This window comes from Zootoca vivipara, chromosome 6, assembly GCF_965207765.1.
Source record: "Zootoca vivipara chromosome 6, rZooViv2.hap1.1, whole genome shotgun sequence".
Taxonomy (NCBI): domain Eukaryota; kingdom Metazoa; phylum Chordata; class Lepidosauria; order Squamata; family Lacertidae; genus Zootoca; species Zootoca vivipara.
In genome coordinates, this window is record NC_142589.1 from 63,305,246 (window position 1) to 63,364,362 (window position 59,117).

General features: G+C 45.1%; 1 protein-coding gene across 1 annotated transcript; it reads right to left on the bottom strand.

The window, feature by feature from the left end:
- Positions 1 to 200: 200 nt before the first annotated feature.
- On the bottom strand, positions 201 to 35,592 carry OPRD1 (opioid receptor delta 1). The gene is made up of 3 exons (XM_088671320.1): positions 35,366 to 35,592; positions 2,970 to 3,319; positions 201 to 1,143 (listed from the first exon to the last, which is right to left on the bottom strand). Exons 1-3 carry the CDS (start codon positions 35,590 to 35,592, stop codon positions 611 to 613), a joined length of 1,110 nt encoding a protein of 369 aa, XP_088527446.1. The 3' UTR covers positions 201 to 610.
- Positions 35,593 to 59,117: the final 23,525 nt, after the last annotated feature.

Here is a 59,117-nt window from a genome sequence, read left to right on the forward strand (position 1 = left end):
GATTTAAAAATAAATGTAGTAGGTTTTTTTTGAGTGGGGAACACACCCAAGTCCACAGAGCAACTTGGAAGTTTAGAGAGTCAGTGATCTGGCTTGAGATGTCTTTTCAACTGTGCAGTCTGGTAATCCAGGAAGTATACAGAGCCACCGTAGATCCCTACAAAATACCTAGCAAATAATGAATGGAGGAAGCAACAGAATGAACACTGATGTGTTAATCAATGGCCCAACCGTCTACAACATAACAAAGATATGTGCAGTGAACTTTTCAAAAAATTTTAAAGCCAACACAGGCTGATTAAGAAAACATCAACCCTGTAAAAGACATTCAGTCTTAAGAATTCACTTCAGAACCAAAGCAATTCACACCCAAATATCACTTTGCAGTTGATGCCTCTCCTGTGGGTACTCTGCTCATGGTTGTAGGGGGGACTTAACATTTGCAACTACTTGCAAAAGTCGACAATGTTTGTGATCAGGCACCTTTCTCCCCCTTCTGGCCATACCTACGGTTCAGCTAAAATTCTGTAGTTGTGACCTGGGTCACTTCTGAATGCAGTTCATCCACTTTGCGTCCACGGGAGCCCCTCTTGTGGCTGTCCATGTCTAGTCATGCCGACTTATTGAGGACTTCAGAAGGAGTGCAAGTCGAGACACGCTCTCGTGTGGTGTTCCGGGCCCGGCTGAAGCTGCTCTGCTCCATATGTGACCGGAAGGGGAGGCAGAATTCTCGGAAGCACCTCTTGAAGTTCTCATCCAAGAAAGCGTAGAGGACAGGATTGAGGCTGCTGTTGGTGTAACCTAGGGCAATGCAAAAGTGGAGGCTGGCCATCACGTAGGGGTTTTTCTTGTCGATGCCCACGAGGGTCCAAACAATGACAAAGATTTGAATGGGTGTCCAACAGATGATGAAGGCAGCCACCACCACCAGCACCATGCGTGTGATACGACGCAGATTGCGGTCCTTCTCCTTGGAGCCTGAGAGGAGGCGGACACTCTTCAAGCGGAGAATCATGAGCCCGTAGCAGATGGTGATGACCAAGATAGGAACCAAGAAGGCAAAGATGAAGACACAGATCTTGGTGACTGTGTCCCAGTAGATCTGAGGTTCAGGAAACTGCAGGAGACACATCACGATGCCACCTGCAGGAAAAGGAGAGGAAGAGAGTGAGGTGGCTTTCATTTAGCAGATGGAGAAACGGAGATAGGTAGGTGTCCAGCTTGGACATTATTTCCCAAGGCTCCATCAGCACAGGTGCTGATTTTCACTGCCATCTGTTCACTGAAGCAAATGTAGGAATATCAGGACTCGCTGATATTGTAACTCCTAACTCATGCCAACATAATGGAGTATTTCCAAGAGTGTCTTGTATATGACTCAATCAACTAACTGGAACTCACAAAGCGAATAAAGCAGATTTCATTTTTTAACACTAATAGTAATATTAATAATACGAGTAATACTACTACTGATATTAATAGCAGCAGCAGCAGCAGCAGCAGCAGCAACAACAACAACAATAATGCAAGTGGAAACTCTTCTCCATGAGCCTACAGGCTCTCTCCCTCACCACCCAAGCCTGCCTCCCTGTCACTGGCAGAGGAAGAGGAGTCTGCCCCCCGGTGCCAGAGCATGAAGCTCCGCCACTGCTCCCTGTCATGATCTTTCAAATACTTTCAGCCCTCTTCTGGTTTTCTGGCTGTGGCCAGCCAAAGAAGGAAGGGAAGTTTACCTTTCTCTGCTCCAGCACACAAAAATCAAGATCATTGCCAGACCCTCAAACTGCCTCCGCCACCTATCTTCCTGCTGCTTCCTCCAACCTAACTTGCCTGCTGGCCTGGTTGCTTGCTCACTGCTAGCAAATAGGCTTTAAAGACTTAAGGCAAACGTTAAACAGTAACTCTAAGCAACTTCGCCCACAGTGTCTCACCCATTTCTCAGAACGAGGTACTGAGCACTCATGCCTTTGTTGGCAGCTACCATGCAGACTGGAGGAAAGCAGCAGGGTGGGGCAAAAGTTGGTAGGGAGAAGTGGTGGCAGAGCTAGCAAGCTAACCAACCAACTGGCCGGCTAGCTGTCACTCCCAATTCGCCATCTCAGCCATGTGACTCATTGTGCTCCCCACATCCAGGAGGGGAATCTTCTCTGGCTCAGAATCAAAATCTGAGATGGAAAAGAATTTGGGACTTTCAATACGTGTATTTGAGGTGGAACAGTATGAGCCCATGAGACTTGCATTTCCCATTCCAGAAATTGGAGTCTCTGGAACCATGCTTTTAGATAGCTCCTTTTCCTGGAGTTTAGACAAGATCATGGTGGTGGTATTTAGTGCCCTGTGTTTTAGAACTAACTCCCCGCCCCCTTGTTGCTCTTGGTGGTTCTTCAGATCCACATCCTGATGACTAGATGGTTGAATTTACATTAAATGGGTGATGTATGGTTTTAAATAGGCAACCAGGTTGGGAATATGGTGTGCAGAGAAGGTTCTTTAACTTAAAAAACACCACCACCAAATGCTATTTTATCCTCTGCCAAAGTCCCATAGGAACTATTTTGGGGAGGGAGACATTTTCTATCTATTGCAGAAAGGAAGCTGCTATTTGTGGTAGAACATTTTTCAAAACTGTGCTGTGAAGTCTGCGAAGGTTGCTTCATGACTGACACAGGGACTAGCCAATTAGTATTGTGGTGTGGGGAGGTGGCCTCATGCTTGAAACAGTACTATGCTAATATGCCTTCCACTGAAAACGGACAGATCCAGTGTTCCCTAAGCTTAGTCCAAGTCAGAAGGTTCTACGTGTGTCCAAAAATGTGGTGAGAGAACTTTTGCAGCAGACTGATAAAATCACACACATCTATGTACAGCCTTATGGGCATCTCTGGCTGTGGTTTATAGAGCAGGAAAGTGGCGCCTCCCAAAGCCCACACAAAGGAGGATTGACTGGAATCTGGCAACAAGACACTTGCCTTGAGATCGAGTAACAGCCATGATCATGATGGGCACCCCAATGACAGACGAAAGAACCCAGATGCAAACATTGATTAACTTCGCTTTTGCTGGGGTCCGGAAATCCAATGCCTTGACTGGATGGCAGACGGCTATGTACCGGTCCACGCTCATCATGGTGAGGGTGAAGATGCTCGTAAACATGTTGTAGTAGTCAATGGAGAGGACAACCTTGCAGAGCAGCTCCCCAAAAGGCCAGGTCTCCATCAGGTACTTAGCACTCTGGAAGGGCAGTGTGCTAGTGGCCAAGGCATCTGCCAAGGCCAAGTTGAAGATGTAGATATTGGTGGCTGTTTTCATCTTGGTGTATCTGCAGGGAGGAGACAAAGGGGAAAGTGTGTCAACTGCAAATTATGCTTGCTCTCTGCCCAGGAAGCACGAGTGTTTCCTGGTCTGGGTGAACAAAGGCCCCCAAGCTGTCAAATTTCTCGGCTTTGTTGTTGTACCCTTGTTTAGCTGGTGTGAAAAAAGAAAGAGGCTTGCAATGAATGATACAGTTAGTTCAAAATAGTATGTGAAATTCAGGCCCCCACCTCTGGGGATGGATTTATCATTCTTCCTCTGGTCTCTGTCAGTTTCAAAGGCATTCATTTATACATCTGGTCCAATAGCATTAATCCGGTTTTTCTAATTAAAAAAATGCACGAATATCCATATTTCCCTCCCCCCCCCACAAATGCCGCATTGCTAAACCAGTACACATTTTAAATATGTGTCTCATTACCTTTTAAAGCAGAGAACTGCATCACAAAGTTTGGAGAAGTGCAAAATGGCAAGGATAGCTCTGCATTTCAAGCCTGCACATTAGTTCAGGAGGTGTCAGCCAAGGCAGTTCATACTGAACTTGGGAAAGAATTAATTCCATATGCACCCTCCCCTCCTAATCCCTTTTGGTAGGACTTTGTAAGTCAATACAAGGACCATGAACTTGGCTGGGTAACAGATGGGTAGCTGATGCAGCTGTTTTAACAACGCTGCTACACTTTCTCAGCCAGAAACTCCCATCAGCAGTCTGGTCACTGCATTCTGCACCAGCTGGAGCCTCCAAACCAGACCCAAGGTGCAGCCCCACACAGAGCACATTGCAGTAAACCAGACTTGAGGTTACCAATACATGGACCACCGTGGTCAGGCTATGTTGTACCCCCTCTGGCGGAGGGAGTTTGCTTCTGAATACCAGTTGCTGGAAATCACAGGAGAGGAGGGTGATCTGGGCACCTGAGGCTGGGAAAGGCTGGACTAGCCTTTAGAATAAGGAGCCAGTGTGGTATAGGGGTTAGAGGGTTGGACTAGGACTCAGGAGACCAGGGTTCAAATCCCCACTTGGTTATGAAGCTCACTGGGTGACCTTGGGCCAGTCACCTCTCAGCCTGACCTACTTCACAGGGTTGTTGTGGAGATAAAATGAGGAGGGGGAGAACTGTGTGCACCACTTTGAGTTCCTTGTAAAAAAAAAGTGGATATAAAGGCAATAAAATAAATGCAATAAATAAATGTTGGCGCTGGAAGACCCTACTCCATGTAACCATCTGGAAGACTTGGAGACTGTTGCTGTTTATTAGCCCAAACTTATTCACAGGGCTGCCAGGAAAGATCCAGTGTGTGTGGGGGGGGGGAGGCCCCCGAGCCCTTTGGAAGAAGGATGGAATGGAAATGCAATATATTTTTATTGAAACATGGGGAAGGAGAGTGAAGAAATGAGTATAGTTTCTCCTCCGCAGCCTCCTTATTGTTCTGCCTCTTTCCCTCATCTTTCGCCTTTATTCTTTCATATCCTTCCTTCCCACATTAATCTCTCCTAGAGGGAATATATCTGACCAGAACTTTGATTTTCTTCTCTCTCTGTTTTTACCACCAGGATCCATTTTCTTCATTTTACTGTCTTGCTGAACAAGAACGTATCCATTAAATATGGATTTGAATGCTTGAATTATTCAAGGAAGCAAAGGACTCAGTTCTCCCTCCATCATTGCAGGGGGAAAGTTGAACATCTCAAAGATGCTGCCACTACACATGCCCAGTGGTTTCTGCTGTCACATTGGAACCACTGCTTTCTTTTATTCAAGGCCAATATGCACACTTAAGAGCAGCCTGAACCACTAAGGCTTAAAAGCCGGCAAGTATGGTATGTGCCGAAATCTGGGTGGCATTTTAAAGAGGGTTAGAAGGGATAGTTTTGCATTTCAAATAAACCAGCTGGACTACTCAAAGTAAAGCATAGAATTGCAAGAGAACTCAGAAGTCAACTAAACCAACCCCCTGTTTATTTCTGGAAGCCGACTGCTACAGCAATCTTGAAAGGTGGTCCTCAAGCTTCTGCTTGAGAAACTTACAATGAGAAACATCGCTTCCTAGGCAGTCTGTTGTACAATTTCACTGTAAAAACTGCCATTATCATTAAACCTTGGAGGATTTTTTTTTAAAAAAAGATTTATAGCCTGCATCAGTTATTCTTTTTCTTTCATTTGTCTAATTTTGTTTTTAATTTTTTTTTTTTGGCCCTGTTCCTTCTTCCCATGAATATTGTTAAGGACCCATTAAATCCTGGATATCGGTTTTCAAAAGCATCATCACCAGAGCGGTTGGAAAGCAAAGCAGAAAACCCAGGATTCAGTTGCTTTTGGAAAGGCAGCATTTACGATATACATATGAGAATGTTCCAGCATGTATCTCAGTTATATACACAAAGAGGGGAGTGATAACAATATTGATCTCTCTGTACATTGTGACAAAATGACTAGGCTATCTTGACACACATGCACACCAACCACCAGGAATCACTTTAGAACAGAAAAATAAATACGGTAAGTACTGTTCCACCATTCAAGCCCACTCATGCAGTCATCAGATAGCTTTGCTGCATTTTGCTAAAGGCATTCATCTTAAGGCTTATCAGTATTTGCATAGATACCTCTCACCTGCTTCCAGTGGGCATGTAGGAAGGACAAGAGGACTCCCCACCCCCCAAATTAAATAGCCACATTCATTGTCCTGACCCCAATAGTCCAAAATCCCTCTGCATGCAAGGAAGGATAGATCAATCTGCCAGTTTAGATTTATCTCAGTTTCTCATTTTCCCAGTATAAAATTCAGCTCTCCACAGTTCCACATTGGTTTGCGATTTATAAAATTTAAAAGTCCCCATTAAAATGTGTCAGCTTTCTTTTGGCAAGCAATTTCCCCTGATATAATGCATGTTCACGAATGCTTGTTTTTGTACACAAACTTTCCCCTAATATATGCATTCTTGCATGTAGAACAAGGAGAATTTTTGCAAAATTCTGAGAAGTGGAAATTTGGGACGGGGGTGGGGAACAGCTGGCTTTCAATTCTCGTGTTGTTTTGCCACATGAGGACTAAGTAGGTTTGCCTTTAAATGTCAGCAAAACTGAATTCCCCTCTCATTCCTACAAGTGAGCACCTGTTGCGCTGAGGCAGGGGGAAGGGTGTCCCTTGGCTGAATTCACATGTTAGAAAACAAACACAAAAAACACCACATTCCTTTTACACTGCACTACCTGTTACATTGTAGAACAGGATAGCTATACTGCCATGCCACGCTGCATTTCAAATGGTCGGAAAGAGCTGTCTGTTGCGAGACTGGCCCCAAATTTCATCACGTGGAATTGCAAAATAAATTTTTCTGAGTTAACAGGGTTGCAAACTGATCTTTCCCTCTCTGGAAACAATGGTCATAGAAACGAGTGCTACACTTCCAATAGATTTCACCAGGCTTCCAGAAGCGGCTTTTCCATTACGTAAAAGATAACATAAAACACAGAAATTAACGGGGAAGGAAATGTCAGGGGAATGGAAGAAAGGGCCATCTGCTTGCAGCCCCTTTCTATGCATCGCTACAATTGCCCCTAACGGAAAGCACCTTTTGTGTCCTTGGAGAGCCCCGACTCTCAGTTTTTGCACAACTACACAAACAAGGGCCTCTGTGCATGCTGTTGCTGTTGAAGAGGTGACTGTTGGTGAGGCCCACATGCCAGTGGTGTGCAAGAACAGAGGCCAAAGCAGCAGCAATGTACGGTGTGTGTGTGTGGCTTCTGCCCACACTCACACAGCCCTCTCCACGCAGGCAAACGAGAGGGACTAGCAGAGTTCAAAGACAAATTCCAGCCAGGCAAAAACATTCAAGGAGGGTGAGAAACAGGGCCAGTGAGGGATGTGGCTGGGGAGGGTATGTGACCTGAGGAGAGTCCCAAGAGCCAGGTAGAGAGGCTTGGGGGGGGTGCATCTGACCCCTGAACCTGAGGTTCCCCATCCTTCCCCTACACAAAAGCTACTTCAGCTCCAAGAAAGGTAAAAAGGTAAAGGACCCCTGAATGGTTAAGTCCAGTCAAAGGTGACTATGGGTTTGCAGCGCTCATCTCGCTTTCAGGCCAAGAGAGCCAGCGTTTGTCCACAGTCAGCTTTCCGGGTCATGTGGCCAGCATTACTAAACTGCTTCTGGTGCAACAGAACACCGTGATGGAAACCAGAGCGCATTGAAACACCATTTACCTTCCCACCACAGTGGTACCTATTTATCTACTTGCACTGGCATGCTTTTGAACTGCTGTAGGTTGGCAGGAGCTGGGACAGAGCAATGGGAGCTCACCCCATCACAGGGATTCAAACCACCAACCTTCTGATCAGCAAGCCCAAGAGGCTCAGTTGTTTAGACTACAGCGCCACCCGCATCCAATAGCACTCCAATAGCTATCTGTACAAGAAAGACCGATCCTTTTATAGGATTTTATGTTTAGGGGAGAGAAAAGGCTATTGTGTGAGAATTCACAAGGAAGAAGCATCAAAATTGCTTCAAGAGTTATCTCCCCTTCCCTCGCCCCCTTTCCTTTGGCAAAAAAAGAAATCATTTCCCCTCTATCTTTGCAGCTGCAGCACCAGCCACAGATTTCCACTCTCCTTGTCTCTTCTTTTTAATCTAATTCCCCTTGACTAAATAATTATGATCAATTGTTTTATTGTCTGCCAGGTTTGCTTTCAGAAATCTCTTTGGTAACCATGGGGAACTGATCGCCTGGAAATTTCCTGATTAACAATAATCGCTTGAAGTTTTACAGTTCTCTCCAACGATGTTACAAGCATTGCATAACAAAGCCCACAACATTCTGATTGTTTTGCCTGCAATAAAGAAATAGGGGGCAGGCAGGCAGACGGGTTTGGGGTGTGTGTGTTATTGTTGAATCTCATAATAAAACCAGAAGGTACTTGTTCCTTCCAAATGCTCAGCTTCTGGTCTTTTGCATTCGCGTTTAAATCTAATCTTAACATGACTGAGCCACCCCTACTTGTAAATGTTGCCAGGGCGGCTCACACAGCTAACAAATACAACCAAGACAGCACCAAATAAGGGAGAGGTCCAAACCCCCTTTGTGATGGAAGGTGGGGGAGCAAGAAGTTGGATTGGGTGCTGATGTCTCCACTGGGTGGAGGATGAGGGGTAGTCGGAGGCTCTAGTCGGAGGACCCTCCCCCCCAGGGAAGCCTCAGAGGAGGAAGGATCAGAGCCAGGGCAGTGGTGATGGGACACGGAAGACAGGTCAGAGGATAAAGTTGGGGGCAGAATGGTTGGATGCTGAACAAGCAACAGGCTTGAGTGAGGGAGAGAAGAAGAAGAAGAAGAGTTTGGATTTGATATCCCGCTTTATCACTACCCGAAGGAGTCTCAAAGCGGCTAACAATCTCCTTCCCCTCCTCCCCCACAACAGACACCCTGTGAGGTGGGTGGGGCTGAGAGACTTCAGAGAAGTGTGACTAGCCCAGGGTCACCCAGCAGCTGCATGTGGAGGAGCGGAGACGCGAACCCGGTTCCCCAGATTACGAGTCTACCGCTCTTAACCACTACACCACACTGGAGGAGAAGACCCAGAGGCAGCAAGCACGGCACACAGAAGCTCCAACACATTTAGTGAGAAGTGAAAAGATCACAGAGAGGGAAGCAATGGGGCAGACCCATAGAGTTTTGCAGATGCAGGACAGCCATCAGTAATGAAATATGACAGGCAAGCAGACATGGTCTTATACCGAGTCAGACCATTGGCCCATCTAGCTCAGTATTGCCTGACCGGCAGATATTCTTGGAGTTGTCAGGGAGGGAACCTGGGACCTTCTGGATGCAAAGCAGGTGCTCTATCACAGCTACAACCATTTCCCGCTTTGCCATCTCAGACGGACATGCCATCTAACAATAAAGTTGTCAATGGAGGAAATTTATGCATTCCACTGCAAATCAATGCCGTTGAGTGGCATTTTGGGAAACTCTCCTCTGGTGTCTTAGAAACATCTTGCTGACAAGCAATGTGGGGGTGGGGGGACTCAACTGATCGTGGCTGGACTTCTTCCTTTAGGGATTATGTGTCAGCTTGATTTTTATCTATCGCTGCCTTCCGCCCAAGGCCAGTAGAAGACATTAGTCTTCCTGGCTGATATCAAGCCTGAAGGCTTTTGCCGGTGAGATATTATCAGACTAATACTATGAACAGTATCAGTCAATTGCCATGGAAGAAAAGAACGCCAAGCACCATAAATCAAACTGGAATTCTTAGAATGCAATAATAATAATAATAATAATAATAATAATAATAATAATAATAATGCTTCCAATGTGACCATGCAATTGTGCAGTACATATAACCAGAATGCATGTGGCTAGCAGCTATTTGAGAAATACACAACCCCAGACCAAATAAACTGACGCTGTGTACACACCATGCATTTAGAGCATGCACACCTCCAAGAATCCTGAGAACTGTAGTTTTCTCAGCACCCTTAATAACACCACCCAGGTTCTGTTTTTTTTGGTGTGTGTGTGTGTGTGTTATGTGCTTCCCCCCTTCTATCTCCAAAATGAAAAGTGCCCAATATATTTTTGCATCCAAGCAATTTTATGATCACACCACCACACCACGCAGGATTTCCTATGGGAAGCAGAATCTTAATCTGGCATGCTAAGAACTGGAGTTTTGCTGCTGCTGATTTTAAAGGCAATTTCCTTGTTCTTAAGAATGCAATGATAAATGTGCGTAGGCGATGTTTGTTGAAAGCTTTTGTGATAGGGCTCAGGAGTTGACATCGTCAGGCACCTGCCAAGGCCTGTGCCCCAGCAAGAGACCCAACTGCTAACCTTAGCGCTCTCTTGCTCTGCTGTTCCTCCCTACAGATACTTCTGCCTGCACATCTCTCCTTCGTGGTGGAATGCGCAGCGACAGGCACACAGAGAACAAGCAGCCGTCTCACTTCCGCCTTAGCCTTTGCCTCTGGGTGGCCAATCACATTAGACCCAAGAAGAAGAGGGCAAACGAATGATGGGCAGGACTGGCTGTGGCAAGGAGGAGTGGGGGAGGAGGCCCTTGCTTAAGGGCCTCCGTGAATATGGAATTGGCAGGGTACCTTTGAACGATGCTCTTTCATCTGGCAACCCTCCCTAAAATTGCTGTGGTATGGGTCCAGCTGTGACGATGCTCTGAGTGTGGGAAGAGCCAGAATGTAGCGGTAGAGGGCCTGCTTTGTGTGCAGAAGGTCCCAGGTTTAATCTCTGGCATCTCCAGGCAGGGCTGGGAATGTTCCTTATCTAAAACCCTGGAGAGCCACTGCCAGTCAGCGCAGACAATACAGAGCGAGATGGGATGAACCAATGGCCTGATTCGGCATGCAGCAGCTTCCTAAGTTCCTAACATGATCTGATTCAGTGGGATTTTTTTTTTTGGCTCAGGACTCCGTACCAGCCAGGTAGATCTCTGGCTTGAGCTAAACCCTGCTGATATCACAAATTTGTGGAGTAAGCAGAGGCAAGATTACAATCAGGCTGAGCTAGCCTCCTCCACCTAACAGCAAGATTATTTGCCAAATAACTCTTCTGGGCCACAGTGGGCAGTGTTCAGCACTGGTGTGTGCATCAAAAAACAGATTGTGAGTTGAAGGGCTGCAGCTAATATCTTGGTACATGCACTGAATACATTTTTCACAATATTTTCCTGGATGAAAAGGATAGTTGGCAGCTGTTTGCGGTTCAGTGGCATTCTTATTCTAAGGCTATGGGCTCAAGCATAATAATACATAATAATAATAATAATAATAATAATAATAATAATAATAATAATAAGCTAGACCTTGCAAAACCTTTGTCCATGCACTGGAAAAGGTGACGAATGGATGCATGGATATTTGGGGGAATCACAGCTAAAGAATCCCCGACAGATGGAGTCTGTTATGTACTGAGCTGAATCCTAGATCGACTCCGAGTATATTTCAGAGTCACATACTTTTATGTTTGGATTCATTGAGGGTGCCTTCTGGACTTTGCATTTCTTGCCCTCTTGTGCAGCAGACCTGCTTCCGTTTAAAAACAAAACAGCAGACGTTTGCAGTAAGGAAAGTGATGGGGGGGAGACGTGCTGGAAAACCACAGCAATACCACGCTTGCTGTGGTATTGCGTTCCCTCCCTACAAACAAATCAAAACAGGATGTCCAATAAACAGCCGTCATCACAACCCCCCAGACTTTCTGCAAACAAATCAGGAGAAACAGGTTGTCTGGAAGCGACTTGACTGGGGACCAGTATAAGCCGTGAAGCATATGTGCTTGGTTTCCTGCTAGAAGCGACGAGATGGGCTGTTATCCAGAGCTGCCTTGGAAACCTTCATGAGTTTTACTGTTGTTTTGGGTGTCAGGTCTATTTCCTGGCAGCTGAGAATTCTATACCAGCCAAGGACGACATGAAGGAGAAGGCAGGCAGGAGACGAAAAGGCAGTTTCTATGATGGAAGATGTAGGGAACAGCCAAGCATATGGAGCCGCTCTGCCCTTGTAACTGGCGTGTCCCTGAAGTATCATGATTTGTAGTGATTAAGCAGCTAGTTAAAGAAACAATGAATTCAGAGGCACACTTGGAAGGGATTTAAGGGTTAAGGAGGTAGTGCAAGGATGAAGGAAGGCAACGATTGATTTATTTTTTAAGCAGTGGTGGGGAAAATATGGCTCCAGAAGGTGTGACCCAAAGTCGGTGCATCTAGCCCAGGCATCCCCAAACTTCGGCCCTCCAGATGTTTTGGACTACAATTCCCATCTTCCCCAACCACTGGTCCTGTTAGCTAGGGATCATGGGAGTTGTAGGCCAAAACATCTGGAGGGACACAGTTTGGGGATGCCTGATCTAGCCCATACTCTTTCTCTTGAATGCAGGGGTGCCAACTTGAATAAAATAAGGGGTGGGGGCAGGTAAGCCCTGCCCCACATAATCAATTACAAGATGCAGCACATGCACACCATTTGAATGGCAATGCTCATTAACTGGGGGGGGGGTCCTAGCCCCCCAAATTTTATTAGGGGCACCGAAGGGACCTCCGTACTTAGGAGTTGGCTCCTATGCTTGCTTATTATTTCATTTCATACTGTGCAACTTTGTATATTCCATTGTGCATGGCGGTTAACATGGAAATAAAATGGAGCAGAATTGCATCATTGCTGCTGTTGCTAATGATAAACACTGCGGAAGATAAGGAGTGAGTATTTCCCCCCCTCCTCCATCAGTCTTGTCATCTTGTTTCCTAACAAGGGTCTTGTGCCGTGAGCAGCTGCATGAAAGACAGAAATGCCCCTTCCCTCCCATGCCCAGCTCATTCATCATGTTCTGATTGCACTATAAACTACGGAAATGACTCTTCTGGAAAACATGAAAGTTCTCAGATAGCTAAGCAGGACCAAAAAGATAAGATGAGATGGAAAGAAGAGTTGAGTGCCTGTGCAAGGCTCTCAATATGATCAAAGGTTCCTAGACTGGAAGATCAACCACATTAGAAGTAATGTAAAAAGAGAGAGCGAGAGAAAGTTGACATGCATTCTTAGATATTTGCAAATGGGTCAGACATGGTGGCTATCAGATTAGATGATATTTGCTCTGACTGATTCTGTTTCCTTCATTCACTCTCTACAGATTCTCAGTAATTATGAAATACAGTACACAGATGAATGACTTGCCCCGTGTCCTTCATTCACAGAAGAAAATGCGCCTTCGGTTCCTCCAGACCAATGGGTTGTTTTGTGGGTGTATTCCTCAACATGTCATTGACACAATAATAGTGCATTAGTGGTGGATTTATACTGGACCATCCACACATCATTCTGGTTGGTTAGCTGCTCTGCAGTGCTTTCCTAATGCCATTGTATTATTGCCGTTTAGTGGGGCACCCTTGTGCTACAGCACAACAGAAGAGGGACCGGGGGGGGGGGGGAGGAAGACCTGGGACATTTGTGGCATGAAGTGTAGGTGCATTTTGAGCATTTGTTCAGGGGGGGGGAGTTCTTAAAATTTGATGAGGCTGGGGATCTTTCTGGTTGCTGTTGGTTCCCCCCCCCACCACTCCCTACCCCTATTGAGACTTGGCTGCTTGTGGCTACCTGTGAACTTTCATGTCCTCCACACTTTGTCTGGTTGAACACAAGAAGAACCTTGCTGAATCTGTCCAAAAGCTCATCTAGCCCAGTATTGTGTTCTCACAGTGGCCCACCAGGTGCTTATGGGAAGCCGGGAAGCAGGAACTGAGTGCTAACAGCACTCTCCCAGGAACAGGTATTCAGAGGCATAATGCCATGTAACAGTTTAGTGTTGTTTCAGAGATCTTGTGTGTGTTTCTGTGTGATATCGTAACATTTTAATGCATCTAACCCAATGGCCTTTGCAAGACTACTATGGCCATACATTCACAACAAACTAATGATTGACAGGAAATGATGACCGAGAATATAAGAAAAACATACATAAAATCTGTACCCATCATTTTTGCCACTCCTATAAATCAATTGAGGTAAAATTGCTAACAGAATCCAATTTTTTTTATAAAAAAATATGTGCTGAATTGTTTCCTCGCAGCTGGTACAGATAACGCCATCCTATATATAATATAATCCTGGTTAAATATTAAAAATTCTGCCTATATATATCTTGGGGTGTTTTATTTATTTATTCCAGTACTGGGGAATCATATTTGCAAAGAATTTCCCCCTTGGCTCTGCATGTAATGGGCAGAATAATAAATAGTGAATTATACATCCAATTCAATTGCATCCAAATAGTTTTATGCCTTCTCTCTCTCTCTCTCTCTCTCTCTCTCTCTCTCTCTCTCTCTCTCTCTCTCTCTCTCTCTCTCTCTCTCTCTCTCTCTCCCCCCCATGTTTGTGTACATGGCAGCGCTGCTTTGGGGGTGGTGGGTACCATTGGAATAGGCACTGTGGGAGAACATGGCATCTATTTGGTAGTGGAAGAGTGATGATACTCATTTATTTGCATTGTTTATAGGCTGCCCTAGAACATAAGGGTTGCTAGTACCAAAGAGAGAAGAAAAAGACAAATACATTTATTGCATTTATATCCCATCTTTTCTCCAAGGAGCTCCAGGTGGTGTTTAACCTCCAACAGCAACCCTGTGAGATAGGTCAGGCTGAGAGGCAGTGACTGGCCCAAGGTCACCCAGTGAGCTTCATGGCCAAGTGGGGATTTGAACCCTGGTCTCCTGGGTCGTAGCCTGACACTCTAACCACTACACCACACTCATAAATGAGGGGGTTGAACCTCAGGCCTGGGGACCCAAGTGTCACCATCCAGGTCTCTCTGTCTGGCTATCAGAAATCTCCCCAGGCCACAACCACTATTCTGCACGCCGGCCCTGATTTGCACCTTCCTCAGGTGTCTTTGCCTGGCTGAAACATGTCATTGAACTATGGCAATGCCTCTTGCTTGCCTGAGTGGAGGAAGAAAGAAGGGTGTGTGCAGAAACTAGTTCTGTGTACAAAGGTACAACTTTACATTTGCTGCTCTGTCTGCTTTTACTTCTGGCATGTGGCCCCTGGAAGCTTACACAGAAAGAATGTGGTGCTCCTGTTGGAAAAAAGTTTTCCACCCCTGACATAAAGAAACACCCACCTGCAGCCATCTCTTCTTTCTCCATAACATCCTGTGAAACAGTCTTATTTTGTGGATTTCATTAAGCACAAATATAATCCCTGTCATACATGTACTATCCATCTGTGTGGGAATTAGGGGCAGGGGTGAACCTAATGCTAAAGGTAATGCTCAGTATCACCCCCCTCCCTCGTGCCGGTGGTACAATCCTACAGTATATGCTTAGCTCTCTCTGTGTCTCTGGACTGTACTACTTTCCAGGTGGGCAGTCCTGTGACTGAATGTTCCCCAATACAAAGCATTCCTTGCATAGAGAAAACAAGATGCTAGGTGGAAGGGTTTAAAAGTGATATTGACAAGCTGGAACATGTGCAGAGGAGGGTGACCAACATGATAATGTTTAGCCTTGAGAAGAGAAGCCTAAGATGTGATATGACAGCCATCTTCATATATCTGTAGGGCTGTGGAAGATGGACCTGAATCAATGGGTTCAAATTACAAGGAAGGAGATTCTGACTAAACATTAGGAAGAACTTTCTGACAGTAAGAGCTGTTCGACAGTGGAATGAGCTACCTCAGAAGGTGGACTCTCCTTCTTTAGAGGTTTTTAAGCAGAGATTGAATGACCATAATTAAAAAATTAAAATTAAAAGACGCCTGCTTCTTGGGAGAAAAGCAATGACAAACCTAAACAGCATCTTAAAAAGCAGAGATATCACCTTGCCGACAAAGGTTCGTATAGTAAAAGCTATGGTTTTCCCAGTAGTGATGTATGGAAGTGAGAGCTGGACCATAAAGAAGGCTGATCGCCGAAGAATTGATGCTTTTGAATTATGGTGCTGGAGGAGACTTTTGAGAGTCCCATGGACTGCAAGAAGATCAAACCTATCCATTCTGAAGGAAATCAGCCCTGAGTGCTCACTGGAAGGACAGATCCTGAAGCCGAGGCTCCAATACTTTGGCCACCTCATGAGAAGAGAAGACTTCCTGGAAAAGACCCTGATACTGGGAAAGATGGAGGGCACTAGGAGAAGGGGACGACAGAGGACGAGATGGTTGGACAGTGTTCTCGAAGCCACCAACATGAGTCTGACCAAACTGCAGGAGGCAGTGCAAGACAGGAGTGCCTGGCGTGCTCTGGTCCATGGGGTCATGAAGAGTCGGACACGACTAAATGACTAAACAACAACAACAACAACAAGCAGAGATTGAATGACCATATGCTAGCTAGGTATACTTCATCTGTGATCCCTTTGCACCCATTCTGACTCCATAATTTTATGATTCTATGCTTCTCCTCCAGCCTTCTTCCTGAAATGCTAGCTTTACACATGCAGTGCTTTTTCCTAATTCTTCATGGGGGAGCATTTCCATCTCTTCCAGGCAGTGAAGTGCTAACAGAAACATCATAAACACTTTCGTATCAGATTTTGCAATTACAATTCTATTGACGCCAGCTTCCACCAATACCCCTGGAAACCATTTGGCAGCGGAGGAATTTTCACTCTGATTTGCCCGCCACTTAATGGTGCTATCAGACATAATTGCCAAAGCCCGAATCCTAGCAACAAATTGAGTCCCACCAGAGCCGAATGCTTCTTGTACGATTGCCTGGTGCCCAGTTTGCCAATGCTTCAAAGATTTGCAAAGATAAAACTGAGCTAAATTTTTTTTAAAGCCCTTTGGCTCAAAGTTTATTTGATACAGCCCCACCCAGGCTAGAAAGAGCTTCAGTGGGGTGGGGAACATATGGATTTCCAGGAATTTTTGGACACCAAATCCCACCCTTCCTGATCATTGGTCATGCTGGCTGGGGATGATGGGAGATGGAGTCCCCCAGGCCTCCTTCTCAATTGGAAACAGGTTCAGGGGAGAAATGTAATCAAGTCTGCATTGAAAAGCAAGCCTGCTAAATTAGCATTTTCTGAAACAATGTGCAAACTGGAAATCTGTACATTTCTGTGCAAAAGTTCACACATTTCTGAATTTTGCAGAGTGGTTCCCCAGCCAAGTAAGGTGTACAAAAATGAATAGACTAAAGGAAAGTGTGCACAAAAATCCATATATTAGTTAAAATGACACACCAAAACCACATTATATTCAGGAAAAAATAAGAGAGGGGGGGGGAAATGTGCACTAAAATGCTGACTCCTATCCAGGAGAATTTAGAAAAACAAAATTTCTGGAGAAATGTGGAGAAATGAATTTAAGACTGGGGGGGGGGATTAGAGAGTGAGAGAATGGAAATTGACAGAGCCAGCCATACCTAGTTGAAGATCAGAGCTATGTGTGATACACGCAGGTCAGAACAGATGGGTGTGGGCCAATTGGCAGCATGGGCCTATGATTTTGAGGAGCCTACTCCAAGCCCCCCTGTTAGAGGCAAAGAAATTAGCCCGCTCCCTCAAATGCCCATTGTCAGGGTTCAAGTAAGATTCAGTTGCCCCCAGCCCAGTCAGTTTCCCCAAGGAGTGGTGCTGGAGCACATTCTTTCCCTTTGCTTCCAGTAGCAAAATGTGGAGCCAGTGTGGTGTAATGGTTAGTGTTGGACTATGAACTAGAAGACCAGGGTCCAAATACCCACTCAGCCATGAAGCTCACTGAGGGAGCCTTGAGTACCTGCCTCTCACCCTATACTATCTCATAGGGTAGTTGTGAGGATAAAATTATGGGGACAAGAGGGAAACTAAGTGCTCCATTTCGAGCTCCTTAGAGAGAAAGGTGGCATATAAGTGCATCAATAATAACTTTAAAAAATGGGTTGGTGGAAAAAAACCAAATTGGTGGGGGAAAATTCCTGTTATAAACCAACATAAATAAATTTGATACAGTATGTGAAATAATTTTATGGGGTCTAAGGGCACTTAAACACAAACACTGAATATCTACTTATTTCCACAGCAAAGTAATTAAAAAATGAACAGTCTGTGCTGACACAACATCAGCAGTGTGGACAACTACAGCTCACAAAACATCACAGAACCCAACTGCGTTTCAGCCTTGGTCTTCCTCAGTGGACTCTGAGGACCACGGCAGATGTGGCTCGACAAATAAAACCATTTATATATACACAGAACACAAGTAACGCCGCCAGCTGGGGCTAGTAATAATATTATTTATCTAGCCTTTGAGCAGCTCACCAAAATATATGAATACATTGTCCAGTCAAATAGGCTCTGAAAGAACTCAGCCTGTCCTTCCAAATGTATCAAGTGTCTTAAACTGGTACAGCTAGCAAGCCATCAAATAGTACTGTACATCCTGGGACTCACAGCCAATGGTATGACTTGTCACATATTTTTGTGAATGCCAAAGGTCACCTTAGGCCAGAGCAGCTGCCTCAGATGGCAAAATCCCAGGGGCATCACTGTGAGATTCCCCATCACCAGACAGGTGAGGAGAACCAGCAGTAGTGGTGGCTCCCAGGTTCCGGTGAAATCTCAAAAGAGCCCCGCAAAGATCTTGTGGGGCTCTTGTCAGATCTTGCTGGAACTCAAAAGCCCCCCCCCCCCCGCCACTGCAGCTGCACAACCCTGGGAAGTGAGGTTTTGGTAGGAGCGCAGGTCCTTCCCATTTTGCCTCAGGCAGCATAATGGGATGGGCCACCCTGACTAGAGTGATATGTGCTGGAGTCCTCAAGGCAGCTTCTGTACCCTTGACAGGTAAGTTCTCCATTTGGATATCAGTAGGGCTTATTTAACTTATATGCAGAATTCATAATGCGAAAGGCTGGACTGGATGAATCCCAAGCCGGAATTAAGATTGCCGGAAGAAATGTCAACAACCTCAGATATGCTGATGACACAACCTTGATGGCAGAAAGTGAGGAGGAATTAAAGAACCTTTTAATAAGGGTGAAAGAGGAGAGCGCAAAATATGGTCTGAAGCTCCACATCAAAAAAACTAAGATCATGGCCACTGGTCCCATCACCTCCTGGCAAATAGAAGGGGAAGAAATGGAGGCAGTGAGAAATTTTACTTTCTTCTTGGGTTCCATGATCACTGCAGATGGTGACAGCAGTCACAAATTTAAAATACGCCTGCTTCTTGGGAGAAAAGCAATGACAAACCTAGACAGCATCTTAAAAAGCAGAGACATCACCTTGCCAACAAAGGTTAAAGTTAAAGCTATGGTTTTCCCAGTAGTGATGTATGGAAGTGAGAGCTGGACCATAAAGAAGGCTGATCGCCGAAGAATTGATGCTTTTGAATTATGGTGCTGGAGGAGACTTTTGAGAGTCCTATGGACTGCAAGAAGATCAAACCTATCCATTCTGAAGGAAATCAGCCCTGAGCGCTCACTGGAAGGACAGATCGTTAAGCTGGGGCTCCAATACTTTGGCCACCTCATGAGAAGAGAAGACTCCCTGGAAAAGACCCTGATGTTGGGAAAGATGGAGGGCACTAGGAGAAGGGGACGACAGAGGATGAGTTGGTTGGACAGTGTTCTCGAAGCTATGAACATGAGTCTGACCAAACTGCGGGAGGCAGTGGAAGACAGGAGTGCCTGGCGTGCTCTGGTCCATGGGGTCACGAAGAGTCGGACATGACTAAACGACTAAACAACAACAACAGGGCTGGTAAATAAAAGTCAGTGGCCTCTCTCAGCTGCATGAGTCTTATAGAAGCTTTAACAATGGCAGATTTTTGCACTGAGGTTCTGGTGGTAATAGGAAGCTGTCTTATACCTGTTGGAGTTTAGTAAATGCATTGTGGTGCCGTACAGAAAGAATTTGTCTGCAAATGTACAAATGGGGAAATATGCACATTTGCATAATTTATGTTATTTTGCATAATTTATTCCGGTTTTGCTGGTAATGTGGAAGGGCAAGGAGGCACGCACGACACTGAAGCTCTCTGGCTTCTGTGGTTTCAAAAAGCATCATTCATCATAAGGGCCGTTTCAAAAATGAAACCGGAGGTTCCAGATGAATTCTGCTGTCAATACCATATTCTTTGCTTTCTCTCCTCTCACAGATATATAAGATGCACATGAAGTGGACTGAAATGGACTGGAGGATAAATCTTAAATAATAAACAATATTGGGATAGGAACTCACTTCAAACTCTGATACATGTTTATATATTCATATATTCATGGAGTGAATCAGGGCTGGAAGTCCACAACTTTGGCAAGAAGAGTGACATTTGATTGGTCTCTCTTGGCAAATCCTAGGGCCACATCCACACCATACATTTAAAGGACTCTTATACCACTTCAACGCAGGTGGCATTGTGGGTTAAACCACAGAGCCTAGGGCTTGCCGATTAGAAGGTTGGTGGTTCGAATCCCCGTGACGGAGTGAGCTCCTGTTGCTCGGTCCCTGCTCCTACCACCTAGCAGTTCGAAAGCACGTCAAAGTGCAAGTAGCGGGAACTGGACTGGAGGAACTGGACAGCGGGAAGGTAAATGGCGTTTCAGTGCGCTGCTCTGGTTCGCCAGAAGCGGCTTAGTTATGCTGGCCACATGACCTGGAAGCTGTACGCTGGCCCCCTCGGCCAATAACACGAGATGAGCGCCGCAACTCCAGAGTCGGTCACGACTGGACCTAATAGTCAGGGGTCCCTTTACCTTTACCTATACCACTTCAACAGGCATGGCTCCTCCCCAGGAATCCTGGGAACCGTAGTTTGTTAAGGGTGTTGAAAGTGGTTAGGAGACCCCTATTCCCTGCACAGAGCTACAATTTCCAGAGTTCTTTAACAACCGGCCCTTCTTCCCAGGGGACTCTAGAACTTGTAACTCTGTGAGGCGAATTGGAGCTCCTGACAACTCTCAACAACCTTAGCAAACTACAGTTCCCAGAGTTCTTTGGGGAAAGCCATTTAGCCCTTAGGCTGTTAAGGGAGCCTAAAGCACTTTAAAAGTATCGTGTAGATGTGACTGGGGAAAGTGATTTTAGGAACAATAGCAATACCATCTTTGATGGTATAGATTTCAGAGCTTCATAGAGAAACACAGTGAAAGACACAGTAGTCCCACTCTGTAATTTCCCAGTGTGATTGCCACAGTCTCTATAGTTCCTCCCACTACTATCTAGGCAGATGTAAAGACTTCTGCCCACGTTCTCCAACTTTGTGGCATGTTTACAAACCACAAAGGTGATGGAATAGGCATCAAAAAGCAGAACACACCTGTTGCATGCAGAAGGAAGACCCTGCCTTCGTTCTCTGGCATCTTAAAAGGATTGGGTAGCAGGGGCAATGAAAGGCCTCTGGCTGAGAGCTCAAAGAGTTGCTGCCAGTCAGTGTAAACAATACTGGGCTAGGTAATCCCATGGTCTGAAGCTGGATAAGGCAGCGTGGCATGTTCATCAACCTTCTAAGAGACTAGCCATTATTTTCATACTGAACCACATGGTTGGGAGTCTGTCAGCCTGAATTAGCAGTCTCTGGAGATTTTTAATTGAATTTAAATCCCAACTTTCCTGCTGAAGGAGCCCAGAATGGCAAACATATACACTTTTTTAAAAGCCTTCGAAAACATCTGAAAACAGATAAAACATCTTTAGGTGAACTAGCCATAACCATTCAATTACATCTCTTTTAAATCTATTTAACATTCCATTTATAGTTGACCTTTGCTCCAAAGAGCTCAAGATAGCATACATGGTTCTCCCTGAACCCTGATCCTCATTTTATCCTCACAAAAATCCTGTGAGGTTGGTTAGGTGGAGTCAGAGACTGGTCCAATGGGGTCACCCAGTGAGCTTTATGGCCAAGTGGAAATTTGACATCTGACCTCCCAGCTCCTACTGCCAACACTTTAACCACTATACCACACTGGCTTCCATCTTGGTGTTACTGAGAACAGTTTTCCCCCCCTGCAGCATAACTTCAGTTTTCCAAATGGTTTTCATCTGCATTCTATTCAGTGAGGCAAATTATTGGAAGCCCCGTTTCACAGTTGTGGATGTGAAGGATAAAAGGTATTGCCATTTTGCCAAGCCCATTTCGTGAGGCCACATTTGATTGTGGATTTTCCCATCCCTAGTGATGCATCCAGAAGATTGCACAAGCCCATCTTTAAAAGACCTCCTTCTGATGCCATGCTTATCTTGAAGATAAAGAAAACAAACTACAAGCATTCCATCAGAGCAAATCTACTGAAGGGTGTATACTGGCCATGTGGGGAGCCAAAGAAAGTGGTGTGTGAAGCCAGAACCGAAAGTGGCTTGGGCTTGGGGATGAGGAGAAGTCCAATTCCATTCTCATTTAAAGGTGGACCTGCCTGATCGACACTTTCATAAACAACACACAAACCCAAACACAGCCATTATTTGCAATCCATACTGTCTGAATTTTGCAGTGCAGTTTATCAGCCGAACAATGTATACAAAATGCATATTCTAAGGTAAAATGTGCACCAAAATACATTAGTTTAGAGGAAAACACTTTGCATAAAAATGTTCATTAGACCAAATTGCGCTCTCTCTCTCTCTCTCACTCTCTCTCTCTCTCTCACACACACACACACACAAGATTTTTGGGAGAAGTTTGCATAAAACTGCTGAAGAATTCTCATGATGACTTTTTATATAAAAAGAATACTAATTACAAACTGGTGTGAAAATCTGGAGAACTGAACTTATGAGTGGAAAGATGAGAAAAATGAGAGAAACCAAAACTGACAGATTTGCCAATCTTTAGCTGGGCCACCTGCTTTTCTCTCTCTTTTCCATACCCCATCTCTCTCTCTCTCTCCCTCCCTCCCTCCCTCCTTTTCCTCCACAATAATCAAGCTACTGGGGGGGGGGCAGGGCAGGGCAAAGATCACTCTCGCCAGAGGTCTGACCCAATCACTTCTAGAGGGCTGTTGTTACAAGGGCCACATAAAAAGTGACCGAGGGCCACAGGTTGACTGCCCTTTGTTACAGTACATAAACCTGATGTGCTTAGAAGAGCCATACCTTTTGAGAAGTAGTAAAACTCAAACCTGTAACCTTGGTAAATAAAGGCAAACTCCCATTGCACCTGGCCACTGTGCCATACATAGTACCAGCAAGATTAATCTTTCCTAATAAAATTCTGGCCCTGGATGAAAGTCCCCTTTGGGAGCTAGACCAGAGAGAAGGTTAATAAGTGCTCAACCACCAAGCAGGCAAGGTTGTTTACAGCCTCAATAGAGGGAACATTTTATAGGGTGGGTTTTATTTTCCTCTGGTGAGTCACTGCCGATTTCATTCACAGCCAAAGCCAAGCCAGAACGACCTTGCAATGTGGTTGCTATGTTCTAAGTGTGATAGCAAAAGAAGGAAGGAAGGAAAAAGGAAAGGTGAATAAAGAGAATTGGGACAGTCTCTAAAATGTAAAATTCAGCTGTGCTGGCTAAATTCCCCCTACCCTGTGGGTTGTGCTGTGCATACCTAAACACTTAGGGCTCATCCACACTCCCACTTGTCCATGCCTAGGAAGCAAGGGTCTGAGCAGTTTCCTGCTTGCCCCGCTCCTGTCCCAGGGAAAACCCACTCTTTAGTGCTAAATTGGAGCAAATATCAATCTGGAGAAAACCCAAATTGCTGTTTGCTCTGATTGAGAGCTAAAGAGCCATTTTCCCTGGAGGAAAACAGCAGGATGAGAGGACTTGTTGATTGCCCTTTAGTGTACCACCCTGCCTAGACTTAGGCTAACATTTGTAATCTTTTCAGGCTTCCTGGAAAGCAAGGATTCTGGAGAAGCCTCTAAGTGGTAACTGTTTTGGTCATTAACCTCAGTTCACTTCATAGATGTGCACTTCATTCTTCATTTATCAGTGAATATGGGTGTTCTGGACAGAATGGGTGGTAGTGGGAGGGGAGTGGTTTTCTTTGGAGGTCTTTCTTGACTTCTCACAAACCCCTTCTAATGGTTTGCAGCTGAGTCGGGGAACAACCAGAAGATGTGTTCTGAACTGCTGTGGTACCTGAGCCATTTTCAAAGGCAGCCCCTTGAAGATCACATTGCGGTAGTCCAGCATCAAGTTCCTCAGGCATAGCTGCCAAGTTATCCCTTATTTTAAGGGATTTTCCCTTATGCTGAATAGGCTTCCTCGCGAGAAAAGGGAAAACTTGGCAGCTATGCTCAGGGCATACTGTAGATGATTGTGACCAAACTCTCTCTGCCCTGGTATGCAGACCTCTTGGAAAGAAAATTGAGATAGACTCTGGCAATGGCTCACTGAGTCCAGTGGGGCTCTTTCCCATGTAAACAGGCCTAAAATCACAGACTTAGGAAGGAGGGGAGACAGGTTCAGGAACACTCTTCTATACTGTACTGTGTGGATGCCTTGTCTTCTTTTGCATCTGGCTACTGGAGAAAAGAGGTGTTGGGCCTTATGGAAAGCAACACATTGAACGTCTACTCAGAAGTAAGTTCCTGTGGATATAATCTCACAGCCTTTGTCTATGATCTTTGAAAATTCTTGGAGAACAGGTGAGGTCCTTGCAGACTGGAGGTGGGCAAATGTCCCCATCTTCCAAAAAGGGGGGGGGGAGAGAAGACCCAGGTAACTATCAACCAGTGAGCTTGACATGGATGGTGGGTGGGAAGCAAGATCATGGCAAAGAGCTTGGCCATGCCCTGGAGGAGAGCCATGGACCAGTGAGCACAGCACACTCTTGTTTTGTATGCAAGAAATCCCTGGTTCAATCCTTGGCATTTCCAGGAAGGGGTAGAAAAGAGTTGCCTTTTAACAGCACCCTTAACAAACTACAGTTCCCAGAATTCCCCCACTTTGCCTCCTTCCACTTGCCCAGGGCTTCTCTTCTTACTTCCATTGCCCTCTGATTGGGGCTCCATGGAATTCACAAGGTAACAAGTGTCCCACTCCAGGTGGGTCTGACTCAGCCAGTATATGGCCACTTCCTATGTCCCTATCCCTTTCTGCAATGATCACCAGAAATGGTTTGCCTGGAGGGGTGGAACCTATGCTGGTAGGGAGCTTGGTGTATGATAATCATGGTACTTAACTAGCCAAGAAAAGCCATTACATAGACAATGGAACTGGTTTGGCGAGCTTGCTCATGCATTACACACACACACACACATGATAACAGGTTTTGGGAAGAGCAGTGGGTATCATCCAGACGGACAACCCCCCCCCCCCATCTCATAACAGTATACTATTTTTTGCAAACGATTTCCCCTAATATAATGCATTTTATATGCCATTTCCACTAATTCCCCCATGATAATTTTGTCTTCGTTCACATATTGCTTTAAAATGTGTGAAAGAGGTAGTTTGTCATTCAAATGCAAGCAAAATCAAATTTCTCCCGCCATTCGTAGTTCTGAGATATCGCAGGTGTTCCTGCCCCATGATCCTGCCATAGCTGCCAAGTTTTCCCTTTTCTCGCGAGGAAGCCTATTCAGCATAAGGGAATATCCCTGTAAAAAAGGGATAACTTGGCAGCTATGGATCCTGCCCATAGGTCAAAGAAGCACTTACAGACCTATTTCCTTTAATCCCCAAGTAACACCGGGAGCTGGTAAGTTGCACAGGCCACCTGGTGAGCTTCATGTCTTATCAAGGATTTGAACCCAGATCTGCCACGTACTGTATGCACACTCATCCTGCTAGCTTAACTACTCTGTGCCCTAGTTTCCCTATATGTATAAAAGGAGAATCCTATCTATGACGTGCTTTGAAATCATAAGTGCAGACATTCTGTGCTAAACGTTAGTCAGCTAGCCTAAGGGGTGGGAAAAGATAACAGCTGGCACAATTTAGAACCACTGAGACTGTAAATGTGTGAAATTGGCATTTCAAAGGATAGAACTGGCACTTGGGAAGAAGGAACAAAATGACCCTGAAATAGCTGAGGCATCAGCAAAGGAGCAGGAAGCAAGATAGGGGGCAGTTATATAATTTTGTGGGTTAAACCACAGAGCCTAGGACTTGCCGATCAGAAGGTCGGCAGTTCGAATTCCTGTGACGGGGTGAGCTCCCGTTGCTCAGTCCCAGCTCCTGCCAACCTAGCAGTTCAAAAGCATGTCAAAGTGCAAGTAGATAAATAGGAACCGCTACAGCGGGAAGGTATACGGCATTTCCATGTGCTGCTCTGGTTTGCCAGAAGAGGCTTTGTCATGCTGGCCACATGACCTCGAAGCTGTATGCCGGCTCCCTCGACCAATAATGCGAGATGAGCGTGCAACCCCAGAGTCGGTCACGACTGGACCTAATGGTCAGGGGTCCCTTTACCTTTATATAATTCCTGTCCTTAAAAAAGCAAAACAAAACATCCTAGACATCAGGGTTAGGGAACCTGAGACTCTACAGATGTTGTCGGATTCCAGTTCCCATCAGCCCCAGCCAGCATGGCCAGCAGCGAGGGATGATGGGAGTTGTAGTCCAGCAACTTCTGGAGGGTCTCCGGCTCCTTATCCCTGTGTTAAAGGTAGAAAGAACTGGGTTCTGTGCTCGGCTCCAGAGGCTCACAGATTTCCCCTGCTAAAACGTGTTAATTGGAAAGTCCCATTGATTTCAGTGCAGGGATGGAATGCATAGCTGCCAAGTTTTCGCTTTTCTCGCGAGGAAGCCTATTCAGCATAAGGGAAAATCCCTGTAAAAAAGGGATAACTTGGCAGCTATGATGGAATGTGTAGGGGGGGGGAGCAACCTATGCAGATATCTTAAAGAGATGATGATTCTAGCTGGCTTCTGGAAGGGAAACAGCTGACAGCCAGTGCTATCCCCCAACCTGGATGGAAGCAAGAAGGCTGGCAGGTGGAGGCTGATGAAGGGCAGAAAGAGGCTGGTGGGGCAGTGTCCCCAATTGTCCTAACAGGCCAGCCTCCACCGGTAAATGGACACCTAGGAACCTTGGCTGATCAAGGCTCTCGGACAGGTGGTTTTTTTCTGTTTCCATGGAATAAACCCCCTTCAAATAATACTGTGTGTTTGTTCACTGAAGAATAAAGTGGTGGGAACACTTCTCTCTCTCTCTCTCTCTCTCTCTCTCTCTCTCTCTCTCTCTCTCTCTCTCTCTCTCTCTCTCTCTCTCTCTCTCTCTCTGTTTATTTTTATCAAAGAGACCATCAGAGTAATTCCCAGGAGATGACAGAAGCTTTGGTTGACCAGGCTGCCAGTGAAAGTTTTCCGCTTAATGCGCTGCAACTGTGAAAAAGAGAAATGTCACTCTGTTGGGAAAAGAACTCTTAAAAGAAAACAGCAGGCCTTGCAGCTCCATTATAGAGTCTAAGAGTGTTTGCAGAACACTCTGTGCTGTTGGAATCACCACATTTTTAAAATGTTGTGAGAGAGCTGCAGAAGATGTGCACACACAAAATGCCCAGCAAAAAGGACCATATCTTGCTTACAAGGAACGATCAGCATCTTCCTTACAAAGAAAGGTTTAAGCCAGACGTGGGGAACCTTCAGCCCTCCAGATGTTGCTGAACTACAACTCCTATAAACCCTGGCCATTGTCTGTGCTTACTTGGGCTGATGGGAGTTGTAGTTCTGGGCCAAAGTTTCCCCACGCCTGCATTAAGCAGCTGCCAGTGTTTCACCTGGGAAAGAGGAAAGCTGGGCATGCCAGGGCAGAGAGCTGTGAAAATTGTGAATGATGGGGAGATTGCAAAGGGAAGTAAATGCCAACATATTGTAATCCAGTGATTTTGTGATTTTGACTGGCTAGAAGTAGCACTGTTAATCAGTGCTATTGTCTGGCAAGTTTGCAAAATTAAAAACTCCAAGAAATGCACAAGTTACCTGTGGGATTCATTGCTATATAGGCCAGGGGTGAGGAATGCTTTGTCTTGTTGAGGGCTGCATTTCCTTGGGAAAAACCTTCTTAATTTATGTTTCCATCTCTTTCCCGCCTGTTCTTCAAAGAGTTTAAGGTGGCCTTATCCTTCCAGGATCAATCTATACCACTGCCCAGAGAAAGAGAGAGCAGAAGCTCATGCTCTCATTCCACCTAGGAGAAGGGTCATAGCTCAGTGGTAGATCATCTACTTTGCATGCAGAATGACCCAGGTTCAGTCCCTAGCATCTCCAGGTAGAGCTAGGAATGTCCCCTGCCTGAAGGCCTGGAGAGCCACTCAGTGTAGACAATAGAGATATTGATGGACCAATGATTTGATTCAGCATAATGCAGCTTCCTATGTTCTGGTAACTGCTCACATGCTTGGAGAGAGCAGATAAACAGGCAGTGACAGCAAGGAGGTGGAGTGCCAGGGAACTCTTGGGATTGACTATTGGTCTTCTACTGGGATGTGGGCCTCAGCGGATGCCTCACATTGCTGACTCCAAGCACTGGATCCAATTGTAAGTCATGACCCATTGCTGGTTGAAGAACAGGGAACCTATTGGATAAAGCCAATTAGCTATCGTAGTTACTAGGCAACTCTAAATGTACGCAGCAGTCCAAAACTCAAACTCAATTAAAAATATTATGTCTGAAGAGTATATATAATCCTTTCTGGTTGTCTCCCTGGTGGTTTTTAAAAGAAATCATTTGTGCTCCTCCGCAGCAACTGGGATCTCTGTCATTCTGCTGCTGTTGAGAAAGCTGACTCCGCAGGAGGGGATTTGTTACAATTCTCAACATGCTCAGGATTACATTTGCCAGTTCTGATCATCATATACAGATTAACCATAGCTCTCCGACTTGTGCAGCTTTTCCAGCAGGGGTTTCAATGAGAGCAGAACCAAATTGTCACAGGGTACTTTGCCCTTCCCTACCCTACACCTGAGAAATTTTCCACAATTTTCTCGTTCACCTAGGAAAAGAAAGACGCTTTGCAGAATTCCACCCCAATCCGAATACTCTCTGCCATTCATTGGGGGGGGGAAGGTTAGTTGCTGCCATTCCACCAACTGTTCCACCCAGCACTACCTTGGAACAATACTAGGTCTGGGCCATAGTGCAGGATGCAAAATGGTGGCAGTGCCCACAGCTGAGTGGTCGGGCATCTGCTTTACATGCAGAAGGTTCAATCCTCTGCATCTCCAGTAGAGCTGGGAATGTTCACTGCCTGAAACCCCTGAGATTGGCTGCTGCTCAGTGTTGGCAATACTGAGTTAGATGGGCAGGTGGTGTAGGCAGCTTCCTCTATTCCTAAGGCTGTTGCTGGCACTTGCAGCAGAAAACAATTAAAACTTTGCTGCTGCTGCTAATTGTGAGGCCCATCCCCAAGGAACAGTTGGAGAATTTCCACACCCTCTGGAGAAATTCACTGGAATTTCCCTGTCTTCAAATAAAGGTAGAGAATGCAAAGAGTTCTGGAATGCTGTGTGTATAGCTACACTTCAAAATATATATTTATAGACTGCCTCTTACATCAAGCACCCACTTATACCTCAATTGCCAGAATTTGTTTCCTTTTTTTAAAAAAAATAAAAAGTCTGACTAATTATATGCCAAAGAAGTATATTACACTTATAACAATAAAGAGCCAAGAGTTGTGTGATGCTATTCTTTTGCACCATTGTTTTTCAAGTATTACTACATGAGCCCCCTTCATGGATCAATGCCTTGTCGTGGCGAAGGGGCTTGAATAACTCAGAGAAGCTATGAGCTATGCCATGCAGGGCCACCCAAGATGGACAGGTCATAGTGGAGAGTTTAGACTAAACGTGATCCACCTGGAGAAGGAACTGGCAAGCCACTCCAGTATCCCTGCCAAGAAAACTCCATGGACAAAGACAACAGGCATATAAAAGTTATGACGCTGGAAGATGAGCCCCTCAGGTCGGAAGGCGTCCAACATGCTACTGAGGCGACTCTACACATGGATATCACCAAATGGGCAGCATCGAAATCAGATTGATTATATTCTCTGCAGCCAAAGATGGAGAAGCTCTATACAGTCAGCAAAAACAACACCTGGAGCTGACTGTAACTCAGATCATCAGCTTCTTATAGCAAAATTCCAGCTTAAACTGAAGAAAGTAGGAAAAACCACTGGGCCAGTAAGATACAATCTGAATCAAATCCCTTATGAATACACAGTGGAAGTGAGGAACAGGTTTAAGGATTTAGATTTGGTGGACAGAGTGCCTGAAGAACTATGGATGGAGGCTCGTAACATTATACAGGAGGCAGCAACGAAAACCATCCCAAGGAAAAGGAAATGCAAGAAAGCAAAATGGCTGTCCAACGAGGCCTTACAAATAGCGGAGGAGAGGAGGCAAGCAAAATGCAAGGGAGATAGGGAAAGATACAGGAAACTGAATGCAGATTTCCAAAAAACAGCAAGGAGAGACAAGAGGGTCTTCTTAAATGAACAATGCAAAGAAATAGAGGAAAACAATAGAATGGGGAAAACCAGAGATCTGTTCAAGAAAATTGGAGATATGAAAGGAACATTTCGTACAAAGATTACCATAATCAAGGACAAAAGTGGTAAGGACCTAACAGAAGCAGAAGACATCAAGAAGAGGTGGGAAGAATACACAGAGGAATTATACCAGAAAGACATGGAGGTTTCTTACACCCCAGGTAGTGTGGTTGCTGACCTTGAGCCAGACATCTTGGAGAGTGAAGTCAAATGGGCCTTAGAAAGCACTGCTAATAACAAGGCCAGTGGAAGTGATGATATTCCAGCTGAACTATTTAAAATTTTAAAAGATGATGCTGTTAAGGTGCTACACCCAATATGCCAGCAAGTTTGGAAAACTCAGCAATGGCCAGAGGATTGGAGAAGATCAGTCTACATCCCAATTCCAAAGAAGGGCAGTGCCAAAGAATGCTCCAACTACCGCACAATTGCGCTCATTTCACACGCTAGCAAGGTTATGCTTAAAATTCTACAAGGCAGGCTTAGGCAGTATGTGGACCGAGAACTCCCAGAAGTGCAAGCTGGATTTCAAAAGGGCAGAGGAACCAGAGACCAAATAGCAAACATGTGCTGGATTATGGAGAAAGCTAGAGAGTTCCAGAAAAATGTCTACTTCTGCTTCATTGACTATGCAAAAGCCTTTGACTGTGTCGACCACAGCAAACTATGGCAAGTTCTTAAAGAAATGGGAGTGCCTGATCACCTCATCTGTCTCCTGAGAAATCTCTATGTGGGACAAGAAGCTACAGTTAGAACTGGATATGGAACAACTGATTGGTTCAAAATTGGGAAAGGAGTACGACAAGGTTGTATATTGTCTCCCTGCTTATTTAACTTATATGCAGAATTCATTATGTGAAACGCTGGACTAGATGAATCCCAAGCAGGAATTAAGATTGCCGGAAGAAATATCAACAACCTCAGATATGCAGATGACACAACCTTGATGGCAGAAAGTGAGGAGGAATTAAAGAACCTTTTAATGAGGGTGAAAGAGGAGAGCGCAAAATATGGTCTGAAGCTCAACATCAAAAAAACCAAGATCATGGCCACTGGTCCCATCACCTCCTGGCAAATAGAAGGGGAAGAAATGGAGGCAGTGAGAGATTTTACTTTCTTGGGCTCCTTGATCACTGCAGATGGTGACAGCAGTCACGAAATTAAAAGACGCCTGCTTCTTGGGAGAAAAGCAATGACAAACCTAGACAGCATCTTAAAAAGCAGAGACATCACCTTGCCGACAAAGGTCCGTATAGTTAAAGCTATGGTTTTCCCAGTAGTGATGTATGGAAGTGAGAGCTGGACCATAAAGAAGGCTGATCGCCAAAGAATTGATGCTTTTGAATTATGGTGCTGGAGGAGACTCTTGAGAGTCCCATGGACTGCTAGAAGATCAAACCTATCCATTCTTAAGGAAATCAGCCCTGAGTGCTCCCTGGAAGGACAGATCGTGAAGCTGAGGCTCCAATACTTTGGCCACCTCATGAGAAGAGAAGAATCCTTGGAAAAGACCCTGATGTTGGGAAAGATTGAGGGCACTAGGAGAAGGGGACAACAGAGGACAAGATGGTTGGACAGTGTTCTCGAAGCTACGAACATGAGTTTGACCAAACTGCGGGAGGCAGTGCAAGACAGGAGTGCCTGGCGTGCTATGGTCCATGGGGTCACAAAGAGTCGGACACAACTAAACGACTAAACAACAACAACTACATGAGCATTTGTATGCATCTGTCTGCATTGCTGTTTGTATCTAGTATTTATGTGCTAGTTACTTTAGGAAACCTGGAGTGTTACATATTGCCTGCATAAGAATGTGAGAATTGTTCTCTCTCCTTTTTCTTTTTTTCTTTTTGCAGAACCAGAAACATCTTCCTTCACATGGAGAGCAAAGAGTCATATGGGAATTAAAGAAAATCCATGCAAACCAGCTTGACATTTAGACGTTCAGAAAATCCCATGAAGTTCACCTAGTGACTAGTCCAACCCCTGCTCCACACAGGATCGGCAGCACAGTCTGCAACCAGTGGTGGTTTCAGGGAGACTAACAGCGGATGGAGTCAGAGCCAAGGACAGGCAGGCTAAACAACTGTAGTGCTGCTCCACATCCTCCTCTCTGCTGAATTTTACAAGGGCAACACTGAGCCACAGCCACCCCTGGACTGTTGTAGGCAAGAAGTGGGGGTTTGCTGAGGTTGATGGAGCAGTGCCCCATTTGCACTGATGAGCCACCCCCCCCCCCCGGACTGCAATGACAGCATCCCTGACAGATGACTGCCCAGTTTCTGCTTAAATCCCATCAGTGAAGAAGAACTCACTGCTTCTGTTTCACTGCTAAACAACTCTTAACATTAGGAAGTGTCTCCTAATGTCTAGCTAGAATATGTGCCCCTGCAATTTCAACCTACTGGTTCTTAAACTGCACCTCTGTCCCATCCCAAAGCAACATTCTTGGAATGGGAAAGCCAGTAAACCTAAATAGGAGTGGGGAAACTTTGGTCCTTCAGTTGACCACCCCTCTTGTAAGGGCTCCAAGTTGCTTTACTTGTGCCACTGATACTCTGCTATCTCACCTCAATAACCACCACTGGTCACACATTGCCAGGCAATTTTGGGAGTTTGGGGAAAGAAAATAAGGGGACACATATGCAACATCTTATTTTTTTGCAAATTTAATTTCCTAAGTAGAATTTGCATTTTCTAACCACAGAATTTGATGACCTTGTTATGCAAAGTTCAAAATCTTCTGACTCCAGGAACATTGCAGCCTTGCCAGAGCTTCCACTTTTGCCAAATACAGAGGGAGGATATGAATCTAAGGATGACTCTTCTCTCTCTTTTAGATTGTTGTATGCATGAGTACAGATCGCTTCTGCCTACAATCTTGGATATTCTACACAAAGCATGACTCAGAACCCCCCCCCAAAAAAACAGAACAGGTGTAGCATGCAGATCAAGGGAAGTAATAGTACTGCTCTAGTCTGTCTTGGTCAGACCACACCTGCAATGCTGGGTGTAGTTCTGGGTGCTGCAATTTAAGAAGGTCATTGACAAGCTGGAACATGTGCAGAGGAAGGCGACCAAGATGATCAAGGGTTTGCAAACCAAGCCTTAAGAGGAATGGCTGAAGGAGTAGGATATGTTTAGCCTGGAAAAGAGGGGACTGAGAGGAGATAGGATAGCCATCTTTAAATATCTGTAGGGCTGTTACATAGACATGGGAACAAGCTTATTTTCTCTTGTTCCAAAGGGTAGGACCAATAGATTCAAGTTACAAGAAAAGAGATTCTGACTAAGCACCAGGAAGAACTTTCTGATGGTAAGGGTTGTTCAACAGTGGAATAGACTCCCTTGGGAGGTGGTGGACTCTTCTTGCTTGGAGGTTTTTAAAGCAGTGGTTGGATGACCATCTGTCATGTATTATCTAGTTGAGATTCCTGTGTTGCAGAGAGTTGAGCTAGATAACCCTCAGTGTCCCCTCCAACTCTACACTTCCATGACTCTATGAACACTAGAATGAGTGTTCTTCTCTCTTGTGAATGGTAACAGCCTCCCAACTAACCATGATTTTCATGGGATGCGGGTCTGTGCAGATGGACACATGTGTTGCAAAACAAATACCTTGAAATAAAAAGCCACTATGAGCCACTCTCTTGTTTGCCCAAACCCCTTAACACCTGAGGAACTTGCTTTCATGGAGGTTATATATGAGCACAAGCGATGCTAGAAAACAGATAATGCAAAACACAAATTTGAGAGCGAAGCTCTCACCATAACCCTAAGCATGAGAGTAAAATCATTGCTTGTGCTCCCCGAATTACCTCCACTCAAAATTAAAACACTGGGCTGGATGGAGAAATGATTTGCTTTTGTATACAAGACAGTTTCCTATATTTATTAGACAGGAAGCATTTTGATGGCACAGAGTAAGCATTTAAGGAAGGAGCAGAATTCATTCTGTTCATCCAGTGGCAGAATTTATTATATAAGATTGTGATTTCATGGATAGTCCTGCTGAGTATGGTTACCCCTGCTACTTCAACAAGAGGCACCTGCTGCTGTAAATGTCTCCCTACAATAAAAAGACTGCATTGCTTATTCATTTCATTTATGAATCGCTTCCCTTAAAGCACCCCAAAGTGATTTAACCACAAAAACGCATATAAAAAACATGTTCAATTTCATTTACTATGAACCAATCCAAGAGTCAAAGGAACATGTCATGTTCAAGATACATAGGTGCTTATACATGCACGATGCACACATTGTGTATGTATACTCGCACTGCAATGAAATCAGAGTTGGCACTCTTTGCATGCAGGCACATGTGGAAGAACTAAATCATGTTCCCCCACGCCCACTTCACAAACACTCAGATCAATAGATCTAGTATTCATTGTGCAGCTGGTCTCTCTGATTAGAAGCTACTCCATTAGAAAGGCAATGCATTTCCTGATATGAAATGCCCCCCTCCACTCAAATGCACTCACATATATCATCCACAGAATGGACAGAATCATAGAGCCCATACATAAAATCAAAGTCCCATGCAATGAACTGCAATTGCCTGTCCCCAACATATGGTCCTCTTGTTGTTTTGCATTCACAAGTGCACACATTAAGCCTGCAATCCTATGCTTAGTATGCAAGCCCCACTGAATTCAGCTTCTAAGCTGACGTGCCTAGGATCGCGCTGGAAGAGAAAACTGTCTCCTGTAGCTGAAAGAAATCCCCACGTTCTAATATCCTGCTGCTCTGCCCCCTTCCATATAGTAATATATTGCTTGATGCAGAGGCAAGGTAGGGTCCTCAGCCAATCCGAAAAGATCTGGATTTCTTAGGTGAGGGTATACTTAACGCAACATGCTACATTCTCTCCCAGGCACAATCTGCATTATCCCATACATTCTCTCTCCGCCCACTTATCTTTATGATTGTATTACACATCGTTCAGTGAACATGCACGTGATGTCTTTCTTCCCCAGACACATATGCACACACTTTTCTCTCCAAGTTAGTGCCACATACAGTTCTACTGATCATCCTACACAATACACAGCATAGCCTCTTGCTATCCTCCCTGCCTCTATATTCCTTGGGGCACCCACCCAAGGGGAGACGTGCATAGGACTTTCCCGTCGGAGCATCTAGGGATAAGCCCCCTAGATCCCAGCTGTCCTGCCCTTACCTGACAATGCCGTACATGACCAGGATGTTCCCCAAAAGCCCCACCACGCAGACGACTGAATACAGGGCAGTGATGGCGATAGCGATGATGATTGAAGACGTGTTCTTGATCGGGGACTGACTCGTGGCGTTGGACGTCGTGAGAGAAGTCGACCCGAAGTCTTGAAAGGTGCTGTTGTAGGGGAAATCGGGGTAGGGTTCAGCACCGGGAAAGGTGGACGGCTCCATCTCTGCCGGGAGCTTCCAGATCCCACCCCGAGGTCGGGCAGACGAGGAATTCTTTAAAGGCTTCCAGGGAGCTGTCCCGTCCTGGTGGTGCTGAAATAAGCGAAGTGCATCGAAAACCCAAAACTTAACCAGGGGGGTGAGGTGGGGAATTGCCTACCAAGGTAAAGACGGGCTCTCTCAGTAGCGACTATGCTAGGCAGTAAGGTCTGACATCTCCTCTAGCCTTTCTGCACATACTGTTACAGACACAGCACTGCACTCCCTCCCTCCTTGGTCTGCTGCTGAGCATCTGAGCACGAGAAACCGTGAATCTGCAAGCTCTCCTAATGGTTGTGATTTCTTTTCTCTCTCCCCCCCCCCTTCTCCTTTTTTAAAGGAGGGGATATCTGACATCTCTCTTGTATGTCGGGAACGGCGTACGGGGCTGCAGATTAAAGGGTGGGGGCTGCCCATCAAAACCCTTTAAGGATTGGTGGGAAGAGCAATTTTACACATTGCTCTCAGCTGCCTTGGAAAGGTGCCCCTGCCTAACGCGTGTTTCTTAGGGAGCTACTGTTTTCAGTAGAGATCTCTAATAGACGTTAACAATGGAAGCATCTATTAGAGATGTTTAACTGCATTTGAATTGGGTGTGTGTGTTTATCGTGGAACAGCCAAGCAAAACAGTCACTTTATTTTCTTTCTTTTTAAGGCTAACTATAGATGGAAGAAACAGCCACTATGTTCCACCAGAAGCAGTGGAATTGGTTAGCATTAAGCACACGATGTCGGAATAGCAAAAGCACCCAGAGAGCATTGTCCATGGCAGCCATCGAGTTTTAGAATTCTTTCCCCCTTATTACAGCTCAGTGGTATAGAGCACATGCAATGTGGGCAGAAGGCTCAGTCCCTGGCATCTCCCAGTAGGGCTGGAGAAGAAAGACTCTTGTCTGCAACTCTGGAGACCAGTTGCCAGTGAGTGCAGCCATCACTGAGTCAGCTGGATCAATGGTCTGACTCCAGATAAGGAGGCTTCCTACACAGGATAATTTAGCATATTTTAAACAGTCACTTTGGCATGCGGTGTCTATCAGTCCAAACAACAACAACAACAATTGCTCCAAACAACAACTTTAAACACTGGCCAGTTCAATAGCTTTGTGCCTGAACAGATTCCATCTATAGAGGTTTTAAAAGCACCAGACAGACCTTATCTTTCAATAGTTAGAAAGAGAAGGCTTGTGTGCTTTCCATTTTTTTTAAAAAAAATGGCAGTCATTTTATCTGTAAACATATTTCCACTACTTAATTGCATCAGTGCTTTCTCTTTGCATAAAATATGGGTTTTTGCCTTCCTTTCTGAGCATCCTCTTTTTATTCTCAACTCCTCTTCTACATGTTTTTTAAAAAACAAAAACAAAATCCTTACATCTATATGATTTAAATACCGTAATAATAATAATTCAAAAACCCTACACTTCCGCCAAATAGCTCAGGGCAGCATACATAGTTCTCCCCCAACTCAACTGTATCCTCACAACAACCCTAGAGGTAGGCTGAGAGACAGGGACAGGTCCAATTACACTTTGTAAGCTTTGCAACTGGGTGGGAATTTGAACCCAGATCTTCTTGATGCATTGTTAGTTGGACGGCCTGGTCTCTCAAAACATTGTGTGTCTCCTCCTCCCCTCCTTCTCCAAATCAGTCCTATTGATAACTGGGTAATATTTTAATCAAGGACAGCCCTTGCACAGGAAGAGTTCTGTTTTATAATTCCCAGCAAGTTATGTAACTGAATTCATATCCTCATATATGGAGAATATGAAATATTTGTGTCTATTAGATTAGAGATTAGAGACACCTCTTCAACATTAAACAAGATAAAACCAGAAAGCAAATGGGGAGAAGTATGCTTGATTCCCAACCCTCCTCCCACCCATGCTAAGAGAAAAGAAGCAGTTTAGGCCTCCAGATATTCTACCAAGGGATGAAAATTGGAACCCAGAACTTCAAAGCAGATTTATGCCATGCAACTGATTGCATCTTAAAGTCTTCCACAATGACACACAACTGCTTATTTTTTATTAAATCCTGTTAGATTTCTTCTTGTTGTTCTCTCTCTCTCTCTCTCTCTCTCTCTCTCTCTCTCTCTCTCTCTCTCTCTCTCTCTCTCTCTCTCTCTCTCTCTCACACACACACACACACACCCCTCCCCACCTTTCTATTTCCTGCCAAGCTACATCTGTTTGCTTAAGTACCATGTCAGACCTATGCTTCACCATGCCACAGGGGGCTCCCAAGATGCATCAGGGATGATCACCCAGCTCCCCTCCATTAACACCCACATTCAGGAAAAAAGAAATGGTCTGAATGAGGAAGATGAGGAAATGGAATCAAACTTTTGTCAATGTTTACCTCTTGACAGAGGCTATGTACACATGTCCATTTACTCTGCATCCAATGCACTCCCACCACTGGTTTGGTAAGCAGTGTGCACGTTAACCACAATCCATATCTATCCTGCTGTTTCTTATGAAATACTGCATTTTGGTGCATTTTCTCTCAAGTCAGCATCAAACTGAATTGAGAAAAAGAAGAACCTAGCAATGTTTTAAGCTGATAATGTGTACACAGCCAGAGCATTTTCAGGAAGGCTTCTTTTACATTCAGAGTTTAGTAATTCACACACACACACACACACACACACACACACACATTAAAACCCTTATTACCAAAATCCTCTCTTCTACTTTCCCTGTTTGTTTGTTTGTTTGTCTGTTTGTCTGTCTGTCAGCAGTAATCATGTCTGTACACTTGCCTAATAATAATAATAATAATATATTTATTACACCCCCCCCCAATCTGGCTGGGTTTCCCCAGCCACTCTGGGCGGCTTCCAACAATATATTAAAATACAATAGTCTATTAAACATTAAAAGCTTCCCTAAACAGGACTGCCTTCAGGGCTGCATCTTGTCATCCCATAATTTATGGATAAGGAAACTGAGGCCCTCTAGCTTTTGCTGTACTGCAACTCCCATCATCCCTGGTCATGGGCCAAGCTAGTTATGACTAATGGGAGCTGGACTCTCACCACAACTGGAGGGCCGCATGTCTCTCAACCCTGCCACAATTAAAGCAGCAGTGCTTAAGGCACATAGGGGGAAAGCCCCATTGAGCTTGATGTGACGTACTTCTGAGGAAACAGGCCTTACAATCACACAGCCCAAGAGAAATAAAAAATAGTATACATTTGGGGTTTTCCTGCTCATTGTTTTGTTTCTCACACTGTTGCTGCTGTTTGCATGCATGCAAGATTGCACCTGCAATCTATCACAAGTGGGATTTGCAACAAAATGATGCAGCGTGGAATGCTGCTTTTCAGGGTTCTAGACACTTCAATCCGCTCTCCCCCAGTTTTCCTCCTCCCTCAAGAATAAGCTGGCATTCCATGCCCACCGAGCATGCACATTGGGCTATTGGGGGGGGGCGCTTTCTTTTTCTTCCTTAGATTTCCCCCCTCTTAAATCCTTTTCTGCAAATCTTGGGTCTCCCTGAAGTCTGCTTATACTTGTGAATGGCTAATGCCACGTTGGCTACAACGGTGCTCACAGCCCAGATATCAGAAATGCAGGGAAAGGTGGAGTAGTAGCATCTGGACGTCACCTAAAGCTGGCATTTCTTCCCCGAAGAAGAGTTCTGTCCCACTCAAAAGCTTGCTGCATAGCTGGATGTTTTGTCTTGTTTTTCCTCCCCCAAAGCATCACTTTGCATTTTTCCAGTTCCAAGTAGTGAGAAGTTCCAGGGGTAGCACCAAAGAATTTTGTCTGTTTCCAGTGGTTGCTGCTGCAGCCAAAGGCAATAAGACCGGCAGTAGGTGGAGCCCAAGCCACTGACACTCACAGCCAACTAATTGTAGGTTTCTGATGACAGGTAGGTAGCCATGTTGGTCTGACGTAGTCGAAACATAAAATTTAAAAGATTCCTTCCAGTAGCACCTTAGAGACCAACTAAGTTTGTCATAGGTATGAGCTTTCATGTGCATGCACACTTCTTCAGATACACTGAAACAGAAGTCATCAGACCCTTGTATATAGTGAGAGGGTGGGGAGGGGTATTACTCAGAAGGGTAATACAAAAAGGTTTCTGATGAGTTCTACAACGGCAACTGAGAACGAAGGAGGAGGAATCCGGCAAGCAGTGCCACCCCAAGGACTGGATCTAAGCAAGGAGGCAGGCAGATAAGGGCAGGCTGGCGGTAAACTGAGCTTGGTGGGGCAGTGCCCCATTTGTCCAAATCAGGCATAGGCAAACTCGGCCCTCCAGTTGTTTTAGGACTACAACTCCCATCATCCCTAGCTAACAGGACCAGTGGTCAGGGATGATGGGGGTTGTAGTCCCAAAACATCTGGAGGGCCGGGTTTGCCTATGCCTGGCCCAAATGGACCAACCTCCACCATTCATTTCATTTGGCTGAGAAAGAAATAATGATTTACACTGCCTCTGTGATATCAGCTTTACTGACAAGCATGTAAGCAGGGGTCAGTGGAGGCAGATACATCACCATCAGTGGATCACACAGCTGCTAAGCTGCACCAGCTTCCCAAAGACAATACCAAGGATGCTTCAGCTCACCTCGTTCACATCTTCACCTGATTTTCTTCCTCAGCCAAACTGGGCATTTCACAAACACACAAACTTCTGCAAAAACACTGGTCTCAGACCCCATCACTGACAATACCAGGGGGGAAAATAGATATGGGGGTGGGAGTTGGGGGGTAAAGTGCCCTTGCCAGGAGGTCTGATTATCAAATGTTTAGTTTCTGAAAAATAATTAATGGTAAATTTCACATTGGTGCTCTTATCTGAAGCATTTGCTCCCCCCATCCCCCCAAAATGTACCAGAGAGTCTTGTGACACCTTAAAGCAAGGGTGGTGAACCTCAGGCATTTCTCTATACCCTTCTTGGGTGCTTTTGCCTGGTTCAAATGTTTCCTTCTGCTATGGTTGTAGTTCTTGCTTGGCTAGATGGAGGATCGAGAGGTGCCTGTGTCTGTATTATAAAACCTCTGATTTTTGCATGGCTGGAGTGTAGCCTACTGAATAAGACTCACATCCATTGCCCCACTTAATTTTGCCTTCTCCCTCCCCAACCTGGCATGTGGCAAGTGAAAGGTTGCTCACAAGTTGATGTTCTTCTTGGGCTTAAAAAGATCCACCACCCTACTCCAGTACACAGACATACTATGCTCTAAAGATGAAGGTGTTTATCGTGGCACAAGGTTTTGGGGACCATAGTCCACTTCATCAGATGCACAAAGTGTAATCCTGAATTGACAGGTATATATGCACAAAGGGTGTTGGAAGGGTGCAACGCAGCTTGCTGAGAGCATTTTGCATGGGTAAAGATGGATAGATGAGGGGACTTCCAGACTACCCCTCTGCCTTTATCACTATGCTGACTTCTCTCTTTCTCTTTGATGTTTAGATGGTTTACATCTTAAGTTGCAGCCTGTTTACAACTTCCTGGTCCTCCTCACTTTATTTCTCTGAACTTCAAGGCAAGAGGTCACCTTGGATCTCTCTTCTGAGGACAAAGTGGCAAACGTGGCTTCTTTGTTTCTTCAACTAGATAGTTAACTAGCACTATGGAACTCTTTCCTATCAAAAATGTACTTCCTTTCATTAACATAATTATTTTATACCAAGTCTCAATCTGAATAAAGGTAAAGGGACCCCTGACCATTAGGTCCAGTCGCGACCGACTCTGGGGTTACGATACTCATCTCGCATTATTGGCCGAGGGAGCCGGCATACAGCTTCCAGGTCATGTGGCCAGCATGACGAAAGCCTCTTCTGGCGAACCAGAGCAGCACACGGAAACACCATTTACCTTCTCGCTGTAGTGGTACCTATTTATCTACTTGCACTTTGACGTGCTTTCAAACTGCTAGGTTGGCAGGAGCTGGGACCGAGCAATGGGAGCTCACCCCTTCGCAGGGATTCGAACCGCCAACCTTCTGATCGGCAAGCCCGAGGCTCTGTGGTTTAACCCACAGTGCCACCTGTATCCCCTCAGTCTGAATACCTTTCAGCTAAAGGGGTGCTCCAAGCATGGATTTGTTTAACAAAAGTTAACTTCTGCTGCTGCATATAAACTCTCTATGCTAACAAGGGTTGGAGTGGATTGGAGGGAACGGAACAGAAAAAAAGAACAGGTGTTGGTGTTTACCATAGTGGCCAATTTACAAGGCAGCATTGGCAATACCCAAACACCCTGACACTAGTTGCTCATTAACACTTGTACTGTATAAAAACAAATGCCCATCCATTGCCGAGACTGAAAGTCCCTACCTCCCCACAACTGTCTACCATGTTTTCCCGAAAATAAGACACTGTCTTATATTTATTTTTCCTCAAGAAGACACACTATGGCTTATTTTCAGGGGATGTCTTATTTTTATTATGCATCCAGCCTCACCTCTTCCTTGGTGCCTTCCACAGCTGCGCCTATCACTATGTCTTATTTTTGGGGTATGGCTTATATTGCGCAAATGCGTAGAAATCCTGCTACAGCTTATTTTATGGGTATGTCTTATTTTCGGGAAAACAGGGTAAGTTCCAGGGCTTTTCCCAAAAAATTGGAGGCCATGCCTGCATGAAGCCAACCTCTCCTCTGCCCTTCCGTGCCTTTTCTGGTTCTGGGAGACAAGGGGGAGAGGAGCGTGTCACAGCAGGAGGGGGAGACACCTCTTCCTCTTGGCCTCCATCCTTCCACTCTCCTGCTTCAGCTTCTGCTTCTGGACTTCTCTCTGCCATAGACTCTCCCAGCTTACCTTCCCAATCTTCTCCCTCTTCCCTCTCTGACCACTCATCATTGTTCCATCACCACTCCCTGGGCTCTGAGCCTCCTTCTCATGGTGGTTCCACAACTGGTTCCTGCCACTGTTTCTCTGAGTCCAACAAGTCAATGACATCTGGAATATAGATTATTGTACAAAGGTAAAGTCGCAGCCAATACTCTACTCAGTTTTGCCCAAGGCCCTGCCCACCACTTTCACGTGCTCTCCCTAGAAGGTTGCCCATGGGGGAAAGTAATCCTTGGGGTGAGGAAGATTCCCCACTCCTGAAGTAGACAGTTTCTGCCACAATAAATGTGTTTGTCTTCAAGGTGACACAAGATCTTTTGTTGTGTTTGTGTTTCAGATCTCCCTTCTAGAAAATATTTTCTCTGAAATACAGGTAGGTGCCTTTAATTTCAGTGGACAGTCTCATTTTAACATCTATTCTATGACTCAGTTATAATTTGCAGGTGAAAAGTGTCTTTCTTTCATGTAACTACAGAAGTCTAGCTATGGGGATGGAAGCTATAAACAGAAAACAGGAAGCAGGACAAACTGGAAAAGAGGGAGAGGAGGGGGATAAGGCAAGCAAACAAGAATCTGAAGAGCACATGGCAAGGCAGATGCTCTACCACTGAGCTACAGCCCAGACTGGAGATAAGCTGGATCATTTCTTTGCATCTGCCTTCTTGGTGAAGGACAGTTACCACACTAAGCCAACTTTTTCTGGGCATCTGAAAAACTGAGTAAAATATTTACAGCTAGTGCCAGGGCTTATCAACAAATTAAAACTGGACAGTTCACTGAACCAGCTGAGAATTCTGTAGGAAAGAACTCAGATCTGAAATTGCTGATCTTCTAACACAAGTATGCATGTTGTCACTAAAACCAGCCTCTGAACAGAGGATTAGAAGGGAGTCTACATAATTTGATTTTTTTAAAAGGCAAGGATCTTGGAAATGACAGGCCAAGGTGACATCCACACCATACATTTATAAAGATCTTGGCTTCTCGCACGGAATCCCTTGAACTGTTGTTTACCCCTCACAGAGCTACAATTCCCAGTACCCTTAACAAACAATGGCTCTCATGATTATTTGGTGAAAGCCTTGTGCTTTAAATGCATGTTAAATGAGCTTTAAAGTTAACAAATTGTGTGGATGTGACTCAGTTAGCTTAATAGCTGTTCCTTCCTGATAAGCTGATGGAAAGTAGGATTAGAGATAGAACAAGTGTCTACTGCAACAAAATGTTGTACCATGGATGATTCCTATTCACTGTTTTGGTGTTCCCATCAGTTAGTTCTACCCACATACCACACCAGTTGGCATCCCATGGTCAATGAGAATATGCTTTCGGCTGTTGTTTTGTGGGTTCCCTCTCTAATGTTTTTCTCTCTCCTCCTCTGGCTTTTCTTTTTTTACTTCACAAACCTCAGGGTTCCCAATGCTTGCTGGTCCCTTCCCTTTGTGCATGGGCAGAGCAGCTATTTGGCCTATGTACACAAACACATATGGGGTGTGGGTAGTGCTGTGGTCTAAACCATAGAGCCTAGGGCTTGCCGATCAGAAGCTCCCATTGCTCAGTCCCTGCTCCTGCCAACGTAGCAGTTCGAAAGCACATCAAAGTGCCAGGTACCGCTCCGGCGGGAAGGTAAATGGCAATTTTGTGCGCTGCTCTGGTTCACCAGAAGCGGCTTAGTCATGCTGGCCACAGGACCCGGAAGCTGTACACCGGCTCCCTCGGCCAGTAAAGCGAGATGAGTGCCACAACCCCATAGTCATTTGCAACGGAACCTAATGGTCAGGGGTCCCTTTACACAAACATACTCATAACTAAATGCCTGAAATTTAGAGAACGATTATCAAGCATATAGAAGAATTGCTGAGAAGGAATCAGCATGGCTTCTGCAGAGGGAAATCTTGTCTCGCCAAACACATGGACCTCTTCAACATTGTGAACAAGTATATGAATAGGGATCATCTGACAGACATTGGATTCTTGGACTTTCCCCAAAGGGAAGGCTAAAGCTCTGGAATGATAGATTTGGGGGTGGGTGGGGAGAGATGTCAAAAGATTTAGAACAGGATTAGCCATTGTGCTGCCCTCTAGATGTCACAAATGTCCAACTCCCATCAGCCTCAGCCAGCACGGTCAAGGGTGATGGGAGTTGTAGTCTAGCCACATCCTGAGTGCAGCACTTTGGCTACCCCTGGTTTAGAACATTAGCTTAGCAGGGAAATAATATGTTGAAGGGTTTAGAAAATGATGCATGGTATTGTGGAGTACATGCATAGGGAGATCTTTTTCTCCCTGCCTCATCAATCACTTGTGCTCCTTTCAGGGAAATTGATTGGCAGTAGAGTCAGGACAGAAAGAACAGCATGCAGCTTCATACAATGCACAAATGATTTATGGAAATCAATGTGAAGAGGTGTGATGATGGGCCCTAGCATAAATGGCTTTAAAGGGGGATTCAGAGGTAGGACTGGTATGTCAAGGGGTTTTAGTCAAGACAGCCAAGCCGTTCAGAGGCAGCATATTGCTGAATACCCCTGAAGGGCCATAGCATAGCGACTATCTGCTTTGCATACAGAGGGTCCGAGGTTTGATCCTCAGCATCTCCAGGTAAGGCTGGAAATGAATTTTGTCTGAAACCCTGAGGAGCCAATGCCAGTCAGTGCAGGCAGTACTGAGCTAGATGGGGCAATGGTCTGTCAACAGCGTTTATATGCAGCAGCAGAAGCTGACTTTAGTTAAATGAATCCTTGCTTGGAACACCCCTTTAGCTGAAAAGTTTTCAGACTGTGACTTGGTGTAAAATAAGCAAGGTTACGTTTATGAAATGAAGTACCTTCTTGACAGGAAAGAGTTTTATAGCCCTAGCTAACTAGTTGAAAAAAACAGAGAAGCTATGTTTGCTGCTGTGTCCTCAGAAGAGAGATGCAGAAGAAAGGCCTCTCACCTCAAGGTCCAGAAAAAAGTATGTGAAGAGGAACAGGAAGTTGTCAATGGGATGCTGCCTATGATATATCAATCTGAACATGAAAGAGATGGGCAGAAGTCAGCATGGAGATAAATGCACAGGGACAGTCTGGAAAACTCACTAACTCTATGTGTCTTAACCCATGCAAATTCCTCTGAGCAGCCGAGTTGCACCTGAATTTCCAGTATGGTCTGATCCTTAGTAAGGCAGATTCCTTTGTTCATATGTTCCAGTTATTGGGAACAACAGTGAGAAAAGTTGTTTTCTTCAAGCTCTATTTGCAGGGTCCCTGGAAGCATCTGGTTGGCCACTCTGAGAAGCAGGATGGTAAGTTAGGTGGGGTACCTGCTGGACTCAAGCTCTCCCCAGCCCCACCTAGCATGGGCAATGGTCAGCGATAAGTCCACTCACCTTCTATGGTGGGCAGTGTTGCGGCTAGGTGACCCGACGAATGGCAGGCTGGATCGCCCAGCTGCCAGCTATTTGGCCAAGGCCGGCAGCCTTTGGTCAGGCATCCCAAAGGGTTCAACCAACCAGTGAGAATGCCTGGAGCCACTCCCGGGGAGTGGGGATAAATTGCGGTCTGCCCAGTGCCCTTCCTCAGCATTTTTCATTGGATCTCCCCAGCCCCACCTAGCGTGGGCAATGGTCAGCCATAATGGGAGCTTGTAGTCCAGCAACATCTGGAGAGCCACAGCTTCCCCATCCCTTGGGCCTGACCCAACAAAGCTCTTCTTATGCATGGGCAACAAAAAGTTCCTTTTCACCTTTTTCACCCACCTCCCCTCCCGTTCCTTTGCACCTTCCACTGCCGCCGGGTTGAAGTAATCAGTTTGCTTGGTCGAACACATGAGTGAAGATCACCAAACAGGATGTCAAATTGCTGCCTCATTGAGCACCACAGCAGCTCACAGTGTGTCAAAGCGCAAGATTGACAGATCTTGCGTAAGAGGGTTTCACAACAAAATCATTCTCTTGAGAAGGAAACATTGGTTCATTTTCAGGACAGGGAGAGGCTGTTAGGGATCAAGATGTTTGCACTATATCCATTTGCTTGTGTTTTCTCCTCACCTCTGCTCAAAGCTCCCTCCCGTTTATTTATAATTGAAAAGCTCTGGGGAGATTTCCCAGCAGCTCAGCTTGGCATCAGGCTAGCTGTTGCTTCTGCATTGGATAGTGCCATAAGTCACCCCCTCTTTTCACACTCTATTAGTGCCCTCCCCTTTCCTGCTTCCAAAGACGACACTCATTTTCCTTGCCGCTTCGCTACCAAAAGGAATTGGATGGTGATCAAAACAAGCCACGTGTGCCAATGTTGTGGGGCAATGGATGGGCGTGGGGGGGCACAGATGTGTCAGTTATCTTTGTACAATAATCTATATTCCAGCTATGTAGGAAGCAGAGGTTTCTATGCAAACACATCTCTATCCATTCATCCAAGCAAGCAAGAGGCATTGTCATGGTGCCAGGACACTCAAAGTTGGATCAGAGGAGGATTGAGGAGAGCTTGACTTGTTTGTCTACTCTGGGTGCCAAGCTGAGAGGGTGCTGCAACAATGCTGAACAATGTAAGGGGAGAGGTGGAGGGCACTGAATTTTGGCATTGCAGGGGGCGCCACTGAAATTTTAAAGCCCAACGTCCGCCACTGGTTGGGCAGGAACAGGGCTAGTGAGAAGTGTGGCCTGGAAGGGACCATTGCATGCAGAGTCCTGAGGACAGTTGCATTGGTCTGGAGAGTCACATTTGCACACACCCCTAGGGCCCAAGGCTTCCCACCACTAGGCTAGGTAAGTGGCCTTAAGGATCAAATGCTTGGGTGGCCTGTTTGGACAAGCCGCTTCCAGCAGCCTCAGCTCCCCAGCTGCAAAGAGGACAAAGTCATGACCTGCTTCTACGGACGCTGATGACATGAGCAAACAATGGAGTCACAGTTTGGATTTTTCACTGCTTGGCGTCCCAGTATTTATTGCAAGTCTTAGGCCCCCTTTGCCCCCCACCCCCCTCTGTCAGCTCTTATTCTGCTTGAAATTAATAAGGAATGTTTGAGATGTTCTGCTTTTTCTGCCTGTGTGGTCAGCAGCATTCATCAGACCAGGTTGACAAGGCGGGTAACTTCTGCTGTTGGCTCATTCCTAGAATGTGATTGCTTTCAACTCCTTATAAAGTCAGGGCTGAACTAGACCTTGTGCACACTGGGCTGTGTTCAATGCTAATCCTATTCAGAGTAAACTAATTCAAGTTAATGGATATGCTTGTTGGGGCTAATGAGAGTTGGAGTCCACCCAATTCATCCAATTCTTCTCCCTCCCAGCACTACTCTGGAGATTCTCCTGACTCTCCAGAGCAGATTTGGGGTGTGGGTGGCACATGGGGAAGGAGAGGGTGGAAGTCCTGTTGTGCCAGTTGCCCTGGCTTCCCCTAGTGCACCAGGTTAGTTGGATCTTCTGACCCATTGAGATTTAATGTTAGTCATGTGTTTACTCTAAGCAGGACTAGAATCATAGAATCATAGAGTTGGAAGAGACCATGAGGGCCTTCCAGTCCAACCCCCTGCCAAGCAGGAAACACCATCAAAGCATTCTTGACATATGGCTGTCAAGCCTCTGCTTAAAGACCTCCAAAGAAGGAGACTCCACCACACTCCTTGGTAGCAAATTCCACTGCCGAACAGCTCTTACTGTCAGGAAGTTCTTCCTAATGTTTAGGTGGAATCTTCTTTCTTGAAGTTTGAATCCATTGCTCCGTGTCCGCTTCTCTGGAGCAACAGAAAACAATCCTTCTCCTTCCTCCATATGACATCCTTTCATATATTTGAACATGGCTATCATATCACCCCTTAACCTTCTCTTCTCCAGGCTAAACATACCCAGCTCCCTAAGCCGTTCCTCATAAGGCATAGTTTCCAGGCCTTTGACCATTTTGGTTGCCCTCTTCTGGACACGTTCCAGCTTGTCAGTATCCTTCTTGCATCCATTAGATGCAAGTCTTTTGTTTGATGTTTGGAAGGTGGGGGGCATAGGAACTAACTCCTAGGGGGTGAGGGGTCTTCAGCCCCCTCATGTGCACCACATCATGTGATCGATTATGCGGGGTGGGGCTTACCTCCCCCCCCATATTTTATTCAAGTTGGCACCCCTGAGTGAGAGCAAGTTAACTTTACTGAGTGATGGGAAAGAATACTGCCAGAATAATTTCCCTTTTAATTCCAGGAATTAAAATATAAATTGTAAGCTATAAATTCTGAAATGGCTGTGGAATATCAGCCTTGCTGCACAGCTATAGCTCTGCTCTTCATCTCCCAGTGTACAAATTGTGTTGTCAAGAAGAGAGCATTCTTGGCTGATCTTAAAGGTCACTGTGAAGCACAGCCAAGATGGAGGTCTCTAATGAACATTAGGCCAAGGCATTTTGCAGTTTTATAGTTCAAAGCCAGTGCCTTAAACTATGTCCAGGAGGTAATAGGAAGACAAGGCAGATATAGATATGTTGACACCATATTTGGCCTGCAAGGGAGGGCTGTTGAATGGTATAAATAGTGATTAAAGTTTCAAAGTCCCATGTAGGGGTGGAGGAGAAATCTGACTGAGCTTGCATTTAAAAGCAACCCTAGAAAAACTCCCACTTTCTGAAACAATACATGAACCAAAACACAGCCATCCTTTGAGACTCTCATTTCTCTGAATTTTGCAATGTTGTTCTCCAGCCAAGTCACACAAATAAAGATGCATATACTGGGGTAAAATGTGCATTAAAATTCATGTATTAGTGAAAAGAACATGCATATGATTAGGGGGAGTTGTTTTGCAAAAATGTGCCTATTAGGCAGAACTGAATGCATTTTAAAATTAATAGGCCCTTCCTCTCAGTTTCTCAGAATCTGCTTTTTAAATCAATCAGGTACAATTTTCTATTTCGGTCTCAAGATCACAAACTACAAACACACACTCTGTACCAACCCAAAACAATCTGTTATCCTCGGTTTCTTTTCATGTCCCATGGTTATAAATCTCACATCCCAAGTAGACCTCTTTTTTTTTTTACGAGTTTCTTTTTAAGACAGGGACTTGGGATGGATTTACTGCCACCTATTTCCACAATGAGTGCTTCTTATTTCCTTTAAAGCCATAGAAGGCTGAGGGCCAAGATGCTTAAAGATCCATTTTCTCCCACAAAGGAAGGGCCATAACTCAATGTCAGAGCCCATTCTTTGCGTACAAACATCCCAGGTTTAATCCCTGAATCTCCAGGTAGGCCTGGCAAGAACTCCTTTCCCTGAAGCCCTGGAGAGCTGCTGCTGATTAGTGTAGTTATATAATAATAATAATAATAATAATAATAATAATAATAATATATTATTATTATTATTATTATTATTATTTATACCCCGCCCATCTGGCTGAGTCTCCCCAGCCACTATGGGTGGCTCCCAATTGAATATTAAAACAATGCAGCATTAAATATTAAAAGCCTCCCTAAACAGAGCTGCCTTCAGATGTCTTAGGATAACTGCTTATTTCCTTGATTCCATTCCACAGGGCGTTCCACAGGGCGGGTGCTGCTACTGAGAAGGCCCTCTGTCTGGTTCCCTGTAACCTCACTTCTTGCAATGAGGAAACCGCCAGAAGGCCCTCGGCGCTGGATCTCAGTGTCCAGGTTGAATGGTGGGGGTGGAGACGCTCCTTCAGGTATGCAGGACCAAGGCCGTTTAGGGCTTTTAAGGTCAACACCAACACTTTGAATCGTGCTTGGAAACATACTGGGAGCCAGTGTAGATCTCTCAGGACCGGTGTTATGTGGTCCCGGCAGCCGCTCCCAGTCACCAGTCTAGCTGCCACATTCCGGATTAGTTGCAGTTTCCGGGTCACCTTCAAAGGTAGCCCCATGTAGAGCGCATTGCAGTAGTCCAAGCGGGAGATAACTAGAGTATGCACCACTTTGGCGAGACAGTCTGCAGGCAGGTAGAGTCTTAGCCTGCGTACCAGATGGATCTGATAGACAGCTGCCCTGGACACAGATGTCAATACTGAGCTGGATGAACCAATGAGTTGTCTCCTTGGCAGCTTCCTGTGTCCCACAAAACTCAGCAGCCAAGCTGGAATTTCTGCATGCCTGCAGGAGACAGCTTCCTGTGCTCCACTTAAATCTGTGCATCCTTTCACCATCAGCAGTATGGCTGTCAGGAACACTTGAGAACCCCTTCTCTGTTTCAGGGCTTACTGGGTTTATCACAATTTTGTTTTCATATTGTCAGCATACAAGGCATATCATTATACTTCAAGGGCAGAAGGACAAACACCCACTATCTGCTACCAGTGGTTTGAAGATCTCACTGCCCTCACTGAGGTCCTCCGCTGAGGGTCTTCTAGCAGTTCCCTCACTGCAAGAAGTGAAGTTACAGGGAACCGGGCAGAGGGCCTTCTTGGCAGAGGCGTCCTCCCTGTGGAATGCCCTCCCATCAGATATCAAGGAGATAAAGTACTGCACAACTTTCAGAAGACATCTGAAGGCAGCCCTGCATCAGGAAGTTTTTAATGTCTGACGTTTTATTATGTTTTTATATGTGCTGTAAGCTGCCCAGAGTGGCTGGGGAAACCCAGGCAGATGGGCAGGGTATAAATAATAAAATTATTATTCACTAAATGCATGGCCTATAATTATCAATTTCATTTAGGTACCTCTTTGGATATTTGGACTGCCTATATTAATTTCTGCATTTAGATCAGGATTGGTGATTCTTCTTGTTAATGCCAGCTGACAATGGTTTGTTGTTGTTGTTTACTCTTATTTTATTATTATTTGTTTTTCTCTTCTTTCTTTCTGTTACATCCACAAATAAAAACAGTACAAAAAAAAAAGTACTGTTTACTTGGCAGTCTTACAGTGTTCAATGGCCTTCCTAGAGCTACAATTACTAGAATTTCCATTAAGCCATTCTGGGAATCATAATTCTGTGAGGGGACTAAAGGTCTCCTAACAACTCTCAGCACCCTTAATAAATTACAGTTCCCAGAATTCTTTGCAAGAAACCACGCCTGTTTAAAGTGGTGCAAGTGTGCTTTGAACAACATTTCCCCCTCAATTCATCCAGGCTGGGTTTGAAGGGAATCGGGGTTCCAAATTTCTGGAGGGGAAGGCTGAAGTGGAGAATGAAGTTGTATACTTTTACTATTTATTAACAAGATTTATGTCCCACCTTGCTATAAAAAACCCCAGGTGGCTCTCTCTCTCTCTCTCTCTCTCTCTCTCTCTCTCTCTCTCTCTCTCTCTCTCTCTCTCTCTCTCTCTCTCTCTCACACACACACACACACACACACACACAAGGTCTCTGTCTCACACAAGCATCCCACCAGCACACAGAAGTCCTTCCTAAAGGCAAGGACTCAGCTACATACAGGTCAGGTAAGCGCGGTGTGGTTTAGTGCTGGCAGCGGTGCTGTGGGTCATTTGTGGACTCTGGACTTCATGAGCATTCAGCATAGCTCCAAGACTTAGGTTCCATCATCCTCACTCTCGCACGTCACCCTGTGTGCCCCTAAATCTGTTCTGGATTTCCCCCGCAACCTTCTAGAGCAGATTTGGGGTGTGTGTGCGCGCAGGTGTGGCGGGGAAGATAGAGGGAAGCCCTGTTGCACAAAATCCCTGCATGCACATAAACATTTTGTTGATTACCGTGCAATGGTCTTTACCAGACCATTACTCTGTAGCAGTAGTGGTCGGTGAGACTGAGTGGGGTTGGATGGTATTGCTAACCTATCTTCCCGACACAGGGATTGCTGCTGGTAACCAAGAGAGACAAAGGGAGGGGTGAAGTGACAGTGCCATCAATCTGATGCTCTTGCTGCTGTGCCTGCAGTGCACCAACCTTCCCACTGCCTTGCCAGTGTGGTGTAGTGGTTAAGAGCGGTGTGGTGTAGTGGTTAAGAGCAGTAGACTTGTAATCTGGTGAACCGGGTTCACTTCCCTGCTCCTCCTCATGCAGCTGCTTAGGCTAGTCACACTTCTTTGAAGTCTCTCAGCTCCACTCACCTCACAGAGTGTTTGTTGTGGGGGAGGAAGGGAAAGGAGAATGTTAGCTGCTTTGAGACTCCTTCGGGTAGTGATAAAGTAGGATATCAAATCCAAACCCTCCTCCTCCTCCTCCTCCACTCTCCCTCTCTGTTACCTGTTCTGCATTTGAAAGCCAGGTGAGCAATATTCCTCTACTCCCCTGACCAATACTGCTCTTTAGATTAGGCGTATAACCAACATGGTACTCTTTGGATGGCACTGGATTCTAATTACCATCAACCCTATTGGCCAGGTTGGCTGAGCTAGTGGAAGCTGGAGTCCAGAAACATCTGGAAGGAACTGTTTCTTACCCCTGCTTTAGATGATGGTGCCCATTACTTCACTCCATGGTAAGCCATCTCGGCTACATATATCCCACCAACGAGTGTCGAAGGGGTGTCTGGACATCTGTCCCACAGTGCTGTTGGGTTTAGGCTTGAAGTCTGTGTTGCTTCATTATGACTGTAGCATTTTTATCCCACCCTTCCTCCAGAGAGCTCAGGCAAGGGCGCATAGTTCCCTCCCAGACAATTTTAGCTTCAGAACAACCCAGTGAGGTAGGTTTGGCTGAGCAATTGTGACTGGCCCAAGGGCAGCCAGGGAAAACGTCAGGGTGAGATGAGGCTTTGAAGCTGGCTCTCCCCAGTTCTGTACTGATGCCGAGGCACCCTGCCTCATGCCCATCTAGGGCCCAGGTTGGGAAGACCTAGAAGAGACCGGTGAGAAAGCAGATCCTAATGCTTTCCCTTCCACTGCAGTTTAATCCCCTGCAAAAGCCTCCATTGTGCTTTTGCTGCTCAGATCATAGTTAATCCTGTTTAATAATCTGGCTATGATGCCGGCAGGGGTGAAAAGTGGTCAGTAATAAATATTGTGTGTGCGTGTGATTGAGAAACCTGCCAGCCAAACTGGCATTATTTTGTTGGGGTCTAAAACATTGGGGGTCTACAACCTTCAGTCAGGTGGTCTGCGGCCAGTCTGTGAGGACCGCTTACAATTTGAATTCTATAGAATTCTATGGAGCTGAAATTGTATTACAATAAAATACAACATAAGAAACAAAAGAAGCACAAAAATCATTTCAAAAACACACAGCACATTAAAATTGCCACAAAAGGCAGAGGGGTGGGAATCTTAAGTGGTCTGCCAAGACCCTCAGTAATTTTCTAGTCGATGCAGTGGGAGTTTGGGAGCCATTGTTCCAGGGCCTCTTCTATAGGCAGAATGTTTCCACCTGTTGCTACAAATCATAAATGCAAACAGAGTATGGATGGGAGGAAAATTCAGTTAAGTTCAGATATAAAAGCGTATCTAATTAACACTTCCAGAAACAATGTGTGAACTGAAACGCAGCCACTCTTCAAAATCTGCACTTCTCTGAATTTCGCAATGCAGTTCTCCAGTTACATTGTAAGTACAGAAATGCATGTACAGTGGTACCTCGGTTTATGAACACAATTGGTTCCAGAAGTCTGTTCATAAACTGAAGCAAACTTTCCCATTGAAAGTAGTGGAAAGTGGATTAATCTGTTCCAGACGGGTCCGCAGAGTACTTAAACTGAAGCATTCATAAACTGAAGCGAACTTTCCCATTGAAAGTAATGGAAAGTGGATTAATCCATTCCAGACGGGTCCGCGGAGTACTCAACCTGAAGCGTACTTAACCCAAAGCATGGGTGTAATTGGATCCGGAAGTCTGTTCATAAACTGAAGCATTCATAAACTGAAGCGAACTTTCCCATTGAAAGTAATGGAAAGTGAATTAATCCGTTCCAGATGGGTCCACGGCATTTGTAAACCGAAAATTCGTAAACCGAGGTGTTCATAAACCGAGGTTCCACTGTACTAAAGTGTGCCTAAAATGCCTACGGTAGTGAACATTATGTACAAAATACATGCTAACAGGTGAAATTGCTTAAAAAACAAAGCAAAAAACAACAACACATGTATATCGGGCAAAAATGCATAGAAATGTACATTAGAAGAAATTTGCACTAAAATGCTAATGAATTTCCACAATGACTTTCGTGTGTGTGTTTTAATGCAGAAAAGTAGAGAACTGAGCTTAAGGTTGAAAAAATGAGAAACAAAGAGGAACTGAAAATGACAGGTCCATCCACCCTTAATTGCAACTCTAGCTCCAGAAGAGGCGAGCATATTTCTAACAATAGACTATGCAGCAGCAGTAGTGTCAGACTACCATCATTATAACTTGTCTTTCTTCATCTGGTGGAAGAAGCTCAACTTTAAAATGCCTATTTTAAAACTTACCCTCGAAAACGGGACGGGGTGTGGGGCAGAAGACAGATCCGGACCTACTGATACAGCTATGCATGAACTGCAGATCTGCAGGGGTTTAACAATAGTGACAACAAAAGGCTTGTTTCCCCTCCTAAATGTGAGACCACTAACATAAATGAAAGAGGCTTGTGGGGAGGGGATGCGGGGGAGAACAAAGGGATTTGTGTGCAAGCTTCAATTCAGCTTCCAGGTTTGGCACCAGCAATTCACCAGGTTGGTCAGGTGCTACGAAGGTTCCTTTGCAAGTCTGACTTGCCATCCCCTCACTTTGACTACCAGGCACTGCTTTCCTTGTGAGCTGAGCTCCCATTTTCCTGCCTCCAGCCTCCCTGTATTGGACCAAAGGGGGTCCTCCTTCTTAGAGCCAGACATTGTGGGCCAAGTGGCCAGGAGAATGCCTGTGCTGCAACTCTGGATTTCCTAGATAGGTTTTTTAAACATTAAAATAAAACTTTTTTAAAAAAGCACTTTCCAGAATGCCTGCCTCTGAAAGAGAATCTCTGTACAGTGGTACCTTGGTTTAAGTACACAATTGGTTCCGGAAGTCTGTACTTAACCTGAAGCGTACTTAACCTGAAGTGAACTTTCCCGTTGAAAGTAATGGAAAGTGGATTAATCCATTCCAGATGGGTCCGCGAAGTACTTAAACTGAAAGTACTCAAACCGAAGAGTACTTAAACCGAGGTATGACTGTATCCTTTTCTCAAAGCCCAGGTGCCAGAGGTAATGAGGAAGCCACCATTGCTGTCACCACTATTGCTGATGTTTCTTAAAGTAAGAGGGGTGGATGGTGGTGACTGGTACAGAAAACAAATTCCTGGACCAAGCATGCACTCAGAAGCACAATGTTTCCCAATTCTTTGTCCTCTTCCTCATTTGCGTCTCTGCTTTGCTTGGTAGACCTCAGAATCCTACTTGCAAACGCAGCCAATCGGAGAAGCCTAAAGTGTCCCCACCTACCCTCTGCTAATCCAAAACTCTTGTACAGTGGTATCTTGGTTCTCAAACTTAATCCGTTCCAGAAGTCCATTCCAAAACCAAAGTGTTCCAAAACCAAAGCGCGCTTTCCCATAGAAAGTAATGCAAAATGGATTAATCCATTCCAGACTTTTAAAAACAACCCCTAAAACAGCAATTTAACATGAATTTTATCTAACGAGACCATTGATCCATAAAATGAAACCAATAATCAATGTAAGGTAAAGGTAAAGGGACCCCTGACCATTAGGTCCAGTCGCAGATGACTCTGGGGGTTGCAGCGCTCATCTCGCTTTATTGGCCGAGGGAGCCGGTGTACAGCTTCCTGGTCATGTGGCCAGCATGACTAAGCTGCTTCTGGCGAACCAGAGCACTGCATGGAAACGCTGTTTACCTTCCCACCAGAGCGGTACCTATTTACCTACTTGCACTTTGATGTGCTTTCAAACTGCTAGGTTGGCATGAGCAGGGACCGAACAACGAGAGCTCACCCTGTCACAGGGATTCGAACCGACCACCTTCTGATCGGCAAGCCCTAGGCTCTGTGGTTTAACCCACAGCGCCACCCATGTCTCATAATAATCAATATACTGTACTATAAAATAAATAAGACAGTATTGTAGATGATAAAAATTAGAATTATTATTGGTTACAGGTAGGTAGCCGTGTTGGTCTGGATCGAAGTAAAATAAAAAAATTCCTTCAGTAGCACCTTAAAGACCAACTAAGTTTTTATTTTGGTATGAGCTTTCGTGTGCATGCACACTTCTTCAGATACAGTGAAATGGAAGTTTCCAGGCACTTATGTAGAGAAGGGGTGGGGAGGGGTGGGGATGGGGAGGGGGGATCACTCAGAAGGGTGGTGGAAATGGGTGATTGACTGACTGATAGCTGTTGATGACCGCAAACGACTGCAAATGGTTTTGCATGAAAAAGCAAGGGTTGAGATGGCTGAAGATCGCTTATCATGTATAATGAGATAAGAACCCGATATCTCTGTTCAAACCAGGTCCCTCCATGGTTTTGAGCTTGGTGATAAGTTGCAATTCAGCAACTTCTCTTTCCAGTCTATTTCTGAAATTCTTTTGTAGTAAGACAGCTACTTTGAGATCTTGTATAGAATGTCCTGGGAGATTGAAGTGTTCTCCTACTGGTTTTTCTGTCTTCTGGTTCCTGATGTCAGATTTATGTCCATTTATCCTTTGGCGTAGGGTTTGGCCTGTTTGTCCAATATAGAGAGCTGAAGGGCACTGTTGGCATTTGATGGCATACACAATGTTAGAGGATGAGCAATTAAATAGTCCTGAGATGGTATGTTGGATGTTGTTGGGGCCAGTAATGGTGTTGTCTGGGTGTATGTGGCAGCAAAGTTGGCATCTGGGTTTATTGCAGGCTCTGGTACCAGTGTCCATGTTAAGTCTGGTGGTTGTATTATTGTGGGTGAGGAGTTGTTTAAGATTGGGTGGCTGTCTGTAGGCAATGAAAGGTCTTCCTCCCAGAGCTTGAGAAAGGGAGCGGTCATTGTCCAGGAGAGGCTGTAGATCTCTGATGATGCGTTGTACTGTTTTAGCTTGGGAGCTGTATGTGATGACTAGTGGTGTTCTGTTATTTTCTTTTTTGGGTCTGTCTTGCAGCAGGTTCTCTCTAGGTATCCGTCTGGCTCTGTTGATCTGTTGTTTAACTTCATCAGGTGGATATTTTAGTTCTAAAAAGGTTTGCTGTAGATCTCTTAGGTGAGATTCTCTGTCTGTAGAGTTGGAACAGATGCGGTTGTAACGTAAGGCCTGGCTTACGTTAATTATTATTATTATTTTCTTACCTGCACTGATGATAGTCATTGTTTGGGTGAGGGGCTTTTATCCATTTCTGCAGTCACACAATCAACCAATCAGTAGCTGAACTGGGTTCTACTCAGCCACAAAAACAAATTAACCGAAAAAGCCTCAAAAACAAAAACGCAAAATAAGTAGCAAAAAGAAAAGCGCCAAACTTAATCTGTTCTGGAAGTCCGTTTGACTTCCGAAATGTTCAAAAACTAAGGCACAGCTTCTGATTGGTGCAGGCACCCCAGAAACAATAGCCGACAGCCTCATCAGACGTTCGACTTTCAAAAAATGTTTGAAAACCAGAACACTTACTTCCGGGTTTTCGGCATTTGAGAACCAAGGCGTTTGAGTACCATGGTGTTTGAGAACCAAGGTACCACTGTATATTTTAACACTTTCCTTTGCCAAGGATCACTTCATTTCTTCTGTTCCCTTTCACCATTACAAACTGCTGAAGACTCAGCTCTGTCTGCTGTTCATCAGGTTGCCAACTCTTTCCTCAGCTCTTGCTTCTGTGCTTTTAACAGTGGCTTGATTGCAGCATGGAGAGAAATGCCATCACCTTCTCATTGTCACAGACCATGCTACTGTTCAAAGCCACAGCTAAAGAGGCTGAAGGGAAAAGTTGGTGACAGAAGCTGCAGGTAATTATTTTAACCACACACACTTTGTTGTTGTTTGGTCGTTTGGTCGTGTCCTACTCTTCGTGACCCCATGGACTAGAGCATGCCAGGCACTCCTGTCTTCCACTGCCTCCCGCAGTTTGGTCAAACTCATGTTCGTAGCTTTGAGAACACTGTCCAACCATCTCGTCCTCTGTCGTCCCCTTCTCCTTATGCCCTCAATCTTTCCCAACATCAGGGACTTTTCCAGGGAGTCTTCTCGTCTCACGAGGTAGCTGAAGTATTGGAGCCTCAGCTTTAGGATCTGTCCTTCCAGTGAGCACTCAGGGGTGATTTCCTTAAGAATGGATAGGTTTGATCTTCTTGCAGTCCATGGGACTCTCAAAAGTCTCCTCCAGACCATAATTCAAAAGCATCAATTCTTCGGCGATCAGTCTTCTTTATGGTCCAGCTCTCACTTCCATACATCACTACTGGGAAAACCATAGCTTTAACTATACGGACCTTTGTCGGCAAGGTGATGTCTCTGCTTTTTAAGATGCTGTCTAGGTTTGTCATTGCTTTTCTCCCAAGAAGCAGGCGTCTTTTAATTTTGTGACTGCTGTCACCATCTGCAGTGATCATGGAACCCAAGAAAGTAAAATCTCTCACTGCTTCCATTTCTCCCCCTTCTATTTGCCAGGAGGTGATGGGACCAGTGGCGATGATCTTAGTTTTTTTGATGTTGAGCTTCAGATCATATTTTGTGCTCTCCTCTTTCACCCTCCTTAAAAGGTTCTTTAATTCCTTCTCACTTTCTGCCATCAAGGTTGTGTCATCAGCATATCTGAGGTTGTTGATATTTCTTCCGGCAATCTTAATTCCGGCTAGGGATTCATCCAGCCCAGCCTTTCACATGATGAATTCTGCATATAAGTTAAATAAGCAGAGAGACAATATACA

Bases quoted from the DNA above. Each gene is read 5' to 3' on its own strand.
- OPRD1 (XM_088671320.1), bottom strand. From the start codon at position 35,592: ATGGAGCCGTCCACCTTTCCCGGTGCTGAACCCTACCCCGATTTCCCC. The intron at 3,320-35,365 runs GTAAGGGCAGGA...TCCTCCCTGCAG, and splicing joins GTCATGTACGGCATTGTCAG to ATACACCAAGATGAAAACAG. The intron at 1,144-2,969 runs GCAAGTGTCTTG...CTTTTCCTGCAG, and splicing joins GGCTGTTACTCGATCTCAAG to GTGGCATCGTGATGTGTCTC.